We start from the raw sequence: 72089 nt of genomic DNA, 5'->3' as shown, positions 1-72089 counted from the left end.
CAAACACAAGCATGAAAGTTCGGGTAAGTACTCCAACGTTTCTTTGGCTTCTCCCTATTGCTATGCGGGGATTATGATGTGTAGATTGTGGGGATTACATGACTCCGCTAATATCAATATTGACATGGTTCCCCTAATGGAAGCGGCTGTCAATAGTATAATTATGGATTGGGCCACTATTCTTTCTGATAAGTTGGTCGTAGCTGTTCGTGAATTTAGAGCCAAAACTATAGTCATCGAAAGGAAAATCCCGCCATTTTATTATACTACTTACATTATGGATACCCTGTGTTTTAATTCTGAGTTTCCTGTCCTCGGTTGGAGATGGACCACCCAAGATCCAACACCCATTCATTTATACCATCAGAAATTGTGGAAGTCCTCTTACAAGGACCATTTGTACCAAATTTGTAATGGTTTCATGGTGCCCATTCACTATTCTATTTATGACAAACCCATTCCCAGAATTTCCTATGAAGCTTCTTTTGACTTACCAGCCGTAGCAAGTTGGTTCGGGGAAGAGCATTTCACCTATATCAGAGTTTTTGGGAGTAAGGCTAGGCCGCATGTCCTCCCTTTATATATCCCAGACAAACTGTTAGCCCGGGAAATCTGCTACCAGATTATGGCAGAGAGTGTCACACAAACTCTCAAAGAGGAGAAGAAGAGAGGTTGGCCCTCTTTTCCTTTAAGAATTGGGGTTTTTACTCTGCTTAATTACAAGCATGCAGAAAAAGAAGCAACAAAACTCCAAACTTTATCCTTGGCCACTATCCCAAACAGACTCTATGATCCAAAGCAAACTGCCTACACTGCCCTAGAACAGGCAAAATTAACAAAAATTGATCATCAAGAGGATGAGTTTGATGACCTGTTCGCAGGTGCCGATACAATAAGCCAAACCAAACAGCTTGCCAGAATGAAATACAATGATGAGGCGTTGACTGAGTTTAATAAACTTAGAGACCAGAGGTTGCAAACTCTGCCTCTAGATTTATTATCCACAACCCCAGCGTCTTCCTCAAGCGAGCCTGATCGGCAACAGATACGTCCACCTCCTGTTACAACTAAAGAACAGGATAAACAACAGGAGGAAAGGCAGAAGAAGCTGCAGGCTGAGAAGCAAAGAAAAGAGCAAGCAGAGAGGCAGAAAAAGGAGCAGATAGAAAGGCAGCAAAAGGCACAGAAGGATCAAGAGCAGAGGAAGAAGAAGGAAGAAGAGAAACTAAAGAAAGAACTGGCAGATAGGCAGAAAAAGGAATTGGAGGAGCAGCAGCAGAAAGCACAAGAGGAGCAACAACGAAAAGCACTTGAAGAACAGCAGAAGTTAGAACAAGAAAAAGAACGGAGCAAAGCCCATACAGAGCAACATAAGCAAACCTCCACCGATCCTGAATTGATTAAACAATGGAACCAATTCGATTCCATTATCAGTGGTAAGGAAGGCTCCAAAGACACAGACACCTCTAAAACAAGCGATGCGCCCGATACCACTTCTTCTCAGGTTCTAGGAGGAACCAGCGGCCCACCCATTTCACAGGATGTCGAGGTAATCACTAAAGACCCATCCGATCAAATTGTTCTCCAGGTGGAAGAAATTCCTCCCCTGGATATTTTCTACAGCCCAAAGCATAGAGCCGTTATTAAGCGCTCTAAGAAAAGACGAAGGCTTGATCAACCTTCTATCTTTCCTGAGCAAACAGTCACGGGCAATATGGTCTGGAAGGAGGAATTGGATCCCTCCGATGATCTAACAAAGCTGTCGCAATTCGCAGGAGCTTATTCTGCAGCAACTATCGACAAAGCATCGGAGGTAAGTCTTCTGTTGAAGACTAAGGACCATGAAATATATGCATTACAGGCAGAGGTAATTGAAGCGAAAAACAAAGCAGCACAGGTGGAAGAGTAGTTGCTGGCTCAACAGCAGGAAAACAATTTGTTAACCCAGCAACTGCAAATTGAAAGACAAAGGATAGACCAAAGTGAGATTCAGAAGGCAAAAGAATTGTCGGAGGCATTGTCACAGTTGAAAGCATCAAATGAGCTGATGATGAAATCGAAAGATGAGCGAATAGCTCAACTATCAGCACAGCTCGAAGGTATCAAGAGCACACAGAATGTGAAAGATTTCAGAGCAGAGGCAACTCAAATAAATAGCGCATTACTGTCTCAGATCAGACTTCTATGTCAACAACTTGCTAAGGCTGAGCCATTATGCGAAATATCTACAACAGTGTGTGAGCAAATAGAGAAGGCCAGAAATGAGCTAGATCAGGCCGAAGAAGCCATATCTGATTATCTTGAGTGGCAAGACACTGAAGAAGGGAAAGCGGCGAATTTGTCCCGAATCCATGAAACGTACAAGGACATACTCTTCACGGAATGGAACACTCAGGTAATGAAAGCAGAAAGGGCGGCTTCCAGGTGTAAAATAATTGCCAGCAATATGATCGACCTAGTCAATGATACACTTTATTTGGAAAATATGATCTCCAAGTGCACACCTGGAAGCATAACAACAGCAGATATGCTTGAACAAACAAGTTATCATGGCTTGGAGGAACAGAGGAAGTTAATTACCAGAGTAAATACTTTAACCTCTGATGCATATTGGCTCTTTCTAGTCAAGCCACACACTCAAAGGTCTGCTCTCAAGTGTTTAACAGATGCCCTCGGATGCCTGATCCCCGACATTCAGGATGCTACATATGATGCCTAGCTAACTTCGCGTCTCAACACTCCACCAGAAGTAGAGCCAATGCTGGCGATATGTCAGCTAAGGAGTAAAGGCAAAGAACCCACCGAATGAAGCATTGCCGCCAACTGCCAGATCGCCAAGAAAGATGGAAAAAACATTTATTGATGCCAATTTAATAGCTTTTCAGTTGTTTAGATATTTAGATTAGTATAGTATTTATAGACCCTTTCATTGTTTTGGAAAGGGTCGTAAAATTTTGTAATAGACTTAAAGGCTGAAGTTTGCACTATTGTGCTTCAGTCTATATTCTTTTGTGAAACTCGACCAACAGTTCTTAATTTTGATTAGAAGGCTGTTTTACACAATTGCGCACAACTGTCTGTTGTTTGGAATGCTTTCTGATTTGAAGGAAGGACTGCGACATAGTGATTAATATACTGGATTGATCGAGCAGCTTACATGGTACTATTATCTGTATCTGTGTTCTTTCTTATTATATGAATTGCTGTGTTATTATCTTTGCTATTGTTGAATGCATGTATGCGATATAACAACGAATCTTCATTTCGTTTCACTATTGAATGTTTTGGTGATTTGTTATCTCTTTCACCCATGCATGTATCAATGATATAAACGATTAAGTGTAGTAATTCGCTATTATCGCTCTGCATAACTAATTATGCAGAGCAATCTTAAATGGTTTAAACATCTATGCTTAAGTGTTAGAGTCATCTATATGCCTGCCTTAAAGCACAGATCATCAAACGCTACGCTTTACCAAGTGATAAGTCCCGGGATTAGATTATAGTTATTACATTTCGCTTATAGTTTAGCTGTTCGCTTATTACCATCCTATGTCATAAGTCACTCATCCATCCCGTTTACTTATAATTCTTGGGAAACTGGTCCCATTATCCCCAGTCGGAACCACTATTCCAAACGGAAAAGGAGCTGCACTAAGGTCCGGACCGGGTGGTTTCCCCAATGTTGTTGCAACGATTTTCGGGGCATCAACATTTTTGGCGCTAGAAGGAGGGCTTGACTGTGAATGGCAAGCAGACCCAAATCGGCAAGTCATTCTAAGAGTAATTCTCCCTCCAAATCTCCTCGTTCTTCTCAATTACATGCTGGTTCGCCAGCCCATAACCAAGAAGAAGAGGAATCTACCACCACTGCTCAATCCCATCATATCCCAGAACAGCTAAGTCTTGAATCTCCTGAAGTCCAGTCTCTAATCCATAAACTTCAGACCTTCTCGATCTCACCACAGAAATCTGAGATATCAGAAAGTAGTGCGACTTCGCAGTTCAACCTCACTCATCTGCTCACCAGACTTCAGAGCGAAAAACTTGGTATTGAACCCACTGAGTTTCCTTTACCCAAAAGGAAAAAGCCAAAGAAAAATACTGAAGGATCTGATAGTGGGGATTTTTCTTCCACATCTTCCATTTCATCCCCTCATCTGCAAAGTCAACCACCCACTCCTCCATTACATATTGTTGTTCATCAGGGAACAGGAGCCTCAATATCCCAACCTATTCACTCTTCATCTTTGATACCTCACCAAACATCTGGAATCCCGACAGTAGTGACAACCACTGTCGCTAGCATAATGGCAGATCCATGGACTAGGCCGGGTGCAGTCAACATGCCTGGACCATTGCATGATCTACCAGATGCTCCCGAAAAATGGCTGCCTAAATTTAATCCAGATAACGGAACCCAAGCTGAAGAACATATTAACAATTTTATGTTAGCAGTTAACTTAAAAGGAGTGACAGAGCAAGATGTTGTTGTAAGACTTTTCCCCTACACTTTACAAGGATCAGCAGGATCCTGGTATTTTTCCTTACCTTCTGGTTCAATTACCAGTTGGAACACATGCCAAGAGCAGTTTCTTACCAAGTATGGAGATGATAGGTCCTTAGCTACTTTAATAAACGATCTCTCCAATCTGAGGATAGAGCATAGGGAACCAATAAAGGAGTTTAATGCCAGATTTAATAAACTACTGAATAAAATCCCTACCGATTCTAAACCAAGTGAACAAATCCGAAGCGAATGGTATATTACCGCCTTACCTGCCAACATAGCTATTTTTGTAGACAGGGCTGGGAAACCTACCTTAGCTGAAAACATGAAAGAAGCACTTGCTGTTGAAAAGCGCATTAATGCTCTTGAGAAGAAAGCTGCTCTAGAAGATCGAAAAGCCAAAAAAGTCTCGTTTAAAGAAGATTCCAAGAAGAAAACCCCAAAGGACCCCTATGACATGGAAGGTTTACAAAAGGTCCTTAAAACATTGTCTAACGAAATGGTTGATATCAAGAAGCAGGTGGCCGAAACCTCAAATAAAAGACCATTTAGAACTTACAAGAAAACTGAATCAAAGCCACCCAACGTTATATCTAATGCAGACTCAGACCAAGAAGAAGAGGAAGAGGAAACAACTGTACAGACCGATGATGAAGAAGAAGTAGCTGAATGCCATGGAATGTGGGATTTTATACTCCCAAACTCTGATACTGAGAATGAAGAAGAAGCCTTTCCAGTTACTACAAGAAGTAAAAGTACTTCTGAACTTCCCCAGGCAACTTCGAAGAAGAGGAGCGCAGGTGCTGCTACAGCAAAGGAAAAAGTTCCCCCTAAGAAGTCGCCTGTAGTAGCCCCCCAAAACCAGCCTTCAACTTCTAATTCTCCTTCAACATCCAAGACATTAGTGATATCTGACTCAATGGAGTATAATATTGTTGATGATATGAAGAAAACTAAGGCAAATATAACTATGTTTGAGCTTAGCAAATTAAAACATCAACAAAAATTACTTCTCAAAGAATTAAATGCTGTTCCCTCTACTCCCCTTCCCAGTACAAGAGCTGCCAACGATCAAGGCCAGCCTCCTGCAGGTATGGTTGAAGCTACCGATTCAGTTCTAATTGGAGATAAATCAAATTCTCACACTCCACCCTTCCTGCTGACGTATGAGATTTATAATAGAAACATGCACAACTGTTTAATTGATTCAGGGGCTTCATCTAATATAATGCCAGCTTCAGTTTGTTCTAAGCTAAACATTGAACCACAGAAGTCAGCCACTCATATTGTGCAGTTGGATAGGACTAAAGTGCAGGTAGTGGGTGAAATTAATTCTGTAACCATCAGGTTGTCTGCCGACCCCAGGGTTGTCCAGAGAATTGATATTTTAATTGCCGACATACCTGAATTTTATGGTTTAATATTGAGAAGAGATTGGTCCGAAAAACTGCACGGGTATATTTCTACAGATTGGTCACATATGTGGCTTCCCTACAAGGGAAAGCCAAGTCAAATAAGGATCGATCGTGAGAAGCATATGACCCACACAATTACTGAATTTGAGCAAGAAAACCAACTTGTGGCATTCAACAACAACATTTTGGGGAACTATTCGGCAGAATCATTCTTTGGCAACTTTGTTGCCCAACCATCTCCTTTTTCAGTCAATCATTTTACATCTCAAATAGAAAATTTTTCACAAACTGATAGGTCCAGATGTTTTAATGATGCTGAGAAAAATGTAGATACTTTTGTTAATATTCCTTTATTTTGGTCTCTGTATTTTGATGGCTCTAAGTCCACTGAAGGTTCAGGAGCAGGATGTATATTGGTTAGTCCGCAAGGAGATAAGACAATGTTGTCTTGTAGGTTAGAGTTTGAGTGCACTAATAATACAGCCGAATATGAAGCTTTAATCCAAGGATTATACAAAGCAATCGGCCTGGAGGTGCGATATCTAAAGGTATTCGGCGATTCGGAAATCATTGTCAAACAGGTTAGAAATGCAATTCATTGCCTTTCGACTCACCTTAAACATTACCAATCGCTCGTTCAAGAGCTTACCTCACACTTTTTGGCATTCAACATTTCTTCTATACCTCGATCTCAAAATTCAGCCGCAGATTTACTAGCCAATGTAGCTTCAAAGCTTCTACCTTCTGAAGACTACAGCCTTGATAGATTTTCTGTAGAATTACTTTTCAGACCTTCAATTCCTGACAATGTCACTAATTGGAGAGTATTTAATCATGATGATGATATTTTGCAATTTTTAACTTCTGAGAATTCTTATGATAAGCAAGTTATTGAGGAAGATGATCATGATTCCCAGATGAAAGAAGTGCCCAAAGAAAATTCGATCCCTAAACCAGTGGTAAAATTAGAAGATCTTTATGATATCAAAGACAGGTTTAAACCTGTAATTAATACAAAGCTTCAGAGTTCTACCCTTAGGTTTGAATTGATAAATCTAGGAACCAACGAGTCTCCTCAAAACATCAATTTAGGAACAGGACTATCTCAGAAGGAAAAGGAAGCATTTATTAAATTGTTGAGAAAAAACAAACAAGTCTTTGCATGGAAATATGATGATTTAAAGACCTATGATACATCTATTATCCAGCATACCATTCCTATGCTTCCTGATCAGAAACCGATTCAGCAAAAGTTAAGAAAAATACATCCAAATTTGGAGGGCCAGATAAAGTCGGAACTTAACAAGCTCTTGAAAGCCAAGATTATCTTTCCAGTCCGACATTCAAACTGGGTCTCTAATATGGTGCCAGTCAGAAAGAAAAATGGCGACATTCGAATCTGTATTGATTTCAGGAATTTGAACAAAGCGAGCTTAAAAGACAACTTCCCATTGCCTACTATGGAGCAAATTCTCCAATCGGTGGCAGGTTCTGAATTGATGTCTTTTCTAGACGGGTTTTCAGGGTACAATCAAGTTCTGGTACATCCTGATGACCAGCTTAAAACTACATTCAGAACAAAATGGGGAACCTATGCATATCAGAAAATGCCTTTTGGTCTTATAAATGCCGGAGCGACATTTCAGAGAGCTATGGACATGGCCTTCAGAGGGTTAATTAATCGATCAGTAGTCGTCTATCTAGACGATATTACTGTGTATTCTAAGAAGAGAGATAATCATTTGCACGACTTAAATCAGATCTTTCAGCGATGCAAAAGATATGGTATTTCTCTAAACCCAAAGAAGTCCTTCTTTGCTCTTGACCAAGGAAAACTCTTAGGCTTTATAGTATCCAAAGATGGTATTTATATTGATCCTGATCAGATTAATGAAATTTCTGAAATCCTTTTCCCACATAACAAAAAATCAATGCAGTCATTTTTGGGTCAGATTAATTTCGTCAAACGGTTTGTTCCAGATTTTTCGCAGATTGTATTACCACTTCAGACAATGATCAAGAAGAATTCAGTCTTCAAATGGGGATCAGAAGAAAAGCAAGCTTTTGATGTTATCAAACAATCAATAATCAATGCCCCAGCCTTGAATACTCCAAATTTTTCTAATCATTTTACACTATATACTATTGCATCCAACACTTCATATGCCGCAGTACTCACACAACTGAATGATAACAACTTAGAAGCACCCATATCATTTTTCAGTTCAAATCTTCAAGGTGCCGAATTGAATTATTCTGATGTGGACAAACAAGCCTTTGCTGTATTCAAAGCAGTCAAACATTATAGACCCTTCCTTTTAAAAACCCACACAAAAGTTATAGTTCCTTTCCCAGCGGTAAGGCAACTATTAATTCAGAAAGAATTGGGTGAAAAAAGAGCCAATTGGGTTACAGCGCTTCAAGAGTATGACTTAGAAATAAAGCCAGCAAAGATTGTTAGGGGCCAAGGTTTTTGCAGGATATTGGCAGGAGCATCAAACATTCACGAATCAAGCGATGAGGATCAGATTGAATCCATCAATCAGATAAGTCTCACTGATTTTGAATCTCAATATGCTGATTTGATATTTTATTTGAAGAACGGTTATGCTCCTCCAAATTTATCTTACAAAAATAAAAGGGCCATTAGGTAAAAAGCTAAGAATTTCACTCTCATTGATGATGTGTTGTTTAAACAAAATTATGATTCTATCCTGTTAAGATGTCTTGAGAAACCTGAAGCTCAAAAGGTTTTGCAGGAGCTACATGATGGACCAGCTGGGGGACATTTTGGAGCTGACACAACAGCTCACAAGATTATTCATGCTAGATATTATTGGCCTACTCTATTTAGAGATTGCCATGAGTATGTGAGAAAATGCCTTAATTGCCAAACATCTGGTGGAAGACAACGGAAATCAGCTTTCCCTCTGCAACCTGTCAACATTGAACAGCCATTCGAACAATGGGGATTAGATATCATCGGGGAAATTACTCCACCATCTTCCAAACAACATAGGTATATCCTTACTACTACTGATTATTTTACTAAATGGGTAGAGGCTATTCCTTTGAAGGCGGCAAATGCAGAGGCAATTATCGAGTTCATTGACCAATTCATCATTACCAGGTTTGGTGTTCCAAACGCTCTTGTTTTTGATAATGCTTCCTATTTCTCAGGAAACGCTATATATGATTTTGCTATTAAAAGGGGGTTTAAACTGAAATATTCTTCCAATTATTATCCCCAGGGAAACGGTTTAGCCGAATCTACTAATAAGAATCTCATCAAAATCATTAAGCGAACTGTTGAACAGAATCATAGAAACTGGCATAAATCTTTGGTCTTTGCATTATGGGCTGATAGAATAACACAAAAGGCTTCTATAGGGACCTCTCCTTTCAATCTGGTATATGGAAAAGAAGCCGTGTTGCCTACAAATCTTGTTCTTCCATCTTTAGCCCTAGTACAGTACATTGAAGAGACTCCTTCTTCTTCTATCCAACTTAGACATGACCAAATTCTCAAATTAGAAGAAGAAAGGGAAAAGGCCAGAATCACTCATGCCAAACATCAACAAATCATTAAAGCATCTTTTGACTCAGCATCATCCGATTCCAAACAACTTCAAGTTGGTGACTTAGTTCTCAAATGGGACAAGGCCCATGAGGATAAAGGTAAGCATACCAAATTTCAGAAAATGTGGCTTGGACCATTTCAGATCTGTGAAAAGATAGGCCATTCAACTTTTATATTGCAAGACTTATCAGGGTTGAGAGATTCTCTCCCTGTCAATGGCCTGATCCTGAAGAAATTCTTTAATTGAGAAGGTAACCCCTTCTCCTTTTGTAGATTTGCGTAGTTTGTAGGATTGGTAGGAAATAAAACTGTAGAGTATCTCCATTGACCTTTTGTTGTGTTTGAGGAAGCTGTCTCACAAAAATAATATAAATATTTGTTTTTAGATAATAGAACCCTCAATCAAAAGAAATAGTTTCTAGGAAACTAGATATCCTTGTGTTCTGAAACTATAATCTAAATTTTGAAGACTCCTCTCAAGAGGTAAAAGTTCTGAATCATTTTCTGTTTTCAAAACTAGTCTCCAAAGGTTATCTATTAAAAGATAGAAACTAACCCATTTTCAGTATCTTCAACTCTTCACCTGTCATCCATTTGCTCTTAAGGAGAAGATTGTTCACCCCATTCACTAAAGGTTATGATTACTCAGAGTGTAATTCTAAACTATAAAATATTAAAGATAAGAGGTCTTATCATAAGCCTGCTTACCATGTTCATAGGGAAATAGGTTGACTGACATTACCAATACTGCCTACCAAAACAGGGTAATGGCTTGAAATTTCAAGACAAGGGGTCTCATCACGAGCCAGCTTGATCAGTTAAATTATTACCAGTGAATGACATTGTCATAAGCTGGCCACCAAACCAGGACAGTGGCTTTTTATCTTATTAATTACAAAGAAAAACAGATGAAAAATAAAATATGAAAACATTTTATGGATTCATTCTGTTAATCACACTCTTATGTGAATGGAAAAGTGGACAATACTATGGTTAAAAGGTATCCCTGTCGAGACTATAAATGTTTGCTGGCAACAGAGGCTCTACCTATGACAAAGGGGTTAATTATAAAAGCTGATTTGGGAAAGTTTTCTATTTTATCACTATGAACCAATAAAGACTTATTTTAGAAACTTATTATGTATTTAGTTTCTTGAAACTAAATGGGAAGAAGTTAACAAAATGGAGTTCACTTTAGTCAGAACACATGAATATCTAGTTATATTAGAAGTTTCTCCTTCTGATTGAGTTTCTATTTTTGAAAAGCTTGAGTGTTTGTATTAATTTCAGAGATAACTGGTTCTACCAACGAATCGCCAATTGTTGTGCCCTACAACAACCCCCCATTTCATATCATCTGTATTCATAAACAATCAACATATGAAATGGGTCCCTTTTAAAAAAAAATTAATTGGCATTAATGAATTTGTTCGAAAAAGGTATGATAATCAAATGTGTTTGTGAATTGAAGCCTTTTTCGAATAACAATGTTCCCAAAATAAAACAATCTTTTGTTATTGCGATAAAGCGATCGCAAGATCGCATATCGCAATAACAAGAGAGACGCATTTAAATGGCACTTTGGTCTTTGCCGATGCGATATCGCTATCGGCGATCGGCGGTATTCAATGCATACACAAAAAGAGCACATATCTTACACCACGATGCGACGCTATATCGGCGATCGGCTATCGGCACTGCCTCTTGTGGGAAAACGCTTTAAGTTATAAGCCCCGACCCGATGCGATATCGCTATCGGCCGTCGGTGGAATCCCATGCACTCTCATAAGGCACTCAGGTCTTTCCTCGATGCGATGCGATATCGCTATCGGAAGTCGGAAAATCACTTAATATGCATCTGGTAATGTGTTCACGTGCTAGTCCGATGCGATGTCGCAATCGGCATTCGCCAGGACTTCTTTCAAATGATAGTGTAACTCCCACCCCCGATGCGATGCGATATTTTTCATCAGTAATCGGCATTCTCAAAAAGTGATTGCTTTGAGCCTTAAAATTATATTTAAATCCGGTTGATAAAGCGCAGATTTCAAAATGCCGTTAAATGCAGGGATAAGGTAATGCATGCGTATTTAATAACTTTGCCCCTTCGATTAACGAATACTTGCGTCTAAAGCATTATCATATCTGTTGCACGCGTTAGGGGGTCATTCAGCTGAATAACAGTGTAAAGGTCATTTAATGGGTAGCAGGCCTTAAAAACACCATTAATGCATATGCGGTCTCTTACCAGTGATTGGATCCGCAGCCATTTTTTTTGAAAATTAATATCGCCACGCTTCAAGTGATATATATCTTTCCCATTATTCTTTGTCTTCATTATTTTTCGTGTTACGATTTCTCTTGCATTTGTGTAGAGTTCGTTTGTTGAGAAAAGCCTGAACATGATGGGGAAGAAACACAAGAGGACTGCTGGTCCCACTGCAACACCTGTTGCAGGTCAAACTGCTACAATTTCGAAGAAAGGCCTAATCTCGGACACTACGTGCACTGGTCTTGCTAGGACCACATGGCAGGGCACATATAATCTGTTAGAGGCCGAGCAACCACAAAAGGAAGTGACAAAGGCTAGTGTGGATGTACTAAGGAAGTCTGATGCAACTCTCAAAGACTTGGCCGACTCCTTTTTACACAGAATAGCAGGCAGAGAGCAGGTCCTACCTTACACTGACGTGGTGCGCTGGGCGATTGAAGAAATTCCCATCACTGATAGAACTTTTCACACAAGGGATGGAAGGATTTTCGGGTCGTTCAAGCCTGATGACCTGAGGCGGATGTATCATTTGCCTGAACCGGAGCTAGTCTATAACAGAGCCTTCGTGGAGAAATTCGCAAAAGAAAATGAATCACCATCCGAACCCCTCCGAGATTGGAGGCAGAACCCAGCCAAACACAAGCATGAAAGTTCGGGTAAGTACTCCAACGTTTCTTTGGCTTCTCCCTATTGCTATGCGGGGATTATGATGTGTAGATTGTGGGGATTACATGACTCCGCTAATATCAATATTGACATGGTTCCCCTAATGGAAGCGGCTGTCAATAGTATAATTATGGATTGGGCCACTATTCTTTCTGATAAGTTGGTCGTAGCTGTTCATGAATTTAGAGCCAAAACTATAGTCACCGAAAGGAAAATCCCGCCATTTTATTATACTGCTTACATTATGGATACCCTGTGTTTTAATTCTGAGTTTCCTGTCCTCGGTTGGAGATGGACCACCCAAGATCCAACACCCATTCATTTATACCATCAGAAATTGTGGAAGTCCTCTTACAAGGACCATTTGTACCAAATTTGTAATGGTTTCATGGTGCCCATTCACTATTCTATTTATGACAAACCCATTCCCAGAATTTCCTATGAAGCTTCTTTTGACTTACCAGCCATAGCAAGTTGGTTCGGGGAAGAGCATTTCACCTATATCAGAGTTTTTGGGAGTAAGGCTAGGCCGCATGTCCTCCCTTTATATATCCCAGACAAACTGTTAGCCCGGGAAATCTGCTACCAGATTATGGCAGAGAGTGTCACACAAACTCTCAAAGAGGAGAAGAAGAGAGGTTGGCCCTCTTTTCCTTTAAGAATTGGGGTTTTTACTCCGCTTAATTACAAGCATGCAGAAAAAGAAGCAACAAAACTCCAAACTTTATCCCTGGCCACTATCCCAAACAGACTCTATGATCCAAAGCAAACTGCCTACACTGCCCTAGAACAGGCAAAATTAACAAAAATTGATCATCAAGAGGATGAGTTTGATGACCTGTTCGCAGGTGCCGATACAATAAGCCAAACCAAACAGCTTGCCAGAATGAAATACAATGATGAGGCGTTGACTGAGTTTAATAAACTTAGAGACCAGAGGTTGCAAACCCTGCCTCTAGATTTATTATCCACAACCCCAGCGTCTTCCTCAAGCGAGCCTGATAGGCAACATATACGTCCACCTCCTGTTACAACTAAAGAACAGGATAAACAACAGGAGGAAAGGCATAAGAAGCTGCAGGCTGAGAAGCAAAGAAAAGAGCAAGCAGAGAGGCAGAAAAAGGAGCAGATAGAAAGGCAGCAAAAGGCACAGAAGGATCAAGAGCAGAGGAAGAAGAAGGAAGAAGAGAAACTAAAGAAAGAACTGGCAGATAGGCAGAAAAAGGAATTGGAGGAGCAGCAGCAGAAAGCGCAAGAGGAGCAACAGCGAAAAGCACTTGAAGAACAACAGAAGTTAGAACAAGAAAAAGAACGGAGCAAAGCCCATACAGAGCAACATAAGCAAACCTCCACCGATCCTGAATTGATTAAACAATGGAACCAATTCGATTCCATTATCAGTGGTAAGGAAGGCTCCAAAGACACAGACACCTCTAAAACAAGCGATGCGCCCGATACCACTTCTTCTCAGGTTCTAGGAGGAACCAGCGGCCCACCCATTTCACAGGATGTCGAGGTAATCACTAAAGACCCGTCCGATCAAATTGTTCTCCAGGTGGAAGAAATTCCTCCCCTGGATATTTTCTACAGCCCAAAGCATAGAGCCGTTATTAAGCGCTCTAAGAAAAGACGAAGGCTTGATCAACCTTCTATCTTTCCTGAGCAAACAGTCACGGGCAATATGGTCTGGAAGGAGGAATTGGATCCCTCCGATGATCTAACAAAGCTGTCGCAATTCGCGGGAGCTTATTCTGCAGCAACTATCGACAAAGCATCAGAGGTAAGTCTTCTGTTGAAGACTAAGGACCATGAAATATATGCATTACAGGCAGAGGTAATTGAAGCAAAAAACAAAGCAGCACAGGTGGAAGAGCAGTTGCTGGCTCAACAACAGGAAAACAATTTGTTAACCCAGCAACTGCAAATTGAAAGACAAAGGATAGACCAAAGTGAGATTCAGAAGGCAAAAGAATTGTCGGAGGCATTGTCACAGTTGAAAGCATCAAATGAGCTGATGATGAAATCAAAAGATGAGCGAATAGCTCAACTATCAGCACAGCTCGAAGGTATCAAGAGCACACAGAATGTGAAAGATTTCAGAGTAGAGGCAACTCAAATAAATAGCGCATTACTGTCTCAGATCAGACTTCTATGTCAACAACTTGCTAAGGCTGAGCCATTATGCGAAATATCTACAACAGTGTGTGAGCAAATAGAGAAGGCCAGAAATGAGCTAGATCAGGCCGAAGAAGCCATATCCGATTATCTTGAGTGGCAAGACACTGAAGAAGGGAAAGCGGCGAATTTGTCCCGAATCCATGAAACGTACAAGGACATACTCTTCACAGAATGGAACACTCAGGTAATGAAAGCAGAAAGGGCGGCTTCCAGGTGTAAAATAATTGCCAGCAATATGATCGACCTAGTCAATGATACACTTTATTTGGAAAATATGATCTCCAAGTGCACACCTGGAAGCATAACAACAACAGATATGCTTGAACAAACAAGTTATCATGGCTTGGAGGAACAGAGGAAGTTAATTACCGGAGTAAATACTTTAACCTCTGATGCATATTGGCTCTTTCTAGTCAAGCCACACACTCAAAGGTCTACTCTGAAGTGTTTAACAGATGCCCTCGGATGCCTGATCCCCGACATTCAGGATGCTACATATGATGCCCAGCTAACTTCGCGTCTCAACACTCCACCAGAAGTAGAGCCAATGCTGGCGATATGTCAGCTAAGGAGTAAAGGCAAAGAACCCACCGAATGAAGCATTGCCGCCAACTGCCAGATCGCCAAGAAAGATGGAAAAAACATTTATTGATGCCAATTTAATAGCTTTTCAGTTGTTTAGATATTTAGATTAGTATAGTATTTATAGACCCTTTCATTGTTTTGGAAAGGGTCGTAAAATTTTGTAATAGACTTAAAGGCTGAAGTTTGCACTATTGTGCTTCAGTCTATATTCTTTTGTGAAACTCGACCAACGGTTCTTAATTTTGATTAGAAGGATATTTTACACAATTGCGCACGACTGTCTGTTGTTTGGAATGCTTTCTGATTTGAAGGAAGGACTGCGACATAGTGATTAATATACTGGATTGATCGAGCAGCTTACATGGTACTATTATCTGTATCTGTGTTCTTTCTTATTATATGAATTGCTGTGTTATTATCTTTGCTATTGTTGAATGCATGTATGTGATATAACAGCGAATCTTCATTTCGTTTCACTATTGAATGTTTTGGTGATTTGTTATCTCTTTCACCCATGCATGTATCAATGATATAAACGATTAAGTGTAGTAATTCGCTATTATCGCTCTGCATAACTAATTATGCAGAGCAATCTTAAATGGTTTAAACATCTATGCTTAAGTGTTAGAGTCATCTATATGCCTGCCTTAAAGTACAGATCATCAAACGCTACGCTTTACCAAGTGATAAGTCCCGGGATTAGATTATAGTTATTACATTTCGCTTATAGTTTAGCTATTCGCTTATTACCATCCTATGTCATAAGTCACTCATCCATCCCGTTTACTTATAATTCTTGGGAAACTGGTCCCATTATCCCCAGTCGGAACCACTATTCCAAACGGAAAAGGAGCTGCACTAAGGTCCGGACCGGGTGGTTTCCCCAATGTTGTTGCAACGATTTTCGGGGCATCAACACAACCCAAAACATTAATTTTACATTTTTGAAAAACATCATGGAGTGTACCATATTTAAGATTGTCCTATTCATTCTTTCAGCTACTCCGTTCTGTTGGGGATTATAAGGCACAGTTGTTTGATGTTTGATCCCATATTGGCGAAGATAGTTTTCAAATTCATTTGAAGTGTATTATTTTCCATTATCAATGCGAATAGAGCCAATATGAGATTGTGCATCATTTTCAATCCATGTATGGAAGTTCTTGAATGTTTGAAAAGCATCAAATTGGTTCATCAATAAATAAACCCAACACATTCTGGTGTAGTCATCAATAAATGTCATCATATATTTATTTTCATTTGCAGAAGGAACAGGCATTGGAACACATAAATCTGAATGAATGAGTTCAAGTTTTCTATGTGCTCTTGAATGTGAATCATGAAAAGACTGTTTCCTATGCTTTCCTAGAATGCAAGCATCACATTGCTTAAGTTTCCTAGGAATTGTAGGCAAACCAGTAACAACATTTTTCTTCAACAAGCAGAGGATGTCATAGTTCAAGTGTCCAAATCTAGCATGCCATAACAAACTTGATGGAAATGTACCTTCTTCATAATGAGAATTGTATGAGAAATTTTGTGCACGAGCATAGGTACCCTGCAACTTGAGAAGCCTTTCTTCTTCTATCCCCGTCATGAAAAGTGAGTGGTATGAAGCTTTTCTCACCTCAAGCTTGCCATCAAACATATGAATGGAGTGTCCTTGCTGGTGGATGTGGACCAAGGATAACAAGTTTCTCCTCGGTTGTGGGAGATATAGAACATGATGCAAAAGAAAGTCTGGAAGACCAGGCAATTTAAGCCTGATTGTGCCAAGCCCTGATGGCTTGAGTTTTGATTTGTCTGCAAAGTATACTGCTCCATCAACATTGTCAATAAATTCTTCAAAAAAATCTTTTCTAAAATTCATGTGGCAAGTTGCTCCTGAATACAGAAACCAATTATTTTTCCAAGAAGCAAGTGAAGCATTAAATAAGTCTTCATTTACTCCAATATTACAGTGTGCCACAACATAGTGAGCGGATTCGAGTGCTTTACCTTTCTCTTTGTCATCAGTTTTACCTTTGGGTTGGTTTCTTTCTTGCTCAATTCTGTCCCAAGGCATCTTGCATGTAGATGCATCATGTGATCCATTTCTTTTGCATCGTATGTAGTGCAAATCTAACTTTTCTCCTTGAGAGTGTCTTGCTCCCCTGCCTCTGAAATTTCTTCCTCTTCCTCTTCGAACACCTTTTCCTCTGGAAGAATCTTGAGCAAGATTCTTTTCTCTTTGAGCAAGACACACAGCCTCTTCAGAATATTCATGAGCTGTCTTCTTCCCAAAAGATTTCTCTCTTTCAACAAATTTTTTCACAAGGGAGTCAAAGGTAATATCTTTGAGGTTTCCATTTGCTTGCAATGACTCAAGATAATTTGAGTAAGTGGGATAAAGTGCCTTGAGAAAAGCTATCAGAGGAATATCCAGTTCAACATTAGTGACTTTGATATCATGCATTATAGATTTTACTTCTGATGCAAGAGCAAGAGGATCATTGTTTTGTAATTCAAGAGTGAAGAGTTTAATCATGAGTTGAACAACTTCAAGTGCAGAGTGTGAGTCATAGAGTTCTTTTGGTTTTTGTAAGGATTCAAAAGAATTTGAAAATGGAAAAATATGGCAACTCACCTCTTCACTTATTGATGTTGCAACCAATGCATAGGCCTTTCTATTCTTATTTTCCCAAATGGTGAACTCCTTGTCTGAGGTAGGTTGTTCTGGCTCTTTGTCTCCATCTCCAACACACACTCCTTTCCACAACTCATTGAAAATGAAGGTGCGTTCTATATTTTGAGACCACTCAGGATAGTTCTCCTTGCAAATGAGAACTACTCCCACAATAGATATGATTGAATGCATTGTAGAATCTGTGTACTGTGGAAAAAAATACTTTTGCTGCAAAATTTTACTCCTAAAAAAAATTTGATTCTAATATATGGAGACAGAGGTATTATGTGAGAAAGGTGTTATACATATCACTATACAAAATGTAATACACAATGCACCAACTCACAGTCACTAAAAATAATCATACCATTCACAGAGGAGAGGAGGCTCTCACGCATAGGCCACTAGCATATCAATTGGAGCAGTGATATATCCCACGATACCACGATCCCATGCAGCGTTATATCCCATGATATCGTCAAAGCCCAAGCTATGGGAGGAGTGGTCGTAGTCTTGTCCCAAAGAGCTACTCACCATGGTGTTACCATTCACCTTACCGAGGTCGTTCTCCTCATCATGATTATGCTAGACCTCGAGCTGCAAATGGGAGCCCACATTACAGAGATTGTCTAAGGCATTATGGACAAAGCCATAGTGTGGGAGAAGCAGTGCGGCGTGGAAGTATTTTAACATAGTGAATGGAGTGAGCGTGGTAGGATTTTAACGTGGCAAATGAAACCGTTTCAAAGTCCTCAGACCAGAGAGGAGGTGCCATATATATCTGGCAATGGCGCCAATGAGTGTTGTGGATGGGGGCTATACAAGTCGATGTTAAAGCACGGAGGATGATAACTTTGCAGTGGTATACTTATGGAGGGATACCAACAACGTATCAACCAATTAACCACAGTGATCAGCCATTAAAGGTATGGGAGTCGACTGTGTATGAGGAGCACCAAGCAAGGAGTTGATTGTTGCAGTGATAAGGGGTATAATGAAGCTGCGGGGTATGGTGCTTTTAGGAGTGGCGTTCAATGAGTAGAGCGATATACCACAGTGGCGTTCAATGAGTAGAGCGATATACCACAGTGGCGTTCACCACAGGGGTGTTCACCATTACCCAAAACTGCCAGCTTGATTTTGAAGCGTTATACCACTACTGTACCATGATTGTATTCTTGGATGGGAGGTAGCGTCAGAGCTGCCAAGCTAGCCAGAATTAACAGAATAATAGTGAGAGAGATGTCAGTCTGCATAGGATTCAGAACATAGGAAGAATAGGGAGTTACAAAGCAGAGGGAAGCCAAAAATGGCATTGGCTCTGATACCATGTCAGACCAGGAGGTAACTACTCAATGTGAATTATGATATTTATTTAGGTTGTTCATTATTATATACAAGAGGGAGAGACTGTTCATTTCATCTCCTGGTGACTCTTCATCTTTTCTATTACTTATTTACATTAATTACAGTTGTGCACCCAATCCCTATGATTAGGTGTCAACACATATCAAGACATGGTGTTGCGAGGCTTCCTTCAAGGAAATTTAACTCTTCTTCATAATTTTCATGTTTACTTGCACATTGGAAATCAATGATAAGTTTAAAAACATCTGCATAACCACATTAGTTTTGTTCCTTCTGTTTTGCAATGAGAGCTTTCTCCTATTGCTCTTCCTTCTCTGCCTCTGCTTCTGTCTTTGTTTTTTATTTTTGGGCTTCCTTCTTCGCATCTGCCTCTATCTTTGTCTTTGTTTCTTCCAGTTCTTTACTACTCATGTTGTTGTAGACAGGTTGTCTCCACTTGGTTTTCAGACTCAAGTGGGCTTCTCTCATAGAATAACATCATGTCGATATGATATTTCTATTGCATCATCCACAAGCATTCATCATTAGCCAACAAATCTTCATCAAAGTTTACATCAACAATATTAATTGTTGGATTCACCATAGCATTGATTGCTCCAATGGAAACTTCACTTTCATCAGCAATCTATGTTGTTGGATTCACCAAATATTCCTCCACTTGTGGTTGTGCATAGTGGGGTTCACGAGCATCTACGTGCTCCTTCTCTACTGCTTCTGCAAATTATTTACAATCATCATCCACTTGTGGTTGAGCACAGTGTGATTCACTAAACTCTTCATCTTCAACTGGATTACTCTCCCTTACACCAACATTCCTTTCAAGGGTATCCCATGCCTCCTTAGCTAACTTTGCATCTGTAATTAGGGAATAATGTTGTCATCTATGCATTCTTTTATGCATTTCAATTTTAATGCATTCTTTTGCCTTTTTTCCTCCAACTCATTTAAATAGATCTGAAACAACTCTTGTTGTTGCTTTGATTTTCTTAATCTCTCGACTTTTCCCATTTGTTGAGTGTTGACAAAATGTGGCACAACAAACAAATCGAATTGCATACATAGTTGTTTCCTGCAATAAAAATGCCTCTATGGTGGCTTCTTTGTTATTCAATTTAAAAAAAAAAAATTGGTTGTTAACTATGATTATGGATTTGGCTATGGCTCAAGGTAGCGGCATGCAACAATGGTGACTCAAAAATCTCGAATAAATTGTCCTTCAATACAATCTTTGTCAAAATTTCTCATAAATTAAACAATACCTTGAAACCCTCTTTCTTTATAACAAATTCAAGTTTTTCTTTTAAATTTCGATTAGAAAATCCTTTTTTTTGGGGGGTTATTTCAACCACAACCCTCTCTTTTAAAAAAAACTTACGAATAATCCTCTTTTAAAATACTACTTCCTCCTTTTTAAAGTGAGGAACCTTTTTAAATGAAACTTTTTCAAAAGAATTAATTTTCCAAAACAAAATAAATATTTTAAAATACTACTTCCTCCTTTTTTTTAGTGAGGAACCTTTTTAAATGAAACTTTTTCAAAAGAATTAATTTTCCAAAACAAAACAAATAATTTTGTCCTTTGTAAAATAAGAGTGCTTGCCTTTTAAAAATAATATGCACCCTTTTAATAGTCCTCCAATTTACAAGAAATGAAGAGAAAAACGGTTAAGATTTTGAAACAAGACTTAAGCCTGTGAAAAATTCAAAAACGTTTGTCGTTTAGTGGGATGCGTAAAATGACATATCGTACTATTAAAATCGTGATTCATGTTCTACGCACCTCCAAGAGAGCTTGTCTGCGCTTTTTCCCTTAATTTTTCTCATCACGGGTGTGTCAGCCCCAAATATTTCACAATTTTGTAACTTTTGCACACTTCCTTTTTGTTTTGGTGCGAAAGTGACTCATTTTTTTTTCTTCAAAGGTGCAAAATTCAAGTTTTTTTTCGCATGTTTTTCTCAACTTCTTGTACACAAACTTTTACGACACATTATTATTTCTGGAGTCTTAAGTGACGTGGGGCTCTTATACCATGTTAGAGAATGAAAAACGTGGAGTAGAATAATCTTTTATGTTAGAAAATCAGAAAGAAATAAACACTTTCCCTTGTTGATAATTACTTGTGATTTCTTTGAATTATTATTATCTTTCTTATGTTCTTCTTTTATCCTAGTTCATCAAGTAATTACCAAAACCAAAACATGAGGATCAAGGACACCAGATGTAGGTGCACAGTTAGGGAAAAACCCTACTAAAAAACTCGTCTTTCAGTAATTCAAATGAGATAGAACAAGACCCTAGACCAACATACCTTCCTCCTCCACTAAGTCAACCTTTCAATGAGATACTTCAACCTTCAATAGTCTCTTCTTGTCCAACAACTACATCCCAACATCAACCCAAACATTTCGGCCCCAGCGTGACCAACAACTTCAAAATTTCAGCATTCCCAACAACAACATAGTTTTGGGCCTTCCAATAGTTGCACAGTGTCAGACGTGTGGGAAAATGAGAGAGAATTTCCACTTCTTATGCTTGTCAGAGACCTCCTTTTCCTTTGTTATTCTTCTCCTTCTTCTTCGTTGAAATTCACACTTTTTCTTGCCCTAGAAATTGCAGATCAAATTTGTTGTGACTGAGTGATAAATGAGGTCGAGTTGATGTGTTTATATAGTGATTTTTCTTCTCCGTTTAGGCTGACTTGGTGGAGGGGGCCTAATTGACCTATTTTACAATAAAATAAATTTCTTCGTTATCAAATAAATCCAAAGAAGGGTTCTTTACAATATGACATGGACAAGGACACTTGACATAAACCCTAGAAGCCTTCAATGGAAAATTTGACCTAAAAACAATTGACCCAAGCATGAAACCCATGCTTTAATAAGTCAATTTATTTAATAATAAAATTTATTTTTCTTTCTTTTGATAAATACATTTCATTATGACTCAAGTACAATTATGAAGAATGATACTAGATACATTCTTCAACAATCCCTCTTAACTAAGGAGGTATTCATAATTACCTATATCTATAGAGATACATGGAAAATCTCCAAAATGAACTACGAAGAGTTCTAGCACACCCAGTGTTGTGGACTAGATTGCTAACCAGGGTAATCTATCTGGGTGGGACTAAGATGGACTCAAGCTTTCAACCAGTCTAGGTAACATCATGCTTACTTGATAACCATCAACCTAAGTATCTAGGTGCGTATCCAAGGTCAGAGCTCCATGACCAATGCCACGCTCCCTCTTCGGGATCCAGACATCAAACACACATAGGTTGGCCGAATGTCCTCCCAAGCATTCGTAATTAGATGCTTCATCTCTCCCTAATATATCCATTTTTCCAAGCATGCTTCCCAAGTGTTCATCCTTCTTCATGGAGAGGTTTACCTGTTCAAACACAACCCTAATCGACAATAAATTTACAAATATATATATACAAGTAAACACAAACCTTCGAGTTCCTCATTCATTTGGATGTTGTGTATATTATCATCAAGTTAACCATATGAAAATTATTGAATGCTTTCTTCTACTTCTTTCAACATCACCAAATACATCCTCAGTAATTTCTCAAGTATTTTTCATGAATATTCATTTGTAGTTATTTTTCTTAATTCAAAGTACTTACTATCATGATGTGCCCTCCCTCTCAACTGGGGAGATATGCCTTACCTTCTATTCAGGCTCCCTCTTAACTTAGGGAGATCAACTAATTTCTCCTTCTATCAGAGAACCTTTTATTGATTCATTCCTTCTTACAGTATCAAGGTCATCTTGATCATCATCATCCTTATAGCTTTCTGTTGGCATTTTGGCTCAGGTATGGCGCTATGATACAGGTGTTGTCCTTGATGGCAACTCTCTTTGATGACAGATCTCCGTTCAGTCTACATAATGAAGAAGAAATCTCATATACGCAGGTTAATTAAGTCAGAGTTGCGTATACACGCTGGTGATATGCATACTAAGTCGCGTATACGCAGGAGAGCTATATAATAAGTCGCGTATACACGCAGATGCATGAACAGAAAAATGCGTATATGTCGGGAAGTTTCCTTTTGGTCCATGGTAGTTAGTCCTCGGTACTTGTGCCCATGTCTTTGGACCAAAGTACCTCGACAGTCGTGTAGATCTCTAGTTTTGAAGTTGATGGTTTTGGATTTCTATGGTTTTGGCTCTTGGTATTGAGCAAGGCCTAAGGCTATATAAGGAGAAGAATATCATTAGGCAAAATCATCTTTTGAGAAGGCTTGAATATCTGAAAAAGAAAGAGATCTGACATGCAGGTTCTGGGTTGCTTGATCTAAGCCAAGGAGAGATCACATCGGTTGATGGAAGACTAGATCTAAGGATAGATTGGGATCTAATGGTTTGAAATGCACTATCATGATATGGTTGATTATGCGTATTTCTAGATCTGCATACTGTCGCAATGTTATGTTCTGGGTCTAACTGATGTCTGGTACAGCTGCAAATTGAGAGAGTTTATTTTTAGATCTGTACGCAGGTTGGCTTCGGTAAAAGCGCGTGTATACGCGGGTTTTGCTCATTGAAGTAGCGTATATCTTTTGAAGCTTGATTTTGGGTCTACAGTTGGGTCTGACTGTTATTGCAGAGTTCTGTAGTCTGCTCTGTGTTCTGGTAACTGGTGATTGACAGGGTTCAGTGGTTCAGTGATTCAAAGTTTGGTTGTTTTATGCTTCAATGATCTGTTGTGAAAGGTGAATGAATTGTAGTCTTCAGATTGTAATGTTGTGCTTCAGGAATATCCAGTCTGAAAATGTATGAAAAGTGGTACCTGAAGGAAAGAAGATTGTAGGCCAGCACCTACGTACTAGTATCTTAGCTAGTACAAGAGCAAAAGGGGGTTGGAGCTCCCTTCCAAGGAAGTTTGGAGAACGAGAGAATGTTGTAGCCTTCTACAGGTTGTAGCCTGCGTACTGGTATAAGGCTGCACCAGTACAAAAAGATTGTAAACTGAAGTTTTATATTAAAGAAAGATAGAGACGACTTGCAGCAGGTGGTTTTCACCCACATTGGGTTTCCACCTTATATCTTGGTGTTCATGTGTGTGGCTTTTGATCTGTTCTGTTATACTGCACCTCTTTACTGTTAATGTGGTGAATAATGTCCTGATGCACTTAACTGAAGATTAATCTAACTAAATTATAAGCTTTCTTCTTATACGCTGTTTTATTTAGTCACAGTAGCGTGTACACGCTGGTTCACTTAACTGAAGTAGCGTATATGTTTCTGAGCATTGAAAAAGTTTGATTGATCTGATAATACTGATTCACCCCCCCTCTCAGTATTATTTCCAACAATTGGTATCGGAGCAGGTCCTTCAGAGAAGCTTGATCGCTTGAAGGTAGATCATTCATCATGAGCAACTACGAGAAAGAAGCATCAATCAGGCCACCGATTTTTGATGGGACAAATTTCAATTATTGGAAGGTAAGAGTTACTGCATATCTTCAATCTCTTGGTACAGAAGTTTGGAACATTGTAGAAACAGGCTATGCTTTTCCTTCAGCTACTCCTACAGATCCAGCTGAGAAAAAGCAGTATGAAACAAATGCAAAAGCAGTCAGTACTCTATTAGGAAGTATATCCCAAACAGAATTCATGAAGGTCATGCACTTCAAATCAGCAAAAGAGATATGGGACAAAATGATCACTAGCTATGAAGGAGATGAACAGGTAAAACAAGCTAAACTTCAAACTCTCAGGATTCAATATGAGACTCTCAAGATGTATAATGATGAAAGTGTGGCTAATTATTTTCTTTGGGTAGATGAGATTGTTAATTGTATGAAAAATTTGGGTGAAGAAATAAAAGAGACTATAGTAGTTCAAAAGATTCTAAGATCATTATCCCCCAAGTTTGAATCTAAAGTATCTGCAATAGAAGAAAAGGAAAATCTCCGTGTTCTCACTATGTCTCAGCTACATGGAATTCTAACCGCTTATGAAATGAGAAAGGGAGGTCCATCAGACAGAAGGGAAGCTGCTTTTAAGGCATAAGGAAAAGAAGATTACTATGAAGCAAGCCATGTTCCAGAAGAAGAGGAAGAAGAATCAAATTTTGTCAGAAATCTTCAAAGGGGTTCTGGAAGGTTCAGAGGTAAGCTACCTTTCAAATGCTTTGCTTGTGGAAGAGTAGGTCATTATGCTGCAAAATGTCCTTATAAGGATAAAGGAAAAGAACCTGCTAGATGGAACAAGAAACAAAGTGCAAATAAGAAAAGCTACTACACCCATGAAGATAGTGATGGCTTATCAAACAGTGATGAAGATGAACAAGGTAATAAATATAAGCTGTTAATGGCATTTGAAGATGATGATTATGAGGATGCTGTAGATGTGGATAATCTCTATGATGAAATTACTAGACTCAAGAGATGCATAGAAGAAAAGAATTTGATCATTGATACTTTGCAATTTCAAATTGATGAAAAGGAAAAACATCTTGAAAAACTAGAAGGTGAAATTGTTGGTCTCAGGAAAGAAATTGAGAAAACAAAAGCTATTAATCTTAAGTTTGTCAAAGGATCTGAAACTTTGGATGAGATTATCAATGTGCAGCGGTCTCCTCTAAACAAGACAGGTTTGGGCTATAATGGAGAAACCTCTCAAGCATCCACCTCAAAAAGTTATCTTGATGCAGCAAGAAGAAATGAGCAGAAGAACAATGAAGATAATCAGGTAAAGCAGGGACGAATTACAAACAGAAACTATCAGGGACAATCCATCTTAAGGGTGAACAAAAGCTACAACCAGCCACAGGTAAAATCTTCTCAGTTTGGTTCAAGAATAGATGAAAATAGAAATTACAATCAGTTGGCTGGTAGATTCAATAACCGCAGAAGCTTCTTCAATGGACAATGCTTTTCTTGCCATAACTTTGGTCACAAAGCAGCTCAATGTGTTGCATATAAAACAATCATGACTAGGGAAGCTCAAAAACAAAGAAGTATGACAGGGATTACAAAAAGGACCTATAACAACTTTTCGGTTCTTGAAAATGAAGTTGAATGTTCTATTTGCAATAATTTTGGTCATGAAGATTCTGAATGCAGGAGCAGGTTTCAGGAGAAAAAGGAACAAGCCACAAGCACCAAAACATGGAGAATAAAGGAACCTCAAACAGAAAGATGTGGGATAGCATTTTATGCAGAAGGACAGGAAAATCTATGGTACATTGACAGTGGATGTTCGAAACATATGACAGGTGATAAAGAAAAACTTGAATCTTATTCTACTTTAGAAAAGGGAAAGAAAGTTTCTTTTGGAAATGATACTCCTGCAACTATAAAAGGAAAAGGTATTGCTCCTTTGAAAGAAAAGGTCAAGGCTGGAAATGTTTTGTATGTTGATGGATTGAAGCATAATCTACTAAGTGTCAGCCAGATGTGTGATCAAAAAACCGAGGTTATTTTCAGATCGAATGGATGTCTTGTTCGTGATCTTGATACAGGTAAAACAGTTCTCAAAGGCAAAAGAACTCCAAATAATCTGTACATATTTGAAGAAGGACAACAACAATGCTATCTTAGCAAGGATGAAGAGCACTGGTTATGGCATCGAAGGTTGGGACATCTAAGCTTCTCACAAATAAGGAAAGCATGCAAATATCAGGCAGTTCGCGATCTTCCAGATATCAAAATTCCAGACAACACCATATGCAAATCTTGTCAGTTTGGAAAGCAAACCAGAACTAACTTTCCAGAGAAGGAAGGATCAGCTAGCTTGCCTCTTGAGCTAGTCCATACAGATGTATGTGGTCCATTTAGGAAAAGGACACCTCGAGGAGAAGAATATCTGATATTATTCATTGATGATTTCTCAAGGTTTGTTTGGTTAGGGCTTATGAAGCACAAAGATGAAGCATTCGAAAAATTCAAATCCTTCAAAGCATTGGTTGAAAATGAATCAGGACACAAAATTAAGTGCCTCAGATCTGACAGAGGTGGGGAGTTCACCTCAAATGAATTTTTCGATTTCTGTGATGAACATGGGATAAGAAGAGAATTCTCTACAGCTAGAACTCCTCAGCAAAATGGGGTTGTGGAAAGAATGAACAGAACTATCCAACAAATGGCTCTTGCTATGCTCGATGAATCAGGTACTCCTGCAACCTTCTGGGGTGAAGCTGCACATGCTGCTGTTATTATTCTTAACAAAACAAATGTCCGAGTAAACAGCACTCAAACACCTCATGAGCTTTGGAGTGGTAAAACTCCTTCCGTGAAGCACTTCAAAATCTTTGGGAGCAAATGTTATATTAAGAATACTGATGAGCAACTTGGCAAACTTGAACCAAGAGCAGATGAGGGCATTCTTCTTGGTTATTCTCCACATAGCAAAGCATACAAGTGCTACAATAAAAGACTTGGCAGAATTGTTGACAGTATTGATGTAGTGGTTGATGAGAAGGGATATATTCCTAGGCAAGTTCATCATGAAGACATTGAAGAAGATGAAGGCTACTCTCAAAGGCAGAATGATGAAGAAGAAGAACCTCAAGAAGAAGAAGAATCTCAAGAAGAACCAGAGGAGCAGACAAGAATAGAAGAGAAGACTCCATCCAGATTTGTTCAAAAGAATCATCCAGAAACTCAGATTGTGGGGCAGAAAGAAGCAGGAGTACAAACAAGAAGGACACTTGCAGAAGCTTCAAGCTACTTGGCATTACTCCCCTCCACTGAACCACAAAATGTGAAAGAGGCATGCAAAGATGAATGTTGGGTCAAAGCAATGGATGAAGAACTTGAGCAAATCGAAAAGAACAACACTTGGGAATTAGTTCCTAGACCAAAAGATAAGAATGTAATAGGAACAAAATGGGTCTTCAAGAATAAATTAAATGAAAATGGAGAAGTAATTAGAAACAAGGCCAGACTTGTTTGTAAAGGGTATGCACAGCAAGAAGGAATAGATTTTGAAGAGACCTTTGCTCCTGTGGCAAGACTTGAGGCCATCCGAATGTTCCTTGCTCTCTCAAGCTTTCAAAACTTCAAGGTATTTCAAATGGACGTGAAATCAGCCTTCCTGAATGGAGACTTAGAAGAAGAAGTATATATTGAGCAGCCAGATGGCTTCATTCTTGGGAATGATCCAAACCTTGTATGCAGATTGAAAAAGGCTCTCTATGGACTCAAACAAGCTCCAAGGGCTTGGTACTATCGGTTGGACAAATATCTTCACCAACAAGGCTTTTCAAAAGGATCAGCAGATAGCAATCTCTATATAAAAGTTGAAAATAACAAATTGCTAATTCTTGTTGTTTATGTAGATGATATTATTTTTGGCAGCAATGAAGAGACTATGAGTCAAAACTTTGCCTTGGTTATGCAGAAAGAATTCGAAATGTCACTTCTTGGAGAATTGACATATTTTCTTGGATTGCAAATCCAACAAAATGAAGGAGGTATCTTCTTGTCTCAAACCAAATACCTCAAGCAGATCTTGAAGAAGTATGGCATGGAAGAGTCAAAGCCAGTATGTACACCCATGGTTACAGGATGCAGCCTCAGTGCAAATGATGAATCAGCAGCAGTTCACCAACCCACTTATAGATCCATGATTGGGAGTTTGCTTTATTTGACAGGTACTTGACCAGATATTACACATGCAGTAGGAATGGTTGGAAGATTTCAAGCCAACCCAAAGGAAACTCATCTTCAAGCAGTCAAAAGAATCTTCAAATATCTTCAAGGGACCCAAAACTATGGCTTATGGTATCCTAGAAATACAGATCTCACTCTTCATGCTTACACAGATGCAGATTGGGCTGGAAGTGTGGATGATAGGAAAAGCACAAGTGGTGGTGCTTTCTTCATGGGTTCCAGATTAGTATCTTGGTTCAGCAAGAAACAGAGTTCGATTGCCTTATCTACAGCTGAAGCAGAATATGTGGCTGCAGCATCTTGTTGCACACAACTTCTTTGGATGATGCAGACCTTGCAGGACTTTCAAATCACTTGCACTCCACCCGTCTCTATCTTATGTGATAATACAAGTGCAATCAGCATTTCAAAGAATCCAGTCATGCACTCAAAGACCAAGCACATACCAATCAAGTACCATTTTCTTCGGGAACAAGTGCTTGAGCAGAAGGTCAAGTTGGAGTATGTTCCTTCTAAGGAACAAGTTGCTGATATTCTCACAAAACCACTGCCCAGGGAAACTTTTGAATATCTCAGACAAAAGCTGGGAGTAGTTGATGCTTCATCCTGCTGTTGAAGTTTGTTTATTCTACAGAAAAGTTGGTATACGCAGGTTACGGAAGGGATATCCGCGTATATACGCAGGTTACGGAAAAGGAAGTCGCGTGTATGTTGGACGCTTGTTGCAGAAAGTATATCCGCGTACATACGCAGTTTCATGCAGGAGAAATCGCGTATATGAAGTTCTGAACAGCAAGGGCAATCTCTGGAGTCCTGAACAGCAATGGGTATGTCAGAATTCTTCAGGCACAGTTTCAGGGGGTGCAGCAGGCACAGGTTCAGGGGGAGCAGCTTAAAAGTCTCATAAAGCATTGTTGGCATTCAGATGTTTTGGTTGTTGGGTTCAGGAGAAGGAGCTCAGAAAGAAATCCTGGTTGCTGATCTAAAAAGATGTTTCTCAGATGCTGCTGGTGACTTTCATAAGTCTTGGTCTAGATCTGTTGTCTCTATGTCATATCTCTTTTATGATGTCAAGGTCATGTAACGGCCTATGTTGGTTTCCCCACTATGCCTGGGATGAATGATGTAATATAATTGATTGTTTCTGATGTGTCCCCTCTTGGTAGGGAGTATGGATGTATGTATTGAGTCTTTTTGTGATAGAAAGGTCCCTTATGGTGTATAAGTCTTGGTTCTTGTTGAAGAACATCTTTTGTAGATCTTGCCTACAGTCAGGGGGAGCATGTTTCAGCACAGCCAAGCAGAGGTATTAGCATGTTCTCAGGGGGAGCACAGCCCTTTGCCCTTGATGACAAAGGGGGAGAATGATTCTAAGGATCTGAAGGTTGCCATCAAGTCCAAAGGGGGAGATTGTTGGCATTTTGGCTCAGGTATGGCGCTATGATACAGGTGTTGTCCTTGATGGCAACTCTCTTTGATGACAGATCTCCGTTCAGTCTACATAATGAAGAAGAAATCTCATATACGCAGGTTAATTAAGTCAGAGTTGTGTATACACGCTGGTGATATGCATACTAAGTCGCGTATATGCAGGAGAGCTATATAATAAGTCGCGTATACACGCAGATGCATGAACAGAAAAATGCGTATATGTCGGGAAGTTTCCTTTTGGTCCATGGTAGTTAGTCCTCGATACTTGTGCCCATGTCTTTGGACCAAAGTACCTCGACAGTCGTGTAGATCTCTAGTTTTGAAGTTGATGGTTTTGGATTTCTATGGTTTTGGCTCTTGGTATTGAGCAAGGCCTAAGGCTATATAAGGAGAAGAATATCATTAGGCAAAATCATCTTTTGAGAAGGCTTGAATATCTGAAAAAGAAAGAGATCTGACATGCAGGTTCTGGGTTGCTTGATCTAAGCCAAGGAGAGATCACATCGGTTGATGGAAGACTAGATCTAAGGATAGATTGGGATCTAATGGTTTGAAATGCACTATCATGATATGGTTGATTATGCGTATTTCTAGATCTGCATACTGTCGCAATGTTATGTTCTGGGTCTAACTGATGTCTGGTACAGCTGCAAATTGAGAGAGTTTATTTTTAGATCTGTACGCAGGTTGGCTTCGGTAAAAGCGCGTGTATACGCGGGTTTTGCTCATTGAAGTAGCGTATATCTTTTGAAGCTTGATTTTGGGTCTACAGTTGGGTCTGACTGTTATTGCAGAGTTCTGTAGTCTGCTCTGTGTTCTGGTAACTGGTGATTGACAGGGTTCAGTGATTCAAAGTTTGGTTGTTTTATGCTTCAATGATCTGTTGTGAAAGGTGAATGAATTGTAGTCTTCAGATTGTAATGTTGTGCTTCAGGAATATCCAGTCTGAAAATGTATGAAAAGTGGTACCTGAAGGAAAGAAGATTGTAGGCCAGCACCTACGTACCAGTATCTTAGCTAGTACAAGAGCAAAAGGGGGTTGGAGCTCCCTTCCAAGGAAGTTTGGAGAACGAGAGAAGGTTGTAGCCTTCTGCAGGTTGTAGCCTGCGTACTGGTATAAGGCTGCACCAGTACAAAAAGATTGTAAACTGAAGTTTTATATTAAAGAAAGATAGAGACGACTTGCAGCAGGTGGTTTTCACCCACATTGGGTTTCCACCTTATATCTTGGTGTTCATGTGTGTGGCTTTTGATCTGTTCTGTTATACTGCACCTCTTTACTGTTAATGTGGTGAATAATGTCCTGATGCACTTAACTGAAGATTAATCTAACTAAATTATAAGCTTTCTTCTTATACGCTGTTTTATTTAGTCACAGTAGCGTGTACACGCTGGTTCACTTAACTGAAGTAGCGTATATGTTTCTGAGCATTGAAAAAGTTTGATTGATCTGATAATACTGATTCACCCCCCCTCTCAGTATTATTTCCAACACTTTCTTCATCATGCTCATACAAACATCTTCATTATCTTGAATATTTTGTACCTACAAAACTTTAATAGTAAGTACAACCAAATACATATATAGAAGCATGAAGTTAATTGTATCAACGTTATGTCAATATAATGGAAGCATAAAAATAATCAAATACTTTAGACATTAAATACCTAAACCTAGTAAGGTTCATAATAAACAAGAGACAGATACCTTTTGCTATGGCTATTTTCATAAATCGTAGACCACATCATTAAAACTTAAAGCAAGTCAATCAAGATATCAGTCTTATTATATCTAGGGCCTCAATATTACTTTCAAAGATATATGATAGACTCTACTAAACCTTAGATTTCATCTTCGAGACACAAATCCTTAGGTTTCATTTATTCAATCAAATAACAATTATGTTATACATGTTAGACTTTACTAGGGTTTGTTGCAATCCCTGAGATTTATCTTCAAAACTAAATTATATCGGAAATCAATATCATCATATCCTATAATATTAATCTTTGTTAGGGTTTTGTTACAAACTCTAGAGTTCACAAACATGAGCATCAATAATTAGGTTCACATACTCTCATGTACTAACATTTCTCTTCAATGTCTACTAGTTAAACCCAAGACACAGGCATCAAAATTAGAAATATAACAAATTTTCTCTAGGCTAGGGTTTTGATCATACACCTAGAGATTCATTCCTATGACCTAATTTTAGCTAATACAAGGGTTTTTCTTATAAACTCTAATTTACCAAACCCTAAATATCTATGGTTTCAATACATAACTTAGATATTAACAACAAACCCTAAAGGACTAAGGTTTCCATAACAATACCAAAACCCTAAACATAAAATGAATAGGTTTTCTAAATTTTATCAACAACCCTGAGTAGACTAGGGTTTCATAATCAATATTGACACACCCTTGGGTTAGGTTTTTATAGAGAACCTTTTAGGGTTCCATAAGAAACATAAAATGATAATATAATGAGGGTAGATTCAATCTAATGATTAATCACCCAAACAAGAATATTTGAGATTCAAAAGCCTAAACATAACGATGTTTTGAATTACTAGGGTTTTAAAGAGTTGGTCTTCCAACAATTCTCTGAGTCACAGTGATGCCTTGCATGGCTTTCACAAGCCATTTTGTATCACATGGGTACATGTGCATTGTAATGTAAGGTCTTGTCAAGTGTAAGTTCAAGTGTCGATAGTTGGATGTAACAGTCATAGAGTAGATGAAGAGTCATGAGGGTAGATGAATTGTCACAAAGGGGAATGTCAAGGGTCACCCCACCCTTTGCTATAAATAGTCCCTCATAACTCATTGTAAAATCTTTTGGTTAGCCAAGCTTTGATAGGAGTATCTTAGATAAAGCTTGGAGAGTATTGTAACGCGCCTTGGCTTCTCCACTGCGCAGAGCTAGTATATCTCTTTGGAGGAGTAGGAGGTTGTGGCTGTAATGTTCCGCTATCGAGACTAGTGGTTGGACATGGATGTATTGTATGACTAGAGCTTACAGTTCTTAATATAACATAGCTATCATGGTTTCATGCATATGTTGGTATTGTAGTTGGACTATTCTGGTTGCTATGGCAATGTATGTTATTTAGCTTACACATTTGTGTATGAACTATTTTGTATGAAACTATATAAATCTTGTTGCAAACATGTTGTTGTTTTAACCATCACTTTGGATTGCTCACTAACTTGCTTTCTAGCTTGTGATGCATCTTCGCTCATGTGTTCCCTTCCAAGCCGCATATTATTATAGGTTTCCAAGGGGTGAAATCACCTCACTCTCCATGTGTTATAACCTCTCATGCACCTTCCTTGACTCACTGCAACTGTCACACACTTGCTACCAACTGGGACACCTTACTTGCCTCGGTGCGAAACCGTAGTCAAGGCATTACCGTATGACCCACTGTTGGGACTCCTACACCAAATGGTCTGAGGTCTAATTGGGACTTCTTACCGGGGAGATCCCCTTACATGCTGGCGGGTCTAGCACCGTCAACATTTTTGGCACAAGAAGGAGGGCCATATGACAAGCTCTGTCCTCTCATCCTGTTTTTAACCTTTGCATATCTATCATGGAGTCTTGCACTCTCCTCCCTCCATGATGTTTTTTGCATGTCGAATCTGTTACCATCACGAGGGAGTTTTTCGATCTCTTGTCCACATACACGTATGATGGTGAAGGCAAAGTGGCCTGGCCTAAGTTCTTACATGAATTCCTTTCCATGCTTCATGAGGAAGATGGATGTTCTGACGAACATACCAATTTTCTTCTTACATACAGGCTTCGCGAATCTCCACATCAGTGGCTATGCAATCTACCGACCAACAACATGCACTCACTTGAGCACTTCTGTGATCTCATTGAAGACACTTTATATCATTTTGATTCAAAACATCTTGACCAAAAACTGTTACAACAATGAAAGGCTCTGCATGAATCGCCTATGGATTTTTGGCAGTACTTCCATGATTTGCAGTTTCAAGCTCCGAAGAGCCAGATGAAAATTTTCTATCTTTGGGATAGATTTGAGTATTGACTTAAGAAATCCGCCAATCCCAAGAATAATTTTGAACTCAAGCCTCGTTCAGTATTCCTTAGTGATGACGCTGCGCAATCACATACAGATATGGTCGCTGTCACAAGTGACTATCCGTCGTCCCCTCATCAAATAGCTCCACCACTACAGAATGATGCGGGAGATCATGCTCACACATCTGTTTAGTTGTCACATCCTCCCAGCATCACTTTACTTAATTTTCAGGCATATTTGGTTGTGAGTCCATTGAGTTGTCATATGCATTTCGTACCACAACCTCTGTCTTCATACTCAGCTGTTCCTCTTGTGTTCTTCCATTCCAAACTCTACCCTTGTTGTGAATGAGGATCAATACACTGTCAGAGTTGGTGTTGCACAACCAACATGTGCTATCATTCATGAAGAGTATGACTGGGAGATTGAGCATCAACAATCGGCAAAGGATGAATCCATTTCGTCTGAGCCTCCTCCGTTCTTTCCTGACATCTTTGGTGAACCTGCCATCCATGATTTCACATGTGTATCTTCATCTATGGATGCACCCATTGTTGATCACTCACAGGACACACCAGATGTTAGTCCTTCATCTAACAATGGAAAGGATAAGTTATTCATTGAAAATCCACTTGATTTTTCATCTTCCTTTTCCGGAAACACAAAGGATGAATTTGTTTGCTTCTCATCTACCCCTCTATTTGATTCATCGGATCATGAGGATGCTGATGAAATCATTGATTTTTCTGATCATGGTTATCATGATCCATTTACTCCTATATTTGATTGCGATCATGATTCTATTGCAGTTGATTTTTTGAAGCCACCTGTTAATGATGTTCTATCTGGAGACAAAGTTGAAACACCCCAGACTGTCGAGACACTTCAACCTGAGCTGATGGTTATGTCAGGCCCTCACTATCCCGAGGTTGGTTTCACTTCCGATAAGGAAATTGTTCAGTCATAGTGAAGGAATATTGTATGAACATGCATATGGCTTGTGGAGTGCTCTCCTTCCTTAAGGAGTGAATGTATGGTGTTGCCTTACCTTAAGGGTTTGATATCAATAAAGAAGCATTTCTATCTATTTCTCTATTATTATTCTGGGTTTATTTCCATTGTCATATATTTCTGGGTTAGATTTATATCAAGTGGTATTAGATCTATAACAAGTGGTATCAGAGCTATAACAAGGACAACAACCCCCGTATGACAGATAGCGAGGAGCGACGATCCACCTACTACACATAGAAGAGCTGCCACGGTCAACTTCCATCTCAAGCGAGCGAGGCACCAGCGAGATCGAGGGTTCACCTTTCTCTTGGATGGCTAGATGCACGTTCATGGTACCAGTGGACTACTCTTTTGAGTAGATCTTATTATTTGTGTTCTTCCCGTGTTTCGGGGACGAAACATGCTTACGGGGGTGGAATGTTATATACCTAGGGGGGATAATATGGGGTAGCAAGGGAGGTACCCAAGGTAATAATGTAATAATGGGATGGGCTATAGTAATAAATAAGGTGGTTAACCCATATCATGTAAGGGACCACAAGTAGTTAATAATAATGTAATGGGCCCATGGTATTAGTTGATGGTATGAGGGAACCATGGTAATGACCCATGGTATTGTATGTATGAGGCCTATATAGAGGCTAGAGACTCCAAGTCAAGGAGGAGAGTCAAGGATTATTGTATGAACAGGCTTATGGCTTGTGGAGTGTTCTCCTTCCTTAAGGAGTGAATGTATGGTGTTGCCCTACCTTAAGGGTTTGATAATAAAGAAGCATTTCTATCTATTTTGATCTTGTTATTCTTGGATTTATTTATATTATCATATATTTCTGAGTTAGATCCATAACAAGTGGTATCAGAGCGATAACAAGTGGTATCAGAGCTATAACAATTGGTATCAGAGCTACAACAACTGGTATCAGAGCTATAACAAGTGGTATCAGAGCTATAACAAGTGTTATAGCTCCGATACCACTTGTTGTAGATCTAACCCAGAAATATTATAGATCTGATATGAAAATATAAGATAATGCAAATAAACCCAGAAATAGATAGAAATGCTTCTTTATTATCAAACCACTTGTTATAGCTCTGATACCACTTGTTATAGATCTAACCCAAAAATATATGAGAATATAAATAAACCCAAGAATAACAAGATCAAAATAGATAGAAATGCTTCTTTATTATCAAACCCTTAAGGTAGGGCAACACCATACATTCACTCCTTAAGGAAGGAGAACACTCCACAAGCCATATGCCTTTTCATACAATATTCCTTCACTATCCCTTGACATGGAGTCTCTAACCTCTATATAGGCCTCATACATACAATACCATGGGTCATTACCATGGTTCCCTCATACCATCAACTAATACCATGGGCCCATTACATTATTACTAACTACTTGTGGTCCCTTACATGATATGGGTTAACCACCTTATTTATTACTATGGCCCATCCCATTATTACATTATTACCTTGGGTACCTCCCTTGGTACCCCATATTATCCCCCCTAGGTATATAACATGAAGATTCCCCCTTAAATCAAGGGATTTGGTCCCAAAAACCATTTTAACATGTTTTAAAGTTGCCTTCCTTGGGAAATGCACCCCTCCTCATGCTTTCCTCATGGCTGATAGTTGGCATAGGTTTTCTTGAGTCATTGTTGCTATTTTATGCCTCCCTTTCGATTTTCTTAGCCTTTTCTAATTTTTTATTAGTTTTTTCCTAGTTTTCTAGATTTGGCAATTTCTATATAACCACCTCCCTTTGGGATTAGAGGTTTGGTTGCTCATGTATTACTATTGTTCATTAATTTAAAACATTGATTTTATGGAGCAAATTATTTCTCTCTTCTCTTTAATATCAACAAATTACTTGTGTTTAATTTAACTAGAATTCTAGATCTATCGAAGTTTCTGCAGGAATTCTACATGGTATCAGAGCTAGTTCGAATCTAGTGGATTGTACACGGTTTTATTTGTAGGTATAGATCATCAAGAGGTGCAGCAAGCAGCAATGGATCATCTCTCTCAGCCCACAAAACTCATTCTAAATCCTTTCAATTACTTCGAATGGAAGACAGAGATTACTCTGTTCCTTCGAAGCAAAGGGCTTTACAGGGTAACAATGGGAATGGAGACTGAACCAACTTTTGCAACAGAGAAGATCAAGTATTTCAATAAATTAGATGAAGCAATTGGGCTGATATGCCTATCAATTTCCAAAGAACTCCTCTTTCATGTCAGCGGAGCCACTACTCCCGATGCAGTCTGGAACACATTGGAAGGACTATTTGCCAAGTAGGATGAAATGAGAGTGCATCAACTGGAGAATGAACTCATATCCCTAAGTACAACTCATTTTAACAACCTGCAAGAATACTTCACCAAGTTTAAATCCCTCCTCATTGAAATTGATGCATGTGGATTCAAGAAAGAGGAAGATCAACTCATCCTTTCGATTCTCTCGAAATTAGGCCCTGAATATTCCGTATTTGTATCATCTTTTCAAGCATCTAAATTGACTCAAGAAAAATGGAAAATGCCTCCATTGAATGACTTGCGGCTACTGATGCTCCAAAGAGCAGTGCAAGAGACAAGCAAAAAGGGAAGGGTAAATTTAATGCATCGAAGAAGGAGAGACCCATACAATCTTCAGAGAGCTCTTCTTTGCTTAAGGGTAAGAAGAAGAAGGAAAGAACACTTTGCAACTACTGTTTCAAAGGTTTTCATCCCAAAGAAAATTTCATGAGGAAAACAATCGATGAGATGGCTAAGCAATTACAACAACACAATCTCACTGTGCCCAAGAATGCAAAGAAGAAGGATGATAACAAAATGGGAGATGGGAGAGGGAGAGCACGAGATGGTCATGCTTTAATGGTTGTCACATCCACTCCATCATCTTGGATCCTTGATTTAGGTGCATCGAACCATATGGCTGCATCAAAAGATGAATTTTCCTCCATCGAAGAAAGCACCAGATCCCCAATTTACTTGGGAGATGCCACACCCGCAAAGGTGTGTGGAAAAGGAATTGTAGACCTTGAAGAGGGCTACTTCAAAAATGTGCTTCATGTTCACTCGTTTTCACAAATCTTCTCTCGATATATCAGATCACTCATTCCAGCCCTAGAAGGAAGGTGGATTTCACTCCAGACTCCGCAGTGATTACCGACATTTCCACGGGCTCACAACTTGCACATGGAATTGCAGATCAGGGTTCTCGTTTGTATTTCTTCTGCCACTTTGTTCCTAAATCTATTAGCACTATATTTCTGTCACAATCTAATAATATCAACAGGTTATGGCATGAAATATTTGGCCGTCTAAACTATAAGTACTTGCATCAACTCAGCAAGGAAAACATGGTAGAAGTATTGCCCATTATTAAATTCACAAGCAGTGTATGTCAAGGATGAATTCTTGGAAAGCATTCGGAGCAAAAGTTTGACAAAGGGAATACACAGAGAGCTTCTTCACCTCTTGGGCTGATTCACAGTGACATCACAGGCCCATTCCTGCAGCCTTAAATCAGTAAGGCTCGATATGTACTCACCTTCATAGATGATTTCTCTCGCTTTACTTGAGTATTTTTCCTGAAATTAAAATCGGAAGTATTTGAATGCCTTATAGAATTTAAAGAACTTGATGAGAATGAGTCTGGGTGTAAGATTAAGATACTCTGTACTGATAATGGGGGAGTGTATATCAACAAATATGTGCAGCAACTTTGAATTGATGCATGTATACAACTACAACACATAGTGCCATATACACCATTGTAGAATGGTGCCGCAGAGAGGAAAAACCGGTCGTTAAAAGAGATGGCGAATTGTATGCTATAGTCCAAACCATTAGCTCCTAAGTTATGGGTTGAAGCTATTAATTGTGCAACATACATTGAGAACCACATTCCTCACAAAGCACCCAAAGGCACCACTCCATTTGAATGTTGGACCGGTAAGAAACCGAAAGTGTCGCACTTTTGCATTTTTGGTTCATGAGTATGGGCTCACATTCCAACAGATAAGAGGAAGACTTTGGAGTCTCAAAGTGTTGAATGTATCTTTTTTGGATATCCTGACAGTGTCAAAGAATATGGATTTCCGGACTCTCACACTAAAAAGTTCCTTGTAGCTCAAAGTGTGAAGTTTTAAGAAGAATCACTGCATGATTTTTCAGCAGACCTTGCTGAGGAACCGCTTCTTGCCATTGATGAGGAGGAGTCTGAAACTTCTTCGAGAACTTCAGAGAAGCCATCAAAGAAGCCTCTTGGGTCTGATTCAGAGGATGAGGAGCAGGTCATGGCTGCTCCAACTCAGCTGCCAACTTGGGCAGAGAAAACCCTACAAGATGTGGGTGAACTAGTCGGTGATCCTGCGGATGTGAGAAGGACTAGATCACAGTTTTTTGGGGCTCCTCAAGCCCTGGATGCCACTGAACCATTGCTTCCCATACATTGCTATATGAAACTTGGTTCAGATCCACAGTCACACTCTGAGGCTGCTGGAAACCCGCTTTGGGAGGTTGCCATGGATGAAGAGTACTCTGCTCTCATGGAAAAAAACACATGGGACTTGGTTCCACTTCCGAAAGGAACAAAGATTTTTCGATGCCGATGGATCTATTGAACAAAGATTTCTGTAGATGGTGAGATCAAAAAGTACAAAGCTCGACTTGTTGCAAAAGGATACTCATAGGTACATGGCATAGACTACACAGAGACATTTGCACCTGTTGCAAAAATGGACTCCATTCGACTAGTTTTAGCCATTGTTGCTTCTCGCAGATGGGAAGTTCATCACATGGATGTGAAGAGTGCATTTCTTCATGGATATCTCAAGGAGGAGATATATATGGAGCAGCCATAGGGATACATTCAGAACTCTTCCCTCGTTTGCAGATTAAAGAAATCTTTGTATGGCCTAAAACAGGCTCCTAGAGCCTGGTATGCAAAGATGGATTCTTTCCTGCTTTCCATTGGATTCATTTGATGAAAATATGATCCGAATGTTTATTTTCTGCAACATGATGATTCCCTTTTTCTGATAGTACTTTATGTAGATGATTTACTGATGACATGGAACCTTACCTCAGTTATTGATTCAGAAAAATCAGCATTGCACGATCAATTTTCCATGACAGATTTGGGACTGTTGCACTACTTTCTTGGTCTTGAAGTTTCTCAATCTACTTCAGCGATCAAGATGGCATAGTCTAAGTATGAATCAGATCTACTTATTCACTTTCAGATGACAGAATGCAAGCCAACAGCATCTCCCTTTCTTTCGGGGATCAAATTTGAGGATGCGAGTACTACACCTTTGGTGGACAGTACACTGTATCGACAGTTGGTTGGGAGTTTGTTTTATCTTTGTCACACTCGACCTGATATATATTTTGCAGTAGGAGTTTGTTCCAGATATATGTAGGAGCCCCATGAGCTTCACTGGAAAGCTGCAAAGAGAATCCTCCTTAGATATGTGAAAGGTACTTCCAGTTTTGGTATCTTTTATGTTGCAGATTACCCACTTTCATTGATTGGGTACATAGATTTTGATTGGGCTGGTGATGGTACAAACCGCAAGTCCACCTTTGGTTATGTTTTCAGCTTTAGTTCAGGGCCTTTTTTCTAGTCTAGCAATAAGTAATCTGCAATTGCTTTATCTACAATTGAAGCAGAGTAGAGAGGTGCAGTGAATGTAGCTACACAGGTTGTTTGGTTGCAGGGGCTTCTCTCCAAGTTTGGTATTTGGTATCCACTTCTGACTGTCATATTTTGTGAAAATTAGGGGTCCATTCAGATATTGATTGATCCAGTTTAGAGGCAGAGGACCAAGCACATCGAGATTCACATGCATTACATCCGCGAGCTGATCCGTGACCGAGTTATATCATTGCAGTACTGCCCCATTGAGCAGCAGGTTGCAGACATCTTCACCAAGTCTTTCACTGAAAAGGAATTTTTAGAAGTAAGAGCTATGCTTGGAGTGGTGGAGACACCTGAGTAGGCCCTTCTGGCCACTTAGCCCTATTTTTCTCTTTTGGGGGGGTTTTTCCCACGAGGTTTTCCCTCTTTCTTCATTTTATGAGGATCTTTTATTTATTGTACTTGAGTACCTAACATGGCATCTTGGCCGGGACTCAGTTTAGATAAGTGAGTTAGGATGAAGGGGGGGTTTTGGAATATAATCCTAACATCTACATTTATTTTTTAGCCTAAGTATCCTTGACTTAGCCACATGCACTAAAAATCATTTTCACACTTGGTTTTTGGTAAACTAGCTCGGTGAACCAACTTTCCCTTGTTTTTTGCCTTTAAAGGCTTAATATTATGGAAATATTGGTCCAACCACTTTCCTAAACCATTTAGACATCTAATTGCATGCTCACACCTAACCACACCTCATCCACTTGAGTTATTTGAGGATTGGTGCCCCACATGAAGATTCCCCCTTAAATCAAGGGATTTGGTCCCCCAGACCATTTTAGCATGTTTTAAAATTGCCTTTTTTGGGAAATGTGCCCCTTCTCATGCTTTCCTTGTGGCTGATATTTGGCATAGGTTGTCTTGAGTCATTGTTTCTATTTTACGCCTCCCTTTATCTTTTCTTAGCCTTTTCTAGTTTTTTACTGGTTTTTTCCTAGCTTTCTAGATTCGGCAATTCCTATATAACCATCTCCCTTTGGGATTATAGGTTTGGTTGCTCATGTATCACTGTTGTTCGTTAATTTAATACATTGATTTTATGGAACAAATTCTTTCTCTTTCTCTTGAATATCAACAAATTACTTGTGTTTAATTTAACTACAATTCTAGACCTATCAGAGTTTTTGCAGGAATTCTACACTCCCTTGAGCATACCCAGTAGTAATGCTAACTCTAGAGACATTTTGAAGAATTGGGTAAAGGAGCCGGCTAAATTCAGGATGAAACCCAACTAGATCTACAAGACAAAGATAATGCGGAAGGTGTTTCAATACTTGGTCGTCTTTGGATGTCAACTGTATGGCCAAGAAAGCACAGAAACCTTCCCACAAATTTGGGTGATCCCGCTAGACCAACTGGCTGGAGAAGGAAAAGTATGCAACTGGTCTGGCATGTTGGCTCATTAGCTGAAGGAACATGTAGCAAGGGCTCGATAGCTTCCAAAAGGTATGTAAGCAGAGATCTACATGTCCGCCTACATCTTGGATGCAATCTGTGCTCGACAGGAGTTCTCGGGCTTGAAGTGGGCATCGAAACCAGTGAAGACTACTCTGAACACTTATTGTAAGATGTTGTCTGAATGCAGCTTCAGAGGAGTTATCACATGGCTATCCGATCATTTTTTCTCCCCAGTTTACAAGATGCTATTTGAACAGGATCCACCCTGCATGTTAAAGGAAACAATGGAGGCACTGATAGACATAGCTGATTGGTATGAATCACCATCCGGCACCTTCATACTGATGTATAGTGCGGAGAAGCCTCTGCATGTTCTATCAAAGTTTTCCTTGGACATACTTGTCATGCAGGAAGTAGCATATCACATCTCGGCAAGATTGACAGCTAGGCTACACCAGAAGAGGAAGGCACCTTGGCCCGCTCTTTTGCTGTGCATTGAGTTATACGAGATTCAGAGTTTCAAGCATGCGGATGTCAAAGTAGAACAAATGAATAAGTATCCATTCGAGCTCTGCAGTTACAATCTATATGACTCGCATTGTCTTGTGAAAGATCATTGTGCAAGAGTACAGTTCAACTTGATCCACGGGGCATGTCATTGGGCAGAGGAAGACCCATGGAGATATTGTTACAACTCCTTTAGACGTAATGAACTGGTCAACTTCATTGTGGAATGGTTAGCGAAGTAACATGAAGCAAAATCCCGGAGAACACTAGAAGCAGCAACAACATCAGAGGTAAACATACCAGTGTGTGGCAAGGGCAAGAGGGAGATTTTCGATCGCAAGGAGGAAGAGCAAAGCTGCAAGTTTTGAGGAGATCCACTTGTGAAGAAAGTAGCTATGGCTATAGAGGAAAATAGGAAACAACGCAACAAGCGAAATGCGTAAAGGTAGAAAGAGAAATGGAGAGTGGATGAAATAGAGAAGGAGTTGCATGAGTTGAAGGAGCAACTCCGCGAGGAACAGGAGTTGTGCAAACAGGAGAGGGAAGCACAACAGAAATAGGTACAACAGGGGCCCAACATGTACAAATGGATGAAATAGTGCCCGTATAGGTAGTGGACTCATCAGAACACCTAGCATCAGGCAAATAGGGTGAACCATCGTAGGAGCAGGACTTCGCTCAGGAGATAGAGCGAGCACTTGAACAAATGGATACGGATATGGAGCGACAGGAGTTAGAGAAAGACACCGACCTCATGCCTCACCACCAAGAGGTCGACCCACCAGCTTCACCACATCCAGAAGACAAGCAAGTCCCAAGTGACCAAGGAGACACTGAGATCCTTGGAGATCAGCTGGAAGGAGAGATGCACAACATCTCATTCAACAAGTCTCAACATAGAGTTGTACAATCTTGTAGAGTGTCAACTTCGGAAGATCATACATCTCTTATGTAGTATGAGGAACAGACCATCATATCTAACGTGCATAAAAATCGAGCAACATTGGTCGATGCTACAAGAGCATATGCTGAAGCCACTAGCTCGAATGTTCACTTTCTAATAGCTAAGAATCAGTGAATGATGAAGGAGCTATAGATGGCCAAGTAGGGAGGAAAATTGGTTACAAAATTCACCTGAGCAGAATTGAAGAAGGCAATACTGGATGAAGTATTGTCCCTTGACATAGTCATGTGGGTGTTGTATTCCAAGTTTGGTACCGTGCATAAGGTAGTCGTCCATCTCAACGGATGACAACAATGATGTGCTAGAAGAGCATGTATCTTGTCGAACGTGCATGCTGTTGTTGATTACATGCAAACATGGATGATGAGATATAAGGGAGCCCTGCTTCACTTGCCTAAGATGATGAAGCCTAGAGTGGTCGAGCTGAAGGCATGCATCCAGAGTCAGATCCAAAATTATGAAGAGCTCCCGCAGCTCATCAGTAGTCTACAGGATTCCCATGCATGTGTATTCAAGAGTATGGATTTTGTGGTGCGCGCACATACGATCCCATCTATTGGGACTCTCACCAAGGTGAAGACAAAGGCACAGGTCCGACTAAAGCTTGACTCATACTTTGATGATTTGATGCACATAGCCACAAGCCTGGACTTGCCAATCTGTGTAGACACCATGCACAAGTATGTTGTTGGTTCAGCCGCACTAAAGACAATGATGCACATGCTATCATACGAGTTGGACATAGGAGCCCGTGTAGTGTACTTGGATCCTATGGAGGCAAGATTCAGGTTCCAGAAATATGTCACCTTGGAGTACATGGACACCATCGTGGAATACCGATCTTGGCATTAGTTCACCATTGTCAACCACCGTGAGGATGTCGAAGAGTTGGTCTTCCAATAGTTGTCTAAGTCATAGTATATCTTGCATGGCTTTCTCAAGCCATTTTGTATCACATGGGTACATGTGCATTATAATGTAACGTCTTGTTAAATGTAAGTTCAAGTGTCGATAGTTGGATGTAATGGTCATAGAGTAGATGAAGAGTCATGAGCATAGATGAACTGTCACAAAGGGGAATGTCAAGGGCCACCCCACCCTTTGTGATAAATATTCCCTCATAAATCATTGTAAACGCTTTTGGTCAGCCAAGCTTCAATAAGAGTATCTTAGAGAAAGATTGGACAGTATTGTAATGTGCCTTGGCTTCTCCACTGTGTAGAGCTAGTATATCTCTTTGGAGGAGCAAGCGGTTGTGGTTGTAATGTTCTGCTATCGAGACTAGTGGTTGGACATGGATGTATTGTATGACTGGAACTTACACTTCTTAATATAACATAGCCATCACGTTTTCATGCATATGTTGTTATTGTAGTTGGACTATTCTGGTTGCTGTTGCAACGTATGTTATTTAACTTACGCATTTGTGTATGAACTATTTTGTATGCAATTGTATGAATCTTGTTGTGGATGTGTTTTTGTTTTAACCATCACTTTAGATTTCTCACTAACTTGCTTTCCAGCTTGTGATGCATCTTCGCTCATGTGTTCCCTCCCAAGCCGCATACTATTACAGGTTTCCAAGGGGCTCACTCACCTCACCCTCCGTGTGTTAGAACCTCTCACACACCTTCCTTGACTCACTACAGTTATCACACCCTTGCTACCAACATGGACATCTTACTTGCCTTGGTGCAAAACCACGATCAAGGCATTATCGTATGACCCACTACTGGGACTCCTACACCAAATGGTTTGAGGTCTAATTGGGACTTCTTACAGGGGAGATCCCTTGACATGTTGGCGGGTCCAACACCGTCAACACAAGTATATCCTTATCTATAAGAATTCCATGATCTAGTTTACCAACTCTTGGAATTATTTGACCAAACTAAAAAAGCAATGGTCGGTTAATAGTAGTGCACATAGGCAGTCATGATAAAAATAAGTGGCTATAAAAGCATCTAGATACACCCCTAGAAGTTCCCCAAATGACTGAAAATGAACATTAAGTGAACCGTGAAGCAGTCACAAAAGCCCAAAGGACTAAAGCAATATGGAGAAAGACATAAAAAAATATCCCTCGGTACTTACAAGTGACTTCATTCCTTGGCAGAAAAATTGATTGAGAAAAACATGCTACCCAATATTGGGAATTTGGGAAATTTGATACCAACACAACAAATCTTTGCAAAATCAAAAGGAAGCTATGAATTCTAGGGATATATCTCTTAGCATGGTGTTGACAGGTGGAAATGTCCTACCTAAAACAAGGGACCGTCACCCGATAAACCACCCAATTAGGCTTTTATTCATTTGGTATGGTGATGCCCATTGGTATGTGGGTTCGATTTCCACTAAATGAAATGCCCCTAGAAATAAGGCTTCAATAATGCTTTTATAAATATAAATAGCGAAAAGAAGAAATATAATTTAATTTGAGAAATGAAAATAGTTTCATTTATAATAATTGAAATAAATAACACATTCACAACAAAGTGCTAGAACAATCCACTCACAAATACAAAAAATGTATTTTCACTAGTTATTGGTCTTCAAATCCTTTATTAAGTTTATATAATATTATACAAAACCCAATATTGAATTTCTAGCTAAGGAAAACATTAATATTTGAAATAACTAGGATAATAGTACACAAACCCAAATCCTTCTACTAATCCCTCCTTCTAAGGTCTTCATTCCTTCAAAAATAGGTTTGATAGTAGAGCTTAGATTTTCCTCTTTAGATCTCTAACCTTGATTACTAAATTTTGAAAAATATACTTAATGATAGGCAAGCTTTATTTATCTTGAGCAACCTCCTCCTATAAGCATGTATTCATGCTCCTTTTATAATGATGTGAGTTTGTTTCTCTCCTTGATCTTATGCATCAAATCGCTCATTTCCAATCTGAAATCCAAACAATAAACTATTTTTAAACCAAATAATATTTGGTAATATTTATAAAACTAAATCTAATAACTACACTGAAGGTGTCCCTCTGTGGGGTTTGGTTGGGAAAAAATTGTTCATCCTAGCCAATCCCAATGCTCCATTTTCATCTGCCTCCCTCCAAATATAAATTGACACATGGAACCTGGAAACTGACACAATGAGAAGTGTGTTGGTGAAACCAAGATCATAACATTCACCATCGTCACTTCTGCCTTCATCACCTCCATATGAATTTTCCAATTCCCATGTATTCTTTCTGGCGTGGAGTTTAGCTCAAGGACAAGAATAAATTGGTCATGATTCCATGAAGCGACTTATTGATCTTGATAACCTTCAGTTTCTTGATCATCATCTTTCATTTTCCTATACAGGCCAAGAAGGAGGATTATCAACATAGAACTTTCTCCTTTGAAAGATTCAACATAAGTCACTTGATATTGGAGGTTGAGGCTTCTGTGTTTCACTCCAAATCCATGTTGTCCCTCACAAATCACTCACATTTCATTTTAGGTCATGTGTTGTATTCAAATCTAGTGTAGATGAAAACAAATGATATAGTATCCTCTTTCAGTACTATGTTCATTTTCTCCACTGTGCCTCCTTCATCTAACACAGGCAAGCATGGAATAGCCTTCATCACGAAACCTTACACATCTCCCATGGGTGCTTTTTCCATTGAGTAAATGGGATTAGTTAATCTCACTAGCAACAATAAGGGATACAATGTCTTATTTGCAGTGGAGTTTGATATGAGCATGAATGTGGAATTCAATGATCCCAACAACAACTACATGGTCATGGACATTAACAACCTCATTTCATTCCAAGCCAAGACCGACCGTCAGATATTGGAATAGGAAGGACAAATTTCATGTATTGAGCCTCAAGAGAAGACATAACATACAAGCCTGGATCAAATATGATCATCCTCAAAGTTGCCTCAATGTTACCATCACAATGGTTGTCTTTCCAAGACCACAGAGGCCACTGATATCTAGGAAAACTGATTTGTACATCATTTTGTGAGAGACGATGTTTGTTTGATATTTTGTTTCCATGAGGAACTTTGCAGAATACCATTACAGACTGGTGTGGGGCTTCAACACTTAAGGAACAATATTGTTTCTTGACATCTCACATCTTCTTTCGTTTTCTTACTTGACGATATCTGCATTTGATGGTGATCCAATGACTTAAAGGTTGCATTTCACCCCATACAATTAATTTTTTCCACATAAGGATGAACTGTGATGGTGATTAGGGAAAAACATTTACCATGTAGTATATATATGTAGCAATCAAATATAATTTACTCAAAGGAGGTTGATTGTGCAAGGGTTACTAAGTTCTATAATTGAAAACAATAAGATGAATTAAAATTTGCATTTCTCCCTATATAATTAGTTATTGTTGCATAAGGGTTTAACTGTGGTGGTGATTAGTGTGAAACACTTATCATTCAATATATCTGCAGCAATCAAAAACCAATTTCTTAAAGGAGGTTTATTGTCAAAGGTTCCTAAGTTCATAGTAGAAAAATTGGCAATTAACTTAAAAAAAAAAACATGGATGAAGATAAGACTTGCTAGACATGACATACTTTCTTGCAAAATCTTAAATCATAGAAAAATGTACAAGAAAAAATAAGGTGAATGAATACTAGGAATTCACTGTCATCTTGGAGTAACATGTCCATATAGGTTAATATGAAAAATTTGGACTAACAACATAAAATAGTATCACAAAAAATATATCCAAAACCTTATGGTGTAGTTCGGTGAGACAGAATCAATGAACCCAAAAGCATTTGGGAAAAAAAAAATGGAAGAATGAAGAATTTGATAGAGTGATAAGAAATTATTACAAAATTCAACTGAGAGCATGGATTAAATCTTGCCACCTTCGTTGCTTGTATCATTAAATCTCTCTTTCTATTTGGACTCCATTACATGCACACTCATTGACTACACTCCCTATGTTATTGTTTTGTCCGAAACAAAAATAAAGATTATAAATATATGAAACTGAAACAACTTCCCCTATGGAAGGAAGGTATGTTATTTATTTAACGAACCATTTAGTGTATGAACTTCCATTCTAAATGGAAAAAAGTTCATTAATGTCATGGCAACAACAAAATTATCGCATCAACTTGGCAGAATAATGATTTGCACAAATGTATTTCCTCCACATGCAGTACATGAATTTACCTTTTGTGAGATTCTAGAGAGGAGAGATGATTTTTAAACTGATAAATGGCTTGTTGCATTCAGTTTGTCCCCAAGGATGAGAGACATTAGAATACAAACAAAAGGGCTTCCATGCTTTAAATAGGATTTTATGGAGGCTCATGCTCGCCAAGGTGGTCATTCACACATGGTTTATATTCTTATACATTCATATATTTATTTTAAATTAAATGCAAGAGTAAATGTATTCATACAAGTGAATAAAATATAATATTTTTTAATAGTTATTAATTTTTTTTCAAACTTGACCTTTCAATTCAGTGCAAGATGAAATGTTTTCGTACAAGGTAATAAAACATAATATTTTTGCAATGAATTTGTCTCCCTACAAGGTTGGGTTGGCAATACATTTTTCATCCTAGGCAATAAGATCCATCAATTTTCATCATCCTCCATTAAATAATTTTTTATCGTGTGGCACTCTAAATAGTGTTGAGGTGCCAAATTATCCTCATTCTTCTTCACCATTCATCAAAACCTTGTTGTATGATCTTTAGAATGATGAACGCATTGAAGTCGTCTCTCTGGGAGTGGTGGCACCATGTGGAAGAGAAAATACAGATAGTCGGGCATGACACACCTGCGCAAGGTCTATCAAGACTTTGTGCTCATGCATAGGTTATGAGAAGTGGGCTCACCTTGTGGCACTTGCATTGGACAACTTGGCATACCTTATGCATATGATTTGAAAATAGAGTTCTCTCAATTTTTTGTAACACTCCATTCTGCCACCTAGCCTACACCATCTCAATGGAAGGTGTTACATTCACCTAACCTGACCTCCATACTTTTGTCATGAGAGTGGGGTCAAAAAATTTCCTCATTCTTTCATTTTCTTGACTCATTGAGACCTTCCTGATGGTATAAACTTTGGACAAACCTGACTTATGGGTCCACTGATATAACCTTTTTGTGTTGACCCATTAACTTGTCACATCAGTGGTGGCCCCTTTTGTGCCACCCACGTAGCTTCTTACATGGCGCCTAAATGGCCAATGTACCACCATGATCAGACCCATGTAGAACAATCATGCTTATGGATGGATGGTAATCCTATTTCACTGAACATCTAGTGTAACATTAGTCAAAGCCTCAACCTCGACCTGGCCAATTGGTTAACGAGCATGACTAAGATGCAACCCGACCTTCTCGCCAACCCAACCAACCTGACCATGACTAGAAAACCCTTCCCAACTAGTTGATTGGTTTGCATGGGCCTTTGCACGAGCCCAACTATGCTCAAATTATCCATGACCAGATTCCTTCTAACACATCTTGGCCATGGAAACTAACCCCAACTAGTGGATCCCACTTGACTAGTCGATCACTTCGGTTAGGTAAACTAGTCAAATCCCAGCCAATCAACTTACCTCGACTGGACAATACCCTAGCCTAAGCTGATGAAACTTAATATTGATACTCAGTTGATTTCCTCGTCTACGTTGACAACAAGGAATGTGTCCCACACTCTTTAGGGACATGTTCTATATGCATGCAACTTCATGCATGTGACTATGATCAAGCCACTAACTCATCGTTTGGTGACCCTTAGATGAATTGGGTGCCCAACAAGTTGGGTCTCCCCACCAAGGCCCCACACTAGCTACTAACCCCTCATTGTGGAAATTCGACACCTGTCCACCATTCACGAGTCACAACTCGTTGACCTGATTCAGGAATTAACCGATTGTTGAATATAAAGTGCCCTATGGTCAACTCCATGTAAAGAAACGTTGGCTTCCTCCACTGTCGATTAGATTACCAATAAGCAAGCAATGGAATTCACACGCTGCAACAACATATTCGACTACATCCTGCAGTCACACGAGACCATGTGGTCAGCTACACACATCATGAAAGTGTTAACTAATCACACAGAGCCTCTATTACCTTCATAATCATGAGTGTTAAACATATCCATACAATATCTCATCATATACAAACATAAACAACATAGTCCCATAGTAAAAGTGCTAATACATGTATGAATCATCATAGAAACAATAATCATCTTCTCAATATGATAAGTACACTTGAAAGTAACTTATATTATTATTACAAGTGGTTGGAAACTGAGAGTGGGACTTCAACTCACCACCCAACCTTAGATTGACTTGCACTATAGTCTTTCTTGCAGTCAGTCACCCCCAAGCCAGATTCCAAAGTTTGATAAGGGTTGCTCGAAGAATCCATGTTGTTTTTCAATGATGTTGGTGTCTAGGATAGAATATTAAATCATTAACGCTACCAAACCAAGTATCACAATAAGTATACTTTGCACAATGGAATATAAACAACAACAAATCTACTAGTGCACAAAATATACACAACTTTTTACAAAATTTGTACAATAACCCAACTTCGTTATATTAATCCAATTGAATAATGCAACAATATAGGGCTCTCGTACTAGTTATAATGGCTCTCATACGTCTAATGATACAAGACTATACAACACCTAGGGCTTGGTGTCTGTCATGATGACCACCAATCTACCTAGAACAAGATACTCTGACCATCTAGCTGATGTAAAGCTCATCAAAACTACCTTGGTCATACCTTGTACACATATGCTCGGTCCTTCGACTCCTGATCTGTATCACCTGCCTTTATCAATGCACCAATTCCATCTGGCCAATGAATATTGGCTCCAACTTTCTCTCTGGTTGATCGTTAGTCCTACAATGCATCAACACATCGAGACTCCTATCGAGTTGTTCGTAACTTCCTTGAACAACTCTCAACTTCCCACTGCTACCCGTTAGCTACTTAAGGACTTCAACCCACTATAGCATTCTTGAGCTGCTCAATGAATACCAACACATGTAACAGAGGGCTACTACCTATCAATGCAATATGTCCTTCTCCCATAATGAACACGAGCTAGGAGGATTGCCCAAATTCTATTGTAGATGTCCTTCTCCACAAGGCAAGTCTAGGGAAACACAAACTACTCCTGTCGAGTCATACCTATGAGCTCTTCTTCTGCCACTTCTAATAACCCCTTAGTTCTTCAAGGAACTTTTTCCTTAGGGATTGAAGCAAGCCTCTACAATCTTCCCAAGTTTTCCTTTAGGCTGCTCCAATTCTGCCTCCCTTAGGCCAACACTTGGTCCGCCCTCACGTTGCCCTCCACTAGACCATGAGTGTCCAATACTTGTTGTAGCATCTACATAATGGTTAGGGCATCCAACCTCTAGGATCATTCTTCCTTTTGGCTTCCAACATACTTCCATAACTAGTCCAACTTGGACCCACATCCATCTAACATCCACCCATCATCAAGAGACCATCGATAACTTACTATTTTTGTTCTCTTACTTTGATTTTTATGCTTCTAGAAGACTAGTTAGGGCACACTACTAGCCCTAAACCATTGCTCCAACCCTATGTGATATTCTCCCAACCAAGAAAACTCCTTTGTTTCACCTTCTAGGCCTATCCACACATTGTTTTAGCCTTGGAGTTTACCACGAAGCATCCTACAGTAACTAGACTTGCTACAAAAGGAATTCTATTCTATTTTCAAAGAAAACACCCCTATTACATTTGTGTTTCCCTTGGAGTGACTGCGACTAGGTTTGAGGATCCTTCCTATCCCACTCAAGCCTCTCAAACAGTCCTTCCACACTTGTTGTAGCTATATTGAACCCTATGGCCTTGAACTAGATCTAATCCACATATAATTAAGCACAAAATGCAGTCAAACATACTTTTTATTGTTGTGGCTTGATCTAGCTAAGGGGACATACTCAAGCTATCCTCAAAGTTTCCTAGTGTCACCTTCTTGGCTGATTCAAGGTTGTGGCCTATTCCATAGAGAAAATATGCATCAAAATTATAGAGGTACTCTCAAAATTGAACAACCTTTTGCTCCACTTTTAGCCTTAAGACTTAGACTCCAAATTGCAAAACTAACTCATGATGTGAACTCACTTGGGATGTGTCAAAATGACTCCAATTCATCTCTTATTTATAGAATTCATGAGGGTGTCAATGAATAGCCCTAAAGGGCACTCCTTTAACTAGGTAGACTTTACTTTTATCCTTCACAACCACACATTGACTTCAAAAGTTGATATTTACATTATGGCTTTGATTTCGATGATTTTAATTGCCTCTGGTTCCTCTCATGGTCCTATATCATCTCCATCAATCACATGTCAAAATGTCATCATAGTTTTGTCCCCACACAGATGGGTACAAAACCCCAAGCTTGCTTTCCAAGCCCACAAAGTGATTTTGTGGCACTCCAACCTCCAATACCTGAACCCTAGGGCTTGGAGTACCTCAAGCTACAAATATCAACACTACCTTTTAACGAGGGACGTACTTCCAACACTAGGAAGTCTCCATCATCATCCTACAATGACGCTATCCCATCTGGAGTCCATCAGTGCAACATACTCTGTATAACGAACCCTATAATCCAGGTAGTTCCTTTGCCTCATCTCATCTACACCTGAAGACCTCAACATTTCCATAGGGATACACCCCCTAAAGCTAGACTCCCTCTGAGTCTACACGATCTCCACCAGATCAATGTGCAAGCACTCATCCTCCTGGATCAAATACAACTCTTGCAAATCCCTCAAATCTCGGAGATGAAATATCACAATCCAATGAAGAAACAAACCTACCAATCTACAGTCCATCACCATGGAAAATTTTAGGGACGAATCTTTGCCCTTGGGTGAAATTAATGGGTTTTAAATTTTTATTGGGGGACTTTCTTTTATCATAGTACATTATTACAAATCACCCCAAATTTATTTAAAAACAAAAATAGGTATGGAGGTTAGCCCACCTTATTTTAAGGGAGAGGGTAAAAAAAATAAGATTAACCCTTGAAATTAGGAGATACAACCTTCCATTCTCCCCAATTTTCAATAATAGTTATTTATGATCAATATTTCTCCCTCCCCATTTGGTGTAAAAAGAGTTTATTTCTTTCATTAACCTATTTCATGGTATTGGGATTAATTTGGGTAAAATGGCCCCTATTTTTTTGGAACAAATGGTCATAAAGAATAATTCATATTTATTTAAAAATTCAAGAGTATTATTGTCCTGTCTATTTAAAGATTCAATAATGTTTTTTCCATCTTCCAAGTTTTCATCTGTTTAGTCATAATCATATCTAATGCACGGGGTTATTCGTAGAGTTATAGAATTTGAATTAAGAAGTCAAGAATCAAGGTATAGTGGTACAAGTAAGTCTGTGTATTTGTTCTACATTCTGATTCCTCTTTCATGCTCTCCCTTTTCCTCTTTTTTTTTTTTCATTTTTTGGAACCATAACAATTTTCATTTGGAAAAGTACTAGGTTTTTGTAATAAAATAAGTATCACTCATTATCTCTACCCATTATAGAACCTCGTAGAATTCTTCTCTTTTCCCTTAAATAATGGATTTTTGTTATATATAATTATTAATTTTCTAATATATACTTGTCATTTTCAAATATTATTTAGATAACAAATTTTTTGAATTTTTAATCCCATTAAAATAATTGATGCCACCCATCCTTTATCATTTTCCACCCATCCTTAAGTCAACATCTATGAAATATTAAAAAATATTCATTCGAAAAAAGTAATCTCTCATATTCGAAAATTGATACAACCCAAATTCCATTGCTTATTTTGTTACCCTTTATCTTCATTGTACACTCTATGAAAATTACATTTCTACAAAGAACTGATAAGGTAGTTGTTGCTATTTGAATACTAAGGCTTTGAAAGTTTGAAAAACTCTGCCAGAAGAAATTGATACAACCCAAATTCCATTGTTTATTTTGTTACCCTTTATCTTCAATGTACACTCTATGAAAATTACATTTCTATGAAGAACTGATAAGGTAGTTGTTTCTATTTGAATACTAAGGTGTTGGAAGTTTGAAAAACTCTGCTAGAAGACCATCTGCAGGTAGTTGTTTCTATTTGAATACTAAGGTGTTGGAAGTTTGAAAAACTATGCTAGAAGACCATCTGCTCGAGGACACCCTATTAAAAAATAAATTTTATGAAATTGTTTAAATTTTATCGATTATTTTTCTACCGTGAATTGATAAAGTAGTTGTCGGAATAGTAAGGTGAAATAGATTTTAAATGGATGCTTGAAAACATATTATTAAAAAAAATTGACTAGTTATATTTAAAACGGTTGTATTATTGAAACAAGGATTGTCATCCAAATTGTCAAGAATGAAAAATGTTACATTAAAATACAAACTTAATAAAATTAAAAATAAATTTGAAACTATTTATGTCAAGTAAATTTCATTAGCAAGACGAAGATGGAGGAGATACATTGAGAGATTCTATATTCATGCCACACCATGAGAGATGGAGTACGATTTTGTGCCCATAAACATTAATGGTCATTGACATCCTATTCATATATATGGTACTCATGAAGAGGAGAGAGATTTAACATTTTGAAGACTATATATATCTGTGTGTGTGTATCTTAATTACAAATTTATTAGGTTTTAGAGGAATTAAATCTGTTGTGTGCAAATTTTTTAGTCATATTTTTCATTGTAAATAAAAAATGTGGGCTAAAATTAAAAACAAAAAAACAAAAATGCATATACATGTTATACTCTTACTCTCAACCATAAATAAAATATTTCAATGTCCATATGAACTATCATAATCTTATACCAACTTTATTGAGAATAAAGTAACTATAAGTAATATATATATACACTTTTGTGTACAAGAAAGTTGTATAATTTTTACAGATTCTAAAAAATATGTTAGTACATGACCTAAAGGACCTTTTAAAAATATTTTAGTACATGACTCAAATAATGTTTTCAAATATGCATGTCGAATAATTTATTTCAATCTCAACTCCATTCATATGTATATGGAGAGAGAGTAAATGACAAATTATTTTAATGTTGATCATAATAAAATATTCCAATGCTTTAAGAGGAGTAATTAAAAGTAAAAATTTTCAAGGAGATATGTAATTTATTTAATTCTTAATATCAAATTAAGATGCAAGGTTTGAAAAATATAATTGATAATAAAATATTAATTGTGACTCATAAATAAAATATTTTAATATGTAGGGTTAAGTAATATTGAAATGTATTAAAAAACATATTAATAACAAAATAATCATTTTTATGTGGACAATATAGTCCATAGATAAAATATTTAAATGTGTATATATTATATATGTTTAAAAAAATTTATATATGCATTATATAAATCAATTGAAAAACAAAAATTATGGCTAAAACATTTTAAGTAGTCCCATTATAGCCCATTTTTAAGAATATTTTTTGGTCAATTTTGTTTGAAATCAAGCAAATAAGTATTTGAATTGCAGGTTTAAGCTATGTAGTTTACACAATCCAAGTTCTCATGTAAATTTTGAAGACATTGAACCTATTTTTTACATTCAAAAATATAATTTAAACAATGAAAAATTATATATATATATATGTTAATTACAAATATATTAGGTTTCCAAAGGGATTAAATCTATTGTGTGCAAATTTTTTAGTCAATCTTTTCATTGTAAAAGAGGTTTACAAAGATTTGTTCAAATTGCAAGTTTAATCTATAAAGTTTACACAATCCAAGATCTCAATTAAATTTTGAAGACATTGAATCCATTTTATACATTCAGAAATATCATTTAAATTGTAAAAGAGGTTTTCCTTGCAACTAAAAGCCTTGGAGCTGCAAGAATTTATTGCTCCCCCTAAAACATCCTATATACCCGCTCTCCCATATTGGAATCCAATATAAACCAATAAAAACATGTACCTATACATTGATTTGATCATGTGTGCATAGATCGTCTATTAGTGCCAAGTACTACAGTTAAGTTTCTAATTAAAGAGTTGATCCTCATATCCCACGAATCAAAACATACATTCAAACAAAAAGAGCATTGTCATGATTGTTTTGAAGAAGAATTTGAGGCATTGTACATATGGGATTTTATCTAAAATTCTCAAGAAGCACTTCAAGAAACAAAAATCTTCATCGATAGCCTGGTTTTCACAACCCTAAGGTATATGAGGACTATGTCTTTTGGAATTTTCTCTTACACAATTATATTTTATATTTAAATTTCAGTTACATTAATATTAATAAAAAAATTTATTAGAAATGGTCTTTATTTATTTACCTCTAGTTTCGTGAATAAAAAGTGAGTTCTTATTTTAATAAAAAAAATTACAAGGTAAATGAGTATGATTCAGTAGACAGCACAGAACATATACCTCTAGTTTCATGCATAACATTAGAAAAGAAAGCATATGTTTCATCCATAGTTCATTACTCTCTAACGGTTTCCTATAACCATAATATTGATTCACATAGCATGTTCATTACAAGCTATAACACTATTGATGTTTACTCACACACTCACATCCAAAAATAAATAGATATAGTGATACTTGGTAAAAATGTTGTAGCATCATATACAATTCCATTTAGAAGAATTGCATTGGCACATATAACATGTATTTCCCATTATGAAGAAATAGTAAACCCATAGCAATATTCAACATTCAAATAGTAAAATACTCCAAGAAATTGCACGGTATTAATGAAATGCATAAACAAACTAAAGGAAGAACTTATCTATTTGAAAGTTGAAGTTCAACGCCAAGTTAGGTAGAGAAATGTTCCACCCAACCATACACTCTATTGTGTTTATTATTTTTATAGTAGGCCACCCCAATTGAGGTTGTCATATCGTCAAGGAAAAATAGAGCATTTTTATGGAAATAATTATATCTTAGGATAAAAAATTACCTATCCCATTGTCTCACCGCTAATTATTTTTTCATGGAACAATACAACTATTTTGGTGACACACATTGCTTTCCTTACAGGGCACAAGGAGAATACCTTCTTTATCTACTCAATAGTCCCTCAAAAGTATCTTAGTTGTCCCTCTATGTGTGCATAGAGGGTCTAGCTACTATCCATGAACTCCAAAAAAATTTACTTAGTTCTTGACCCTTTTCAAGTTTTAAAGGATTCCTTCCTTGGTCGTTCAACCCACATTGTGGTTTCCTCCTTAGCTTATATCCATGGCTTCTCTATCACATAGCTTGATATCTTTCCTGGATCCCTTTCCAACCCAATATTTAAATCTCTTTGTGTTCCCCCTCTCTATAATTCACTTCTTTTCCAATAAATTAGCTTCTAACCATTCAAATCTCTTCCTTAGTTATTTTCATTATCTATACATATTTATATAGTGCTCATAAAATGAATTAAAAATGGAATCTGTCATCCTCCTAGTAGGAATATTTACCTCTACAACTACTTTCATGGATGCTAGAACCAACCACGAGAGAATGAATTTACCTCTCCCTCTATTTATTTCTCTCTTATAACTTACTTCTCTTCCATTTTATTTTGATTTTCTATTATGTCTATCCCTATGCATCTCCCTTTAATGTTCTTTGCATGACTTCATAATGGTCACACACCATTCATGTGAATGTGGAATGGCATCCACCATTCACCTTAGAACCAAAATGAATTATGTCATTTAGGTGAGCATTATATTGGACTATGTTGCTTTTCTTAGTCCCAGAATGACCAATAATGAATCATTCCTTCTTCCCTACAACTATTCACGTACATGCCTCTATGACTACATGACTAATTGTCTCTCTACAACCAATTTCCTAAATCCAATCATGATTTTGTTCCCTCCTCACCAACCACACATGTGGGAGTTATAAGGATGAATTAATGAATAAAAAAACACCCTGTCCCCAACACCCCACGAGACCTCATTTTCACCCTTATTGTGGGGACATGTTTTTTTTCAAAGAAAATGTGAGAAAATATATGTTTTAAAACTCCTATTACAATTCCCATGACGAAGGTACTTATCCCCTTGATTATGTAATTGTGGAACATGTACATCTCCAAAATCACCACATGCATTCAATGATTGGGAGTAAAAGTTTCTATATTTTTGTTAAGGAACATGGTGATGAAGGAAACAAAGTAAAGTTTGGAAGAATGGAAAACTAAGGATTATTACACATATATAACCCCGTAGTACCCTCTCACCTTTCCCATCTCTTGCTATCATAACCCCTATTTATGTGCTCCTAGCTCAGGTAGCTCTATTATTTTATTAAATTCAAGAAAGATAATATTTACATTATTCAAAACACCATAAAATTTCTTCCTCATGGTGAAAATAAAGCATGGTAATTAAAAATATCCATTCCAAATGAAATCCAACATTTAATCATAATTAAATATAGTTAATCAATGGGATTCAATACTATGACATTCTATCATATCCCCCTTTGAATAACACAAACATTAGTGTTCTCTTCTCATTAACAAGACTTATTTTCTTCATTCTTCAGTTGTATTTGCCGAGCCATCCTATTCAATATCTTGGTATACCAATAGACTTCAACATTCCAACATATTCCTACATTAGTAATCAATTAAGCATACATATTATATAAATTATCAAGCAACACTTATCTTATACACAACATTTCTCAATTTCATGATGTAAGCATCTATTCAAAGATATGTATGTAATTTTATTTAATACTTGTTTATATAGATATGAATCTATTCCATATGATGGATTCCATAGGAAGGAATTAATTTCATTATCCTTTCTAACACACCCTCAAGATTCTAGCCACCATCCCAAAAGAACTTCTAAGTTTCCTCCTTGATACACTCACCCTTTAGGCTTAGATGTCCCCTTCCCTATTAAACAATCCCATAGGTGATCCATCTTGCCATGTATTTCTCATGTAAGGAGAGCACTAACTTACTACTAGATATCCACTAATAGTATATAACTTGTGGCAATCATAGGGTTCCTTTGTCATAACAATGCCCTTCCTTGAAGGCTTTCCAACTTCAATAGCTATCGTCTATCATGTATCATACACATACAATTTACATTGATATATTCATAATAAAGCAACTTATAAATTCCAAGTCTAATTCATAAAGAATATCATATTAAATAAGTATGAGATTCCTTCTCATAGTGTTTCGCTCTTGTGTGGCGTATAACCTAAGCTTCCTTACAGAATTACACTCATTTTCATATTTGAGACCATTCTACCTACAAACTAAACTTTTCAATCAACCAAATAAAGGTGAGTATCTATGCATATAATCCTTCCTTTCAATATTTAAAACCATCCATGAGGTGATCTCAAAATAATATTAAGACATTGAATCCATTTTATACATTTAGAAATATCATTTAAATTGTAAAAGAGGTTTTCCTTGGAGCTACAAGAATTTCTTGCTCCCCCTAAAAAATCCCATATACATCCTCTCCCATATTGGGATCCAATATAAACCAATAAAAACATGTACCTATACATGGATTTGATCATGTGTGCATAGATCTTCTATTGGTGCCAAGTACTATAGTTAAGTTTCTAATTAAAGAGTTGGTCCTCATATCCCACGAATGAAAACATACATTCAAACAAAAAGAGAATTGTCGTGATCATTTTGAAGAAGAATTGAGGCATTGTACATATGGGATTTTATCTAAAATGCTCAAGAAGCACTTCAAGAAACAAAAATCTTCATGGATAGCCTGGTTTTCACAACCCTAGGGTATATGAGGACTATGTCTTTTGGAATTTTCTCTTACACATTTATATTTTATATCTAAATCTCAGTTATATTAATTTTAATATTTTTTTTTATTAGAAATGGTCTATATTTATTTTACCTCTAGTTTTGTAGATAACAAGTGAGTTCTTATTTTAATAAAAAAAAATAAAAGGTAAATGTGTATGATTGAGTAGACAACGCAGAACATATACCTCTAGTTTCATTCATTACATTAGCAAAGAAAGCATTTGTTTCATCCATAGTTCATTATTCTCTAATATTTTCCTATAACCATAATATCAATTCACATAGCATGGTCATCACAAGCTATATCACTATGGATGTTTACTCACACACTCACATCCAAAAATAAATAGAGATAATGATACTTGGTAAAAATATTGTAGCATCATATAAAATTCCATTTAGAAGAATTGCATTGGCACATATAACATGTATTTCCCATTATGAAGAAATAGTAAACCTGTAGCAATATTCAACATTCAAATAGTAAAATACCCCAATAAATTGCACCATATTAATGCAATGCATAAACAAACTAAAGGAAGAATTTATCTATTTGAAAGTTGAAGGTAAACATTAAGTTAGGTAGAGCAATGTTCCACCCAACCATACACTCTATTGTACTTATTATTTTTATAGTAGGCTACCCCAATTGAGGTTGTGATATTGCTAAGGAAAATTAGAACATTTTTATGGAAATCATTCTATCTTAGGATACAAAAATTACCTATCACATTGTCTCACCACATATTTTTTTTCATGGAACAACACATCTATTTTGGTGACACACATTTCTTTTCTTAGAGAGCACAAGGAGAATACCTTCCTTATCTACTCAATAGTCCCTCAAAAGTATCCGAGTTGTCCCTCTATGTGTGCATAGAGGGTCTAGCTACTATCCATTAACTCCAACAACATTTACTTAGTTCTTGATCCTTTTCAAGTTTTAAAGGATTCCTTCCTTGGTCATTCAACCCACACTATGGTTTCCTCCTTAGCTTATATCCATGGTTTCTCTATCACATAGCTTGATATCTTTCCTAGGTCCCTTTCCAACCCAATATTTAAATATCTTTGTGTTCTCCCTCTCTATAATTCACTTCTTTTCCAATAAATTAGCTTCTAACCATTCAAATCTCTTCCTTAGCTATTTGCATTATCTAGACATATTTATGTAGTGCTCATCAGATGGATTAAAAATGGAATCTATCATTCCTTGATCATCCTCCTAGTAGGAATCAATACCTCTACAACTACTTTCATGGATGTTGGAATCAACCAGAGAGAATGAATTTACTTCTCCCTCTATTTATTTCTCTCTTATAACTTACTTCTCTTCCATTTTATTTTGATTTTCTATTATGTCTATCCCTATGCATCTCTCTTTAATGTTATTTGCATGAGTTCATAATGGTCACACACCATTCATGTGAATGTCGAATGGGCTCCACCATTCACCTTAGAACCAAAATGAATTATGTCATTTACGTGACCATTATATTGGACTATGTTGCTTGTCGTAGTCCTAGAATGACCAATAATGAATCATTCCTTCTTCCCTACAACTATTCACGTACATGCCTCTATGACTACATGAATAATTGTCTTTCTACAACCAATCTCCTAAATCCAACCATGATTTTGTTCCCTCCTAACCAACCACATGTGTGGGAGTTATAATGATGAATGAATGAATAAAAAAACACCCTGTCCCCAACACCTCACAAAACCTCATTTTCCCCCTTATTGTGGGGACATGATTTTTTTCAAAGAAAATGTGAGAAAATATATGTTTCTCCTACTACAATTCCCATGACGAAGGTACTTATCCCCTTGATTCTGTAATTGTGGAAGGTGTACATCTCCACAACCACCACATGCATTCAATTATTGATAGTAAAGGTTTCTATAATTTTAGTAAGGAACATGGTGATGAAGGAAGCAAAGTAAAGTTTGGAAAAATGGAAAACTAAGGATTATTATGCATGTATAACCCCATAGTACCCTCTCACCTTTCCCATCTCTTGCTACCATAACCCCTTTTTTATGTGCTCCTAGCTCAGGTAGCTCTATTATTTTATTAAATTCAAAAAAGATAATATTTAGATTATTCAAAACACCATGAAATTTCTTCCTCATGGTGAAAATAAAGCATGATAATTAAAAATATCCATTCCAAATGAAATCCAAAATTTAATCATAATTAAATATAGTTAATCAATGGGATTCAATACTAGGACATTCTATCATATCCCCCTTCGAATAACACAAACATTAGTATTCTCCTCTCATTAACAAGACTTATTTTATTCATTCTTCAGTTGTATTTGCAGTGCCATCCTATTTAATATCTTGGTATACCAGTAGACTTCAACATTCCAACATATGCCTACATTAGTAATCAAGTAAGAATACATATTATAGAAATTATCAAGCAACACTTATCTTATACACAAGATTTCTCAATTTCATGATGTAAGCATCTATTCAAAGATATGTATGCAATTTTATTTAATACTTGTTTATATGGATATGCATCTATCCCATATGATGGATTCCATAGGAAAGAATTAATTTCATTATCCTTTCTAACACACCCTCAAGATTCTAGCCACCATCCCAAAAGAACTTCTAAGTTTCCTCCTCCTTGATACACTCACCCTCTAGGCTTAGATGTCCCCTTCCATACTAAACAACCCCTTAGGTGATCCATATTGCCATGGATTTGTCATGTAAGGAGAGCACTAACTTACTACTAGACATCCATTAGTAGTATATAACTTGTGGCAATCAAAGGGTTCCTTTATCATAACAATGGCCTTCCTTCGAGGCTTTCCAACTTCAATAGCCATCATCTATCATGTATCATACACATACAATTACCATTGATATATTCATAATAATACAACTTATAAATTCCAAGTCTAATTCATAAAGAATATCATATTTCATAAGTATGAGATTCCTTCTCGTAGCTCTTGTGTGTCGTATAGCCTAAGCTTCCTTACAGAATTACACTAATTTTGCATATTTGAGTCCATTCTACCTATAACCTAAACTTTCCAATCAACCAAATAAAGGTGAGTATCTATGCATATAATCCTTCCTTTCGATATTACAACCATCCATGAGGTGATCTCGGAATAATATTAACAAACTAATAATTCAATTATTTTCAGTTGTTAATCATACTCAATGAAATGGAACCATGATTCAATGTAAATGTGTTACTTAGCATACTTAACATTACAAAATGAAACTAAATATTTATTCCAATAAACCAATGTGCCAATACTCATGATCACACCTACTCAATCCTTCCCAGTCGCTTGATTTTAAAAGACTACATCTATATCATGTATTCCACCATCATTTGTTGGAAGGTCTAGCCAACACCTCAATGCATTATCTAGTCAAGTCCCTTCTATACCTCGGGCATACTACACAGAACTTCCCTTCTCTACTCTATATTACCTTAGGAACCCTCTCCTCTTTAGGTGCTCCTCACTATTTTCAAGAAGATTATAGTCTACAACACCAATATAAGCCGGGAAAAAAGTGGACACTCATGTAGTAATAAATCCTTCCATATCCATCAACAATATGGTCTCACACATTATCTCTATTGGCATTCACTTTCACGTGTTATACAAATTCATAACATGAGTATGTTACCCATTCACTCATTATCAAGTGACTCAATAATGAGATACTAATTCATGGTTGAATCAAAAGGATTATAACAACATTTCCATGCCAAAAGCTTCTTCCTTCATCATATCCCACCTAGGTATCAATATCATACATTCATTCAATCATAAATAAATTCAATGAATATATGAAGTATGCATAAAGGAATTCTTACTCCAACTATTTCAAGTAATATATTGACATGATTAATTTTCATACTTGGATAGTTTCCTTTAGAATTCCTAATGTTACTTGATCAATTGATGTCTCGTAGGAACTCACATGATCCACTAATAAACCTCTTCACAAGAATCCTATCATATTTATCCTTTTCACAAGGTTTTCTATCACATGCAACTTCATCATCAACATTTTCAACCATTATTGATATTTTTTTTGCAAAAAATTATGTTTCGATATTTGAAATGCCCATTGTTTCGAGTGGATACTCCACCAATCATCAAGGAAAAATAAAAAAATAAAATGTGAAGTGAGTTTAGTAATGAAAAAATAATATAAAAGTAATAAAAAGGAATTAACCATTAAAGAAGAAAAATGGTTCCAAAGAATGGAAAATATCTTTAAATAATATAAAGAATAATATAGAATAGTAAATATATATAAGTTTTTAGCTTTAAATAATAGGAAAATAAAATAAAATAAATCTCAAATTAAATAGTTGCCTTTATTTATTTAGTCCATCCCAACTTGATACTTAAACCTTTATTTAATGTAACCCTTCATCATTAGCGCTTGTCTCACTTTGAGGACGAAGGAAATATTTTGTTATGAATGAGATATCTCAAAATTGGTGTGGGTGAAGAGAGTGATATAATGGAGGGGCATGTAGATGTTACCCATTCAAGTCATCATTAGATCAAACATATATTTGAACTTTAGCATGATAGTCAGAGTGAGCCAGTACTTTTCCACCACGAGGAAGAAGAGAGTGTAGTCACCACACATTTTTAGGGAAAAATAAAGTAACGTTAAGTCTGGTAAGGTTTTAGGGGAAAATAAAGTAACGTTAAGTCTGGTAAGGTTTTAGGGTGTATGTATTGTTTATAAATTAAGGTAATTTAATTATATATCAACAAAATATAATACTACGAGTTAATAAATTAAACCATTTATAAAGAGAATATTTCCAATGGACATACTATAGATCAAAAGTTTAAATTTAATCAAATTTCTCAAGATTAACAAAAACTTTATAACTAGCCATTAAACTTCTCTCTATTCATATATTTTAAAAAGAGAAATGAATACCACATAATTATTCTTTAGAGAAAAAACAAAAAACAAAAACATTAAAAATAGGAAAAAAAACAATATTACTGAGATTTAAACAATTATACTAAAGAATATTACTAGGATTTAAACAATTATAATTGAAATAAATTTATATTAAAAAACATATTCATGATTTGAATTTAAAACCTTTTAAATTTTTCTATTCATGATTTGAAATTGAAATATTTTAACTTTTTTCCCTCTAACGAATTGTGGATGAATTCTTAATACTTTTGGATTCACCACTTAGGTTTAGGACCTTTCATTTGACCTAAATTAGAGAGGTAAGGCTCCCTAGGTGATGGTGGGTGGCTTACATAGTATTTTCCCCTCCATTGTCGCCTATGGGACCGAAAAATTCCTCTAACAAGAGTTTAAGCAATAATGCATAGCTTAATGGATGCTTTTATTGTTTGTAACTGATTTTTCATTCCTTAATTCATTTCTCATTGACCCATTGTTTTAATGATTTTTGTTGATGCAAACTTATTTTTTTATTTTATGTTTTTTATTTTTCGATGTATGTTTTCTCATATAATTTGATTTCATAAAAATATAATAAATATAAATGGATATAGATATTTATACTTGGTAAGAATTGTACTAATTTTATATTATTTTTCTCATGTAAGTTTTATTTTGGTTTTTAAATCAATTGTGGAATATTCAGTGAGATGTCAAATATCAATTGTGTGAAGAAAAAATTATAACAAAAAGATGTATTATCATACTTTCAAAGGACTCAATCCAAAGATACACATTATCTTCATGATTCAAAGTCATTTGAACAACCTATCACTGAAAGAGATGTCAACTCTTGTGAGAATGTGTCTAATATCCAAATAGGAGATGAGAGTATAGGTTCCCCTAGTGATCAAAGTGATATAAATGCATTTTCACTAGAAATTCACAATGAAGATGTTGAAGGTTTTTCCTTGGGAATGGATAAAACACATTCACAGAAAATAATAAAAGGACAATGGGTGAAAACATGAAGATATGTTATACTTTTGGGCCAAATGTGGGAATGAAATTTCAAGTTTTTCCTCTTTTATCAAATTGCAACCCTCAAAATTCATATAAGCATTGTGAATTTTGATTTAGAGTAAAAAGACAATATGTGGAGAATTATGTTGTTGTCCTAATGATTTTTTTTGCAAAAAAAAATAGTGTTGTATAATATCTCAATTTTCCATTAAATTTAATATTTTTCCTTGCAAATTTTCACAAAATTTAAGATGTATGTGTGTGTTCAAGTAGCATAACTTAGTTTAAAATTTGTAATTTAATATATATATATATATATATATATATATATATATATATATATATATATATATATATATATATATATATAAGCATGATCTACATAGAGAGAGTTAAGTTTTTCATATTAATTATTTTTTTATGTAATTCGAAGTTGGTGAAGTAATATTTCAATTACATTTTGGAGACACATGTGTTCACTTAAGCTTTTTTTCAACTCGTTAAATAAATTGAAACAATAAGAGTACCCTTTTGAAGAGGACTGGTAAACGAAGAGTACCAATTTGCCTTTTGATATTTTTTCCTTGTGTATATTTTATGTTATTGGTTTTTTATTCATCCCATTTGAAATTGTTCAAAAAAGTTTCAAGCATTATGTTTAAAAGAAATTAGATAAAAATATCATATGAATTTGAAAATGTTAAACTCATATGCTATTAGATAGAGGGTTGCTTCCCAAATCCAACATGATCAGCTCCACCACTTAAGGACAACTTTTGCTTGGAGCTTGCTAGGGTACAAAAAGGTGTTGCAGAAAAGTCTGCAGAAGAGGAGCTAAAAATTTGTTTTTAGGCCCTAGACAACTTGATCGAGGGCTTAAAACACTCGATCGAGATATCACAATTATCTACAAAAAAAAACTTCCTAATACTTTTTTTTGTAAACATTGTAGAGCTCTATGTATTAACTATTTTCAAAAGTTTTTTACATCCATATTCTCCAGGTAGTCACCTACCCGAAGGAAACCAGGTGACCACCGGTCAGTGTTAAAACCATTCCAAAATTTGAATAAGTTCATGATAATCCATCCATTGTTTCTATGTTGATTGTCTCTACTATTATCGCTAAAGATCAAAACAGACATGCTTATTTCCTTCATCAAATTCAAAAGTCAGAAAACAAAACTATCTGGATCTCTAGATTAATCCTCATCAGAGGATGCTATCGGAACTGATGCCTTTGCACTGGGGCCTGGCAGCTCATGTCTCTGTTCCAGTTTCCACTTGATCGCTGTCAGGGTCTGTTCAATCCTTCCTAGGGCGAGATTGTTCCGGTAAGTCTGTATCTGTATGGTCGCTATTTCCTTGAGAAGTTCCACACAGACTGGGTCCTTCTCCTTGCTACTTTCCTGTTTGTCAAATACTTCTCCTTCCATGTGTTCGTGGTGGAGAGTCATGGTTGTGTTTCATGATCCAATACTGCTATAGGGTCTTTTTGAACAACAATTGTCTTCCATTTGTTGTCCCAGGGTCCTGCAGCATTCCTTCCCATTCTTCCATGGGTATGTCTCTACATCTAAGGTTGTCTCTTAGATCTCGCTCCCAGCTCCAAATCTGGTCCCTAACTTCCTTTGGATTTCCTTCCATGTATGAGTCAATGATCTTCTTCATTTGATCTCCGTCGGGCTTCCTGCCCCTTTTCTTTCCCTGGCTGCTGGTTCCTTCTTCTTTCTTGACTGTCCTCTTGCTTCTCCTGGGAGCCATTCTTCTTTTCGCTTGGCATTTAACACCTTTTCCTTGTTGCTCTCTACCTTGTTTCACGGTCTTTTCCCGTTCTATTGCAAGACCTATCACAAAATCAACACATATGTCAGTTGTATCATTTAAGTTTACATTATTTTTTGTGGGTTCCCCCCCCCCCACCTCTAGTTTCCCACCCTTTAGTTTCCCACCCTCTAGGTTTCCGACCTCTGGCTTCCCACCCTACTGAGTTTGGCTTTGGATTTGATAATTCTTCGGGTCATGGGGTAACAATGGTTACTTTGCTTTTCCCAGCCCATGCAGGGATCCCACTTCTGCTTATTTTGCCTCTTCTCACCCGAGGGCTCGCCCATGGTGCAAATTAGGCTACTGAGGCCTCCCCTTAGCTTGGTTTTCTCAGGTTTGCCAACCAGGTTTCTTCTAGCTGAGTTTTCTCCCCTCCCCCTAGGGTGCAACTCCATCCCCCAGGGGTTCTGGTATTTCCTTTCCCAGCTACCCTCATCCAGGGCTACAGGCATTCTTCCTTTCCCTAGAATATAGTATGCCAGGACCTCTATTCTAAGGTGGGGGTCGGTAGAATTTGGTTCAGACAGGCCCTTGTTCTCATACTGCTCGCCATCTCTCCTAACTATCTCTCCATCCCGAGCAACCGGGAACTCTTCAGAATGTTTTCCTTTCAAACCTCTGAGATTGCTATTACAATTGAAGTGATAATACCAAGTATGCTTACCATACTGCATTCCTAACCTACTTCTCAAACAATTTACACTATCAGAGTTTAAGGCTAGAGATATCACATACCCTCTTACCATGCTTCGCCTTGCTTCCTCCTTCTACTTCTCGCTGCCTGCTCTTCCTTTCTCGTCACCTTTCTTCTTTCTCGTCTGCATGCATATTACCTCTTTCCCCTTTTCCTTAGACTTTATTCCTTTTTCATTCCCTCCTCTTGTCTTTACCGCCAGTTGTCCTGTTTTTTCCTTGGCACGCCTCCCTTCCCTCCTGCCCTCTTTTCTAGTCTGCCATCCTGCATTAACTTCTTTCCTCTCCCGGTTGCTCTTGCTGTCAGGTCACTGACTCTGCCCTGCCACTTGTCGTTATTTCGCTGCCCGTCCTCGATTTTTCTGTCCTGCCCTCTCCTCTTCCATTCCTTTCCATCTCTACCCCCATACTCTTGGGGATTGTCCTTCCTCTGCCCTCCTCCATCATCCTACCGAACTCTGATCTTACCCTGTCCTGCTCCACCTCTGTCTTGTACTGTTCCTCCTGCGTCTGTCCTTTTCCCTCTCCACTCCAGTCTTTTCCGAGCGAATTCTCTAGATGCTCGCTCTTGATCCTGTCTTGTTCTATCATTTGGATCAATTTCTCCATATCCTCTTTTTGGTGGAGCTCTTCCGCGCTTGCATCCAGTTGTTGATCTCCTTTCTGACATCCCCAGTTTGCAAGGAAATCTGCAGGAGCATTTCCTTTTCGTCTCACATGGGAAGGTATTATGTAGGCTATCCTTCTCAATTGTTGGCTTATTTCTTTAATTATCCATGCAGTCTGCTAGCTTTGACTCAGCTTCTCTACTGGTGCTCCGTGCTATAATTGTTTGAGTGTGTCTATCACGAGCTTCGAATCTCCTTCTATCTGGAGTTTTTGATACCCTTCTCGGATAGCTATTTCTATCCCCCTGTTCAGCGCATGGAATTCTGCCTCATTATTTGATGCGTTTCCACAGTCCATCGCATAAACCCATCGAGTTCTACCTCTGTCATCCCTGAATATTCCTCCTATACCCGCCTCCCCTGGATTCCCTTTTGCCGCTCCGTCAAAGTTTAATTTTGTGAATCCTTGTGGCAGGTTCCTGTAGTGGTCATCTTCTCCAGCTTTTCCAGCCTTATGTTTTCTTCCAGCCTGGTCTGTGGTACTTATTTTTATTTGCAAGCGGTTTAGAATGCATGTCTGTATTGGTCTTCCTTCTAGTATTCATTGTTCCACTTCTCGAGGATTATGGTTTCTCTTATGTTTTGTACTGTTTGGCTCCATATTTCCTTCTTAGCTTTTCTGTCTTCCTTGAATATCAACCGATTTCTTGCTTTCCATATGTTCCATAGGAAGAACCCTATGGATAGATTCCAGGCTCTATTCAAGATTGCATTATGGTATGGTTTACTCCTCCATTTCTCTATAGTTGTAGTTATGCTACTTGTATCTCTGTCGCTAATCTCGAAGAGCTGTTGGTGGTTTTGCCACAGGGTATTGCTGACTCGACAGGAGTTGGTCAGGTGTTCCATTGTTTCTTCTTGTTCCTGGCATAGGACGCAGCGCGATGGACCTTGCGTCCCCTTCCTTCTCAACTGGTCCCAGGTTAAGGCTCACCCATGGGACAGTATCTAGGTAAATAATGCTATCTTTGGCCAAGTTTTCATTTTCCAGATTCTATCCCATTTTTTGATTTCCGGGTTGCTGGTGCTACCAGCCTTTATGTAATATCCTTCTGTTGTCGTAAACATTCCTTTGATGCATTTTCCCCATCTTATAATATCTATTCCTTCTTTGACTGCAATTTTCCTTGTCTCCATCTCCTTTTTGTAATTTGCCCACTATTCTGTTTCTGGTGCTTCTTGCCAGTCCTTTTTCATTTTCCATTTTCTCCAGTATCCATCCCTTTCAGGCAACCAGTAGTTCCGGGCTGCGTCTTCCTCCATTTGGGTGGTGAACTGATGAATATCTTGGAGTTGAGGTTGCTGGTGGAGGGTTTCTCTCTGTTGCCATGCCTCATTCCAGAAGTTTGCTTTGTCGCCCTCCCTGATTTCCCAGAAACTATGTTCTCTTATCAGGTCCCTATTTGACCTTGCTAGGTTCCAAATTGTGGAGCCTTTCTTTTCTGATTGGCTTCTCAATTTTCCTTCAGGGGATCTTGCCATCTCATATTTCTTTTCCCACAATGTCTTCCATAGATCTTCTCCTCCTTGTATCCATCTCCACCACAGTTTTGCACCCATTACTTGGTTTAGGATATATGGATCTCGCAACCCTAATCCTCCTTCTGTTAGAGATTTTCTCAACCATTTCCATGAAAGCAGCGCCCACTTTTTAGTTTTGTTTGTTCCTTGCCATAGAATTTTTTTGAAAATTTCCACCATTTTTTGGCATATTGTTTTTGGAATAGCTTGGCTGGTCATTTGGTATATTGGCATTGATTGGAGGACTAACTTAAGGAGAATGAGGTGACTCGGGGTGTTCAGAGTTCTGAACGTCCAGTTGTCCATTCTTTTTTGAATTTTCCCTATCAGACCTCCCCAGTTAGCAATTCTATTTTGCTTATCACTAAGCTGGACACCTAGATATTTGGTGGGAAACTTCCCTATTCGGAACCCCATTGTTCTAGCTAGGAATGATTGGGAAATCATTGGGGTATTGAAGAAGAAGATTTATGTTTTATCTTTATTTATCTCTGTACCTGATGCTTTTGTAAAATCTTCAAGGATTTCCAATAATTGCTTTGCTTCCTTGAGATTGGCTTGTCCATACATCATGACATCATCTACAAATTGTTGAT

This window comes from Pinus tabuliformis, chromosome 8 (assembly GCF_031772625.1).
Source record: "Pinus tabuliformis cultivar Carrire ecotype Pingquan chromosome 8, CPIR1, whole genome shotgun sequence".
NCBI classification, from domain to species: Eukaryota; Viridiplantae; Streptophyta; class Pinopsida; order Pinales; family Pinaceae; genus Pinus; species Pinus tabuliformis.
Note: the sequence above shows the minus strand (reverse complement) of the source record.